Here is a 72,089-nt window from a genome sequence, read left to right as displayed (position 1 = left end):
GATTTTTTCCTTTGTCTAAAAGATATGTATCTGTTGAACTAAAAAGAAATTATAACATGTTATTTTATTTTATAATTTTATCATTATTTCATATGTATAGGTGTTTTGCCTGAATGTATGTCTGTGCACCACATGCAGAGTCCACAGAGACCAGAAGAGAGTGTCAGATCCTCCGGAACTGGAATTAAAGACGACTATGAGCTACCATGTGGGGATTGTACCAGGGCCCTCTAGAAGAAGAACCAGTGCTCTTGACCACAGAGCCATTTCTCCCAGCCTGAAGGGTAGCATTTTAATAGACATATAAGGTATATAAAATACATGATAAAAACTGAAATGAAGTTGGAGAAAAGTGACATGGTGACAGATTAAAATCTAGTAGGTCGATGATAATATTAAATGTAAATGAGTTAAATATCTCTATCAAAATGAGGGTTTTACCATTCTGAGGAAGGATGAAAACCAAGAACAAACTAGGAGCATGTTATATTGATGCTGAAGTTGTCCTTTAATTGCAAAGGGATTGAAAGTAAAATGACAAGAAGATGCAGCAGGCCTATCGTGCTGTAATACTATAGTGATGTAAGGTTAAGGTGAAATAGACTTGAAGGCATGGAGATAAGTGGTAACAGCGCCAGTCTTGAGGAAGGTACGGTTAGAGTAACCATCCGTAAGACACATCTTGTAAATACTCAGAGCTACGGGGGAAAATGAACTCACAATCAAACTAGGGGATCCATACACTTTGCTTGACAAGGAGTGGAACAAGTAGGCACACAGAAGGTTTGTGGTATTGACACTATGTCGCTGTAAGCTAACAGACATTTCTAGGGCATACAGTAGATGACTACACAACATATTTTCCTTCCGAGTATTAAAAACAAAGAGGAATAGTCACCAAACCAGATAATACACTGGCCCATAAACCAGGACATCATCAACCTCAGAAGCTTGAAGCAATGCAGAAAATCCTGTCTACTTCAGTAAGACGTTCTTAAAAGTTCAAGTATCTGCACATTCACAACTCAGTTCTAAATAACGCATGAATAAATGATAAATCTGGAATAAATAATTCACTTATAAATTACTACAAGCTAACTAAAAAAAAAGTCCTTTGAGCCAAATGAAAGTAAAAAGACATTTTAAATGTGATATGGCAGCTGAAGACGGCACAGAATAAAAGTGGGAGTCTTAAACACCACTAATAGAAAATAAAAGTGTTTAAATTTTAATGCTATAACTTTCAACCCAGGGTAGGAAAAAACAATTATTAAATTCAAATATATGCAGAAAAAGATGAGTGAAAATCAATGGAACTAAAAATGGAAAAAATGGAAAATTAATTCTTTGAAATGATAGATCAAACTAAAAACCTCTACAAGAAAAAAAATACAGACACAGGTGGAAAGTGTGAAGAATCAGAGACACCAGTAAAGCTTCTGTAGGTGTCGAAATGACAGCAAGGGTGTAATTGGAGTAATGCCACATTGATACATTTAACACCTGAGGTGTAAAGAAACTGTTGGACAAAGGTGGCATAAAAATGAGGTCTGAGAGACAGAATCTAACTGGGAGTAGCCGGAGTGGGAAGTCAGGCCACCTGCCCGTGCCTCTGACATAGAAGGTAGGGGGTGGGAAGCGTCCTCAGGGCTGCTACGCTCACTCCAAAGCTACAGTAATGAGGACAGTGTGAGACCTGCAGAAGGACGCAGATACGAAGATCAATGGAAGAAACCACAGCATCTTGTGCTGGATCCACCCATGCACCTGCAATTGACTCATGACAGAGGCAACAGGGCAAGTGGACGGAGAGAGGAACTCATTACCTCCGCGGTGGTTGGCATGGGAACAATGATGTAAATGTGAAAAAAATAATAACATACACCCAAATCATTCTGAAATGTCTCATGGAGCGAAAGAGTCAGGGGAGCTAAGAACATTAAACTTCAAGAAGAAGACACAAGGAACTGTGCTGGCCATTGTGGCGATCTGTAATACAAGGATAAGATACAAAGCAGATATCACACCCCCATTTCTCTAATTAAACCTGAGGTGCATAGTTCAGTCCCCATAAGAGGCAGAGCATGGACCAACGTGGAGTGCGTTGGCTACAGTACTGACTTCTGAACCCTCTGATATTGACTGCCTCACATCAAACCTGGGAACGCAGGTGCGGTGAACTTCCAACAGAGTCCCTTTAACCATAAAAAGACTCTGGTGGAGGAAGAGGCACATAGTGACGATAAATAGTATAAAGAAAATGTTCCTTTCTGTGTGGTTCTAAAGTACAGTATACCAATACCAGAGTTGGGAGTGTCCTACATCCCCCACTGAGCACTTGGTCAGATAGGACCAGGACATCACCACAAGGCCCTGAGTAAGAAAAGCTCCCAGAAGCCCATAGCACACACAAGCTGACATGTAGTAATAGGAGGAAAATGTGCCCTGATGCTGGCATCCAGGACTGACCATACCACAGGACAAGTCACATTTAGCTATGGATAGGGCTCCTGTGTGGGGTGACACATGACCATACTTAGGTTATATAAGGGAAATCAGAATTAAATTCTCTAAAATGCTGTGCATAACAGAGGAAAGGCATCAAACATTAACATTTTACATATGAATAAATGTATGATTTCTAATTATTCTGATTCTCCTTATTGTGCTGGTTTGAATGAAGATACCGCACAGGCTCACACATTTGCATGTTTTATCCCCAGTTAGTAGAGCTGTTTAGGGAAAGATTAGGACTTATAGTCTTATTGGAGAAGGTGTGTCACTGGGGTGGGCTTTGAGGTTTCAAAGACCCATGCCATTCCAAATTAGCTCCCTCTGTCTCACGCCTGGAAATCAGAATATAAGTTCTCAGATACTGCTCCAGCACCATGCCTGCCTGCCTGCCTGCTGCAGTGTTCCCCACCATACTACATCATGAATTCTAACCCTCTAGAATCATGGACCCCAGTATGCTTTTTTTTTTTTTTTTGGTTTTTTTTTTTTTTTTTTTTTTTTTTTTGGAGCTGGGGACCGAACCCAGGGCCTTGTGCTTCCTAGGCAAGCGCTCTACCAGTGAGCTAAATCCCCAACCCCCCAATAAGCTTTTATTTTATGAGTTGCCATGGTCTTGGTGTCTCTTCTCAGCAATAGAAAAGTAACTAAGACACTTGTAAACATTTTTTGCACAAGAAGACTTTCTTTGCTCTTTTTAGGCAAAGCTACTTTGCAGCTGTCACTACAGGTGTGTATTTTAATCCCCTTTTGCTCCAAATTGCTAAGTGACATTGGGTCCAACAGGAATCTGGGCTCAAGAAACTGGCCTGTGCATTCCTCCATGTGGACCAAGAGCCTTACGTGCCAAGCCTAGAAGTATGTGGACCTCTTTTTCTTCATCACTAACCAGGCGGAGAAACCAAGGACCAGACTCCAGGGGAGGGAGAGAGAACAGCAATAAGGCTTGAGATGTGGATGGCAGCCTAGGGAATAGGCAGACCCAGACAGCACCCACCTGCAGGAACAGCCAGTCAATGGCAGAAGCCAATCACATACCAGCTGGGTCTTCCCCTCCAGAGAGCCTTGTCTTGTGTTCTACAAGGCATCCTAAGTCTAAATCCTGGCAAATATACAAGATTTTATTTTTAGCTGGAAGTAATGTCTTCTGTGCTGTATTGATTATATTGGATCCTGGTGGGGTTTATGGGAGGGGCAGGGGCACATGGCCTTACATCTTCCTTGGGTTTTCCAAATTGGAGGTTGTGGAGACTCAAAGAGCAATAGACTCTTGTGTTTGGGTTAACATGGGCAGACAGCTGCAGTTACCTGGTCTACATCAGCGTATGAGCCTTCAGGGTGTGTCTTTCCCACATTATATGTCAGAGGACTCTGCAAGGATATCACACCACATTTCTGGGATGGGAGCTGGCGTATGGCAGCCAGGGCCAGAAGCTGTGGCTCAGCCCCCACACCAGGACCCTGCTTTACCAGAAGGCATGCATATAAAAGTTAGAATGGTAGAAATACTATTTTAATTGAGTGTCCAGAAATCTCTCTGATGCCTTCAAAAAGTAAAGCTCATACCAAAAAACAGAAAAATAAAAAATCTCAAGGCCTGTGGAGGTGACAAGATCGACAAGGTCATAGTCAACAAGCTATGCAGAGCTCTCCCAGGACCCCAGAGCCTATGCAGGCTGACAAGTAGGTTATGAGTAGAAATTGGTCCCCCACGCTGGTGGCAAGAACTGAGTGTCAAAATGAAAGGGACTCAGACAGCAAGAGGGCACAGCATTGCTCAGATCTTTGGTGGCAGCAGTGACAGTGAAGATACACGGAACTGAAAGAAGCAGAGAAAACCTGAAAGGTGCCACTGGCACGCAGCTGCTGTGGCGCCTAGCGGCCATCATCATCCAGCACCTCCTCCTTGGAACAGCTACTGGGTGCCTGAGGCTAAGTGGTTCCTCACTTGCCCTTGGAACCCCAGGGCTGGCCCAGCTGGGCTGAGCAAATGGTGGATGAATAAAAACAACACACGAGAGATGAGGAAGCACCAAGGTTCTGTTCTTTGTAACATTATTATTAAATGTACTTGTTTATTCAGTATAGGATAACCATGCTATAATCAAGAGACCCAAAGAATCCAAATAACAGGGGAACTAAGGGAGGATGGTTGAATCTTTCTCAGAAGGGAAAATTAAATAGAAATCATAGGTGGATGGAGGGAGGGAACTGGGTTGGAGACAGGATGGGGGGTGGGGGAAACAGGGCAGGGCAGGGGATCAGATGTAAGGAGAGCAGGGGAGAGAAAATGGAAATCAGCAGGGAGGGCAATCTCTAGGACATGCCAGAGACTTGGGATGGGAGGCAGACCCCAGGGAGTATATAGGGCCAACTCTAGCTGAGACTCCTAGCTGTGAGAGATATGGATCCTGAAGGGCCCACTTCCTGTAACAAGGTTCTGTTCTTAATGCCAGATAAGCCAACTAGTGCTGTTGTCTTTCATTCTGAAAAGCCTGGCTACCCCAGTACTGCCCAGCTCCCTGGTCTCAAAACACAGTGGAGGCTTCTGGCTAGGGTTCTACCCTCTCGAGAATTTTGAAAGTCATGATGGATGAGAGGACACTGGTGTAAGGTGCAGGACTTTGGCCTTGGCACCAAGGGCTCTCCACTATTCCAACAGACAAAACCAGCCTTGGGGTAGTAGGATTTCATCTTTCTTTGATGGTGGGACCTGGAGACAAAGTGACAAAGAAGTCCTGAAACATTCTGACCTGAAATCTAGTTCTTCATGTTTCAGTGGCCTGTTCCCATTCTGGTCCCACTAATTTAAAAAAAAAAAAAAGAGTGATGGGCAGAATCTGAGGAAGCAGTGTGAGAAGTCAAACTAAGAAGGAGAGGTTGACAGCCATGAAAAACCCCAAAGGAGGTGTGACTGCCTATAGGTCTGTGCCCTTGACTTGCAGAGGAGAGCCAGGCCTAGTTTTTCTCAGAAAGAAAGAGAAGGCCCCACAGGAAGAGGTCGGGGCCTTGTCAGGATAGCTTGTGTATGGTGATAATCCTGAGTAGAAAGGCAAACCTAGGTTAGGGTGAACAGACAGGCAAGCTTCAGAGGTCTGAGGGAGGGTGATGTGGCACCTGGACAGGTGTTTTCTCTCAGGATACACAGAGGGTGAGCTGAGACTGTACTTCTCACTAACAGACTGCTTTCCTATCCAAGATACCTGTCATGGGCCCTGCTGGGCTGCAAGGGTTGAGGGCTCATGTGCTGATCACGGGAGGCTCCTGTGGTACACTCCCACTGAGGAAAATGGAACACCATGTAGGGCTGCCCTGCTGGTCCCCCTGGACCTGACCTGTGCCTTAAAGCTGCATCCAAGGTTGGTGGAAGGGCATCCTTCCTGGTGGGAAGTGACTGTCCGTCATCATGTCCAATTGACCCCTTGCCCACATCCATGCCCAGTGCTTATAGCATACATTATTGCTAGTTGAGTAGCTGGGACTTTTGCTTTTTCTCCCTGGTGAGGACCCTGTGGGATACACATATGAGTACAGAGGCCACTCTGTCTGAATTGTTCATTTCCTATGTGAGAATTTTTTAGGGATCCAGTGAGAAAGGGGCACATGGTCACTGATGCTGCCACCCTGGACTACAGGTCAAAGTGTTTATCCCCCACCCCAAAGAGCTCAGCCGCATGCAGAGTGGAGAGGTAGACATACAGCCTTCTGTAATGCTTGAACCCCTCCACGGGTTTTAGAGAATCACCCACTGATGACAGAGGACAATGACAGCAGTGTCTTCATGAGCCAGTTTTCCTAGGCCAGAGCTTTGCAGGGTTGTTCTAGTCACCATGGAGGCAGAGTGGCTAGTTACCTTCTGCTCTAGTTTTGTGTTTGTGGGAATTTAAACACACCCTATTTAGCTGTGGCCTCGTGGAAGAAAATTTGCCTCTGTGTTCCGGGAATTTCTATTACCGAAGGTGGAAGGTGGTTCTATATTTTGGACACAATTTTCCTCTCTCTCTGTCTCTGTCTCTCTCTGTGTGTGTCTATGTCTCTGTCTTTCTCTTACACACACACATACACACACATACACACAAGTCATGCACATCCAGGTGATATGTGCATCCTCACACATCTTCATACATGCACACACATATACCTTCCCTTCTGGAATTGTGTAATTTCCTGTTGCTTCTCCAGCAGTTACAGCTTGTTTTCAGCACTCACCTGCCCACTTCACAGAATGCCTCCATCATTATTTTGAGCAAGACACATATTCTGGCAGTAGACTAAGAGCTGTGGAGCAGCCTGTCGGAAGCATGAGCCTGGGTCCCAGCATTAGAGAGTTCTCAGGCCATCGAAAGAGGAAGAAATTAGCTCAGTCGCCTCTATGATTATCTAACCACAGCTGTGGTGCATGCAAAACTGAGTTTCCTTCTTCGGAATTGCCCCTTCAACAGCCTCCTTTACAGTGGCTGTGCTTCCAATTAATTCCAATGAGGCTACACGTTGCTTAAATGGCTAAATCAAGTTTACTTGGCAGTTTGTAACCCAAGTTTTCTCAGCTGAACCCACAAGACCTGTTAGGTCAATAGCATCTCAACAGAGTCAACTCAGATTTATACTTATCCCAGTGTGATCTCAGAGATGAGGAAAGCAAAGGGTGAGTGCCAATTTTTGTAGGATGCTTCTAAAAGATCGCTAGCATGTTGTTGTTAAAACAAAATCCCAAGCATTCAATTTGCCAAATGAAAACTTCGGGAGCCAAATTCTGTAGTGAAAGCCTGCTACCTCAGAGAGGCAGAAAAAGCACCCAGCAGACTTCCCTACACCACCATTGTCCCAGAAGGAAAAGGCCCGTTCTTCTCCTTCTCCTTCTCCTTCTCCTTCTCCTTCTCCTTCTCCTTCTCCTTCTCCTTCTCCTCCTCCTCCTCCTCCTCCTCCTCCTCCTCTGTCTCTTCCTTCTCCCTCTTCTCCTTTTCCTTCTCCTTCTCCTTTTCCTTCTTCTCCTCCTCCTCCTCTTTCTCCACACTGTCTTAAATATCTTTCACCTCAAAGACCCTCCTTCCTCTTTCCTGGGTTTTCTTATGTTCACTCCCTCTAAATGATTGTTTTCTTTGCCTCTTAATGTACTCTTGTTTACAGAATGGTCTTGGTTTAAAGGTGTGTGCTAGGACTGAGTCACACCACAACAAGAAACAGGTTTTTCCAGTTCACGATCTCAGGGTTCATAATGTGATCAAATATCATGCAACACTAGCATGCCAGTGTCCCATGTAAGTGTGCCACAGCATAACATAGCACTGTTATGGAGTCTCCTGGGTAAGTGTACTCCATCACAAAATTATGGTGGGGTTGCTTCAGTAATAGCCAGTTCAATAATTCCTACAGACATCACTGGACAAGGCCATCTTCCCTTAGTCCTCACACATACCATCAATGGAGATTCAAGCCAAGGGTGCTAGCCACAGCCATAACCCCAACACACTGGAGGCCAAAGCCAGTTAGGGCTGGTGTATTAATCAAGCTTTGTGTGGCTAGGATCACAGGCACTGAAAGAAACAGTATGGTGGGGATGTATGTTTAGCTCATAGAAGGGATGGCATTACAGATGACTGTGATTTCATGGTATTAGAAATGTGTGATAGATGGATACTTTTCACATCATGCCTGATCAGGAGGCAGAGAACAAGGCAGGAAGTGTACAGAAATGTCATACCTACTTCTTCCAGGAAAGCCTCACTTCTTAATGTTTTCAGAACCTCACAAAATAGTTCAACCAGATGGGCACCAAACATTCAAAAAAATCAGATGGGGGTGAAGTTATACATTAAAACCATAATATCTGCCCCCAATTCCTAAAGGCTCATGATCACACCCCGTTGCAAAATACAGTTTAAGAGGCCTTAAACCCCTAACAATTCCAACATTGTTCAAATTTTCAAGTACAATTTTTTTCTAAGACTCAAGGCAACTCAGTTGTGAGCCTCTGTAGAATCAAATATCACTTCCAATCTACAGCAGTACACAGCAAACATTCCCATTCTGAAAAGGAGCAGGAGGATCAAAGGAAGACTAAAACACAGGTCATATGCTGTAGTTTCCTCTTCTGCGATTTTTTGAGATGTAAAAACTTTATTGAAAGTAATATGATGAGATACCTAGAGCTCTCTCTCTCTCTCTCTCTCTCTCTCTCTCTCTCTCTCTCTCTCTCTCTCTGTCTCTCTCTCTCTCTCTCTCCCCCCCTCACACTCACACATGCATCCAAACATATATACATATGGTTACTGTACTTACTACACATACATGCATACCATCCATATATGCATACCACACACAAATGCAAACATGCACACACAAGAAAAACTCCATTACTGGAAGAAAGGCCTATTTGAGCACACGTTTTAAGAGGGTAGAATCTATCCTGATAGGAAGTTCACAATACAGGGAATTCATGGATGAAGCTTCTCACATCTCTGCACAGCAGAAAGCAGGAAGTGAGCAGAAGAGCAAGGCTACAAACCTTAAGGGTCACCATCTAGCAATCTACTTCCAGCAAGAAACTCTGTCTACCACAATTTTTGCAACCTCCAAAATGGAACCACCAGCTGAGGAGTGTGTGTGTGTTTTTTAACACATAAGCATCTGGGGAGCATTTTATATCTAAGCCACACTCTATGTTTTATGATTTTGATGTGGTGGGGGGGGAGGATTCTGATGCCCTACAAAGTTCAGTATGAAACATAAACATTGTAAAGAATGTGAAAGGTCCTTTTAAGTTCCTATCTCATTCCCTTCCATGTTTTCTCAGGCAATGGCTCTCATGACTTTTGAGGGTATCCTTTGTACTTATGTTTGAATATCTTCATCATAGATAACGGTGAACCTGTAGCTACATGGGCCTGGTGTGTTTTTTAACCATGCTTTCATTCCCAGCTTCCTGACTTGTTTGGAATCATGGTATGAACTGTCAAGGTGATGCATTATCTAGCTGGCTCACTCCTTGTATGGCCATCTCGATTACAGAAATACTGAGGGTGGTAATTCTGCTGCCTATGGACATTTTAATTGCTTCACACTTCATTTTCTTCCCCCAACAAGACTGCAATGCACACTACTGTGCAGAAGGTCAGAGAATGCTTGCTTCGCCCTACCAGATACACGACTACCCTCTCCCAGAGGTTTCAGGCACATATACTCCCATCAAGCCCACTCTTATTTTGCATCATCCTTATCAAAGTCTAAAGCATTCCCAATCTTTTGTATGTCATTAAATTTGAGCCTCTAGAATTGGTATTAATGAGGTATATCGGAGTTTATGAGTAGAAGAAAGGCAATTTGAGAATTCAGTCCGCATTTCATGAGAACTCATCCCTTTTGGTTCCTAATATGCATTAGCACTAAAAATTTTCCTCTAAGAAATAACTGCACTGTGTCCCACAGGGTTTGGATCAAAAGTTTACATTAGTGTTTATCTGGGTAACAAATGTTGAGTACTGAGTGTGTGTAAGGCATTTTTCTGGAAGCTGAGAGTAAAAAAAATTATAAATATTTTATAAGTATCATGAATTATGGTTTAATTTACAATCATATGAGCATTCTTTCCCTTATATTCTTTTATTATTAGATTCTAAATTTATCACCTGAGAGCAAAGACTATGCTATAGATAATATTAATTCTTTGGAATATGCATAAAACTCTTGTTTCTTAATTCTTGAGCAATTATTCTAAGTGTATTTGGGAATGAGGGGTAGGAATGTGTGTTTTCTATTGAGAAACACATGAACATTTCTGCATAACATTTCATTGTACTGTATTTGTTTATTTGTCAGATTGAAAAAGAAACATGTTGAGTATGTACACTGTTGGCATGATGGAACCTAACTGCTCAGATATGTGACCATTGGCTTTCTCTACTTTAAACTTCTATGTTCAGCGAACATGTTTGCATGATCGTCGTGTCTCCATGTTGATCTCTTCCTGTTTTATAGATTCTCAAATTGAATTAAAAATATCAGGAGGTCTAAATCTTAAGTACTAACCAGAGAAGAAGTTAGCAAAGAATTTCCAGGTTTGGTTAAAAGATAAATTCACAGATTTATTTATTCACCCTGGTCTGTTGATTAATTACACTGATTGGCTTCATTTCTAAGAATGGTAACTAGGAAGGAATAACTTAAATGAATCCACCTTCATGTTTAATATCAAATGTGTGATGGTTTGAAAGAGAATGAGCTCAGCAAATTCATATATTGGATTGTTTATTTTCTAGCTGGTGGAACTGCTTGGGAAGGACTAGGAGGTGTGACCTTGTTTGAGAACATGTGTCAGTGGGGGTGGGTTTTGAGGTTTCAAAAATCCCATACCATGCCCAGCTCTCATTCTCTGCCTACTGCTTATGGATTAAGTGAAGGCTTTCAGACAATGCTCTAACACCATGTCTGCCTGCTGCCATACTCCCTACCATGGTGATCATAAATTAAATCCCTAAAACTGTGAATGAGTCCCCAATTAAATGTTTTCTTTGATAAGTTACCCTGGTGATGATGTCTCTTTACAGCAATAGAAAAAAAAAACAAAGACAAGGGGGGAGAGTGGGTGGGAAAATGAGGAAAGGAACTCAGTGAGTCCTGGAGGACCAGGGACAATCTCTCTGTTCTCACCTGTATATGTTTCTCTATCCCAGTAATAAAACACATGTCATAAATATTTTTGAAAAATATCTTTAATACTATCAAAAATTATTAAGTGGAGATCCAGGGTAAATAACAAAAGATTGATAATAACTTAATGGAGAAAATTCTATGATTTTAAAGGAAGAAATTGAACAATGCAACTAGTTAGAAAACATAAAAAATTACAACTCCTCATACTGAATCCATCCAGTCAGTGTGACACCAGTCCAAGACTCAACCCATGGACCTTAGAAGTTGATAGTGAAGAGACAAGAAAAGAGAACCTGTTGATAGAAAAAAAAAGCTCAGGTAAAGGAAGAGTAAGTTAGAACAGCTTCCTTCATATTTTAAGCCTCATTACTAAACATTGTTAATCAAGAATATGATTTTGGTACAGGAAAATAACCCATAAACAACTTCACACACATGTAAACTTAGTAGTCATAACAAAGGACTATGAGCTAACATTGTCCTTTAGCATCTGAAGGAGAGGCATTAGTCTGTAGGCTTATAAAAACTATGCCAACAATACAAAATACTAAAGCCTGGACAAAGACGTTAGGGGCTTCACAGAGAGGCTCCACTTGCAAACTTGCAAACTCATAGAAGAATGAGTACTAGCCCATAGCTGCTAGGGAGGTGAGCTTCTAAACCCTCCAAGATACAATTTGCATAAGAATACAGCTGCTCCCTAACACAGGTCAGTGGCACCATGTGTTGAGGGTGGAGGGCATGACTTGACTTGTCATTGTATAAGGAGTATGCATTGCTCCAAGCTGGAGCAGAGCTTGGCTTCATTTAGCAAAAAGTGGATTATGTGCTCTGTGCACCCACAGGCCTACACACAGTGTTGACCCTGCAGAGAGATGGTCTTACATATGCTAAGAATATCCACCAGAACACACACAGCACCACTGTTGGCAGCCATCCGAATCTATATCTGTCTGCTATTCCACCCTGGAGTAAGCAGAGGAACCCTAAGACTATACAGCAGCAATTCAGTGTTTTAGATCACCCTGGGTCACGATAAACATGGACAAATTGCAGCTATGCTCACCTGAAAAAATGCTCACAAATATACTTTTGAATAAAATAAACTCCAGACACAGGTGAACCTCCATCACCATGGCATTCTGATGGAATTACCTTAGAGCCAACTTAAACTCTATTTACCAGGGACACTGACAATGAAATGCGAACCATTTAAAGTTTGGTCAATGCTGTGAGGAAAGTGAAATGAGGGTGAAGAGTGACCCCGGGAAGAGGACCACTGTAGACAGGGCAGCCTAGAAAGGTCTCTGAAGAGCAGGCATCTAACCCAGACCTGAAAGATGAAATTATGTGCAGCCCAGGAGGAAAAAGACTGTAGGGACACAAGTTAGAAGCCAGCTGAGGTGACAGGGTGGGGAGAGGGGACAACAGACATGAGAGGCAGCTTTCTAGACAACTGCAGAAAGGGTTGTCTGGTTGCAGAGCTGGAGAACAGATTGTACCAGACTATGCTGTCTGCCTCTTTTGAGCACTATACAGTGGGAAAAGAAGTGAGTTAAAGATGCAAACACAGAGAGCATCCCAGAAACCCCCCCCTTCCCCCAAGGTCCCTGATCCACAGACAGGAAGTCCCTCATGTATCAGAGCAGACTCTGATATGGGGGTGCCTGTGGAACATCCACATCAGCAAGACCCACTGGGTGTGTAAGTCTCACAGACAGGATGTGGTGATGGGAGAGTAGCATCCCTAACAATGTTGATGCACTGAGCCATATCAAATGCCACCTCACACTCTTGTTGAGTGAGACCAGCAGAATGGCTAATTCTACAAATTCCCCCAAAAAAGTAAAGATTAAGATTTTAAAGCTTCAAAACCACAAAGCCCTCCCAGTTTTCAAAATGGAGATTGTAGTAACCCTGCATTCTCAGGGACAAGGAAGACCTACTGAGTGAACTTACAGGAGCCATCGGCAGAGCATGGCAGAGCATTAGTAGGCTTAAACAATGAAATATAGCAAAAGTAGCAGAGAAACTATGGGGAAACAACCATAAACAACTAACAAAGGAATATGAATAGAACAAAGAGACTTGGAGAGGTGGCTCAGTCGCCAAGAGCACTGGGTTTTCCAGAGGACTCTGGTTTGATTTCCAGCACCCATGATGCAGTTCAAGGAGATCTGATGCCCTCTTCTAACCTCTCCAGGTACAAGTCATACAAGTACTATACAGACACACACTCAGGAAAATACCCTTCCACATAAAATAAAAATAAATTCAAAAAAGTATTAATACATGCAAACATGTCCCTGTCAAAAAACTAATGTGAGATTTAGCAAGGGAGCCCTCATATTCCCTCATGCCTATTGGCTGCAGATGTCAAAACATCTTATTAATTTTTGGTCCTACACAAACACACACACACACACACACACACACACACACACACACACAGAGAGAGAGAGAGAGAGAGAGAGAGAGAGAGAGAGAGAGAGAGAGAGAGAGAGAACCCTACCCACTAGGCCACACTTCTAGAAGATTCTACTATTTTCACATAGCACTATGCTGGGAACCAAACCCTCAACACATCTGAACCTTTGAGTTCAGTGAAAGTCTAAGCTACAGTAAGGCCAGATCAGCAGTGAGGGGTATGTATGCATTAGCCTTGCCTTGGTGACATCACCACACATGGAGTCTTCCCTGAAGGAACACTCACTAAGGGATATTTGGAGGGTCTGATCCTGACATTTTTTCTTGGGCTTGGAGATACCCCACAATTGGCTCAATAAGAGGTGAAGAATTTTCGTTGTATTTTTACACCACACTGTGTTGTAAACCCAGTTCTTAAAAATAAATGTTTCTGAGATCTGAAGCATCAGCCAGAGTTCAGTCTCTTCATTTCAAAGGCAGCACCTCAAACCTGCCCTTGAATCAAAAACATTGATTTTCCTGGCATCTCATAGCACTCAGGACTCTCCTCCCACAGTCGAAGTTTCTGCACTGACGCCCTGACACAGAGATCAACAGGTGTCTCACTGGGTCCTGTTTCTATCAAGAACAATAAACTGCAGGTACTAGCCTGGCTGTTAGGAATCATCTAGCCTTGGCCCCAACAAGAGTCTAGAGGGCTAGTGGCTGAGCCTCTGTAGGGTGGCTCATGGCTGCAATCCTTTTGAAGATACATCTCCCTTCAGAACACTGCAGGCCTGGTCCATAGCCCTCAGTAGCATCTGATCAGGGATCTGGCTGCACAGTGCTCTTCAGGCAGCCATTTTCCACACTCCACCCCCTGCTCATTTCTTTTTATTTTGGTTAAAGAAATTATTTATGTCTCCATGGGATCATAAATGTTATGACAATGGGGAAAAATCAGGTTGAGAATGTCTTGTCTGAGTTCACACTGTTGACACATTTATTTGGTTCTTGAAATTAAAATTGCATGCCTACGAAGTCCTCAAGAATATAGCCAAGGACAGCCCAGAGAAATGCTCAGTGATACATGTCTTAAGGAAGTGTCCTTTGTTCATCTGAGTCACCAGAGTTTACAGTCACTGATCCTCCCTTGGAGCCCCATTCTGAGATAGCACTGAGGACCAGCTCACAGGCTTCCTGTGACAATCAACGACAGCAGAAGTCAAGGACAAAAAGCTTCAAACTCCCTGGTCAGGGAAAGCTAAGTCCGGATTGGGAAACTGGAGCAAAGGAAATGGAGCATTTAGCTAATGATACGTCTGAGTCTAATTTCCTCTCAGAGCTGCCTTCCTAACCTTCCCTAACCCAAAGCGGGGCTGCCAGATACAGGGACCCCATCCTGGATGGCTTCTGAAGTCTTGTCTCCCTGATCACACTAACATCAAGATAGGTTATAGAAGTACACATTAGACCATGTCCGCACCAAACATCCCATGACACCTCAGGAGTGTCACTCTTCCTCCATCACATCTTGCTCACATCCATGTGCGTTGGACACACGCTTTCCTTTGGTCTATAATGGAAACTGACTCTCCCACCTCCCCTAGCTCTACTCCTTCCTGTGAGGTCTGCTCACCTTTCATGGCTTAGGCAGAGAGCACCTGCCCTGTGACCTGGGTCTGTGTTCTGTGGCTTCATGTCTCTCACTGCCCAGGTCACTGGTACTGGGCTTATCTTATGACTTCCTGTACTGGGATATGGTTACATGTTAACTAGACTAGTATCCTTACTGAGTTATGACCACCTGTTAACTAACATTGTATTACAGTCACTTGTTAACTAGACTAGGTTCTCCATGCTAGGCTATAATCACCTATTAACTAGACAGTGGGCTCCTGAAAGTCAGACACACATCTGCAAGGGCCACCATCTTTTTCTCACCCAGCCCAGTACCTGATGCATATAGTATACATCTATGAAAATTTTCAGTATAGGTGGTAGAAATAGTGACGTGAGCTTTGAGCATCATCTAATGATCAGCACAGTGTGTAGAAGGACATTCAACCTGCACAGGAGTTCTACAGTGATAATGCCGTCCTGAGAGAAGAAAGTAGGTTGTGAAGTCTATTGGTTATCGAGTCACAGAGGTCTTGAAAGTCAGCATAGGAGTGAAGAGAGGAGGAAATTTCTGCTGATAGCCCTGAATGGAGCACCAGGGACATGGCTTATTGTTCAACATGAAACAAAGAAGAAACAAACAAAACTTGCAGAAATTTTTTAGGACTAAGTCATAAAGAGCAGACAACTATGAGAAATTCTGCTTAATACTGTATCATAGATATTGCCCAGACAGGTAGGCCGTCCTCACACTTATTATTTCATGGTGAGGCCTGTTCAAATGATGAACTCTACCCTCATGCTTGGTAACACATGAGGAATCCTGTCCCAGCAAAGACAAATTCACCCTCAAACTTCTGCTTGATGTTACACTGAGGGTGCAGCCTCAAACACCTCGAACAGCTAAGGAACAGAAGAAATCGCAGTCAAACTGACCAAGAAAATGGGTTTATCCTTCAATGACATGACCACTAGACACAAATGTTCCGTGGTATCCGTGAGAGACCCACGATGGATACGTGAGGCCATAAGGTTGCAGGTGCAGCAGTATTTCATATCAGGCTGAACTGCATATCCTATCAAAATAACAACCAAACACTTAAATTCTAAAATGATGCCATGTACAATAGCATTAAAATGTGGGAAAAGGAGAGCCATCCAAAAATGTGTATTGAACTCAAAACATCACAGTATGGCTGAAAGACATAAAATTTAAACAAATGGCAATATAAGCTTATTCACAAGCTCCAAGACTCAATATTGTTAACAAGTCACTTTCTCCAAAATCCATTTAGAGATCTAACATGCTGCCAAACAAAACTCCACCAAGGCCTTTTGTTGAAATTGACACAGTGTTTCTAAAAGGCATACTGAACTGCAAAAAGACTGAAAAAAAAACATTTTTGAAAAATAACAACTGCATGGGAAGTGCCTCTAGTTCACATGAAGTCTTATTTGAAATTACAATAATCAAAAGTATATTGTAATTTTCAAAATAGGCAATGCATCAAAAGAACAAAGCAGAGACATCAGCAGTAGGCTGTACACATCAACACTGACTTTTGATAAAAGAGTAAAGTCATTCTGTGTGGAAACAACAGATGATATTGAAGCAACTGTCTCTCTAAAAAAAAAAAAAAAAGCCAAGCATCACCTCCCACCACATGTAAGATGTAACTCAGAAGGTTGTATAGACTTGGGTATGAAACCTACACTCCAAAGCTTCTAGAAGAAAATTACATTACCAAGCATTTCTTCATCCAAGAGGATATGTAAATAGTAAGAAATCATACAGACTTTCCTCCATGATGTTGGCCATAAGGTAAAGACAAACTGAAGCCACCATGAAGTTCCAACACAGTCCTAGTGAAACCACAAATATGATTGGAGTTTTGAGCCTTCCAAGTGCTAGTGAGGGTGTGGGAAAACTTGAATTCTTGTGCTCATATACAACATGGTCACTTTTTAAGCGTTCTGGGCATTTACCATGTGACCTCAACGCTCCTTGACACTTACCCTTGGGTAAACAACATATAACTACAGTGGGTGGCTGCTTAGGGAGGGAGAGTCTGGGAGCTGGGGTAGGGAGGGAGACATAGGTCACTTTAAAGAATGGTGGAGAATCTATTCAGTTGACTGTGTTGATATTTGAGGGTCGGAGGCCCATGTTTAAACTGACCTAATTTTATACCTTAACCACTACCTTTAGTTGTTTGGCTAAGTTCATTATTCAAAAGATGTGAGTTAAATCAGAGCTAACACATAAGCATGGAGAAGTCACAAGACACAGAATTAACATAAGGTCATAAGTTCACAATCCCAAAAGTCAATGGTCGAAAAAATGAAATTAAGCCTATGATAAATTATATTGTTATATCAAAAAGGTAAAGTATGAATGCATTTAGTGAAGGATAAAACTCTTTTACACTGGGTTGGGGATTTAGCTCAGTGGTAGAGTGCTTGCCTAGCAAGCGCAAGGCCCTGGGTTCGGTCCCCAGCTCCGAAAAAAGGAAAAGAAAAAAAGAACTCTTTTACACTAAAATTACAAAATATTGCTGGGGGTAAATTTAAGATTTGGATAAATGGGAAGACACCCATGCTTACTGACTATTACTGAGATGGCCATTTTTCTCAAAATGATCTTTACGCTCCCTACAGTCTTTAAAAAATCCAGTTAGACTTTTCTGTAGGAATTGAGAACTGCATTCTGTATCCAGAAATTTTAAAAAATGAAACTAACGATGGTCCAAACGACTTTGAAAATGGGGAAAAAAATTAGAAGATTTTTGCTTCTGGCTTAGAACTTCATTATAAAACTAGCTTTACCTAGACTTTATGATTTTAACAAAATAAGCATGCATTGCATAGGCCAGGGAAGGGGGTTAGCAGGAAAAGTCACTTGTTGCCAAGCCTGATAATCTAAGTTTGGCCCCCAGGACCCGCATGGTGGAGAAGAGAACCTGTAAATTGTCCTCCAACCTCAGCACACACACACTTGGCTGCCCCCACTACATAAGTAAATATAACTAAAAATAGACATATATCTGCCTGAGTCCAGACACCAGTTCTTATCATCACAGTCAATTAATTCTGGGTAAAGGTAACAAGTGAATTTATTGGGAGAAAGAATCTTTTTTATTTAATTTTTTTTTACTTAGTCATTTTATATCCTGCTCACTGCCCTCCTCCCAGTCACCCAGTTCTACAATTCTTCCAGACTCCTCCCTTCCCTTCTCCTCTAGATGGGTGGGGCCCCTCCCTGAATATCCCCCTATCCTGGCACTTCAAGTCTCTGTGAGGCTAGGCACTTCCTCACCCACTGAGGCCAGATAAGGCAGTCCAGCTAGTAGAACATATCCCATGTGCAGGCAACAGCTTTTGGGATAACCCTTGCTCCAGTTGTTCAGGACTCACATAAAGATCAAGCTGCATGTTTACTACATATGAGCAGGGAGGCCTAGGTCCAGCCCATGTATGTTCTTTGGTTGGTGTCTGACATGACCTGGACAAGGGAAGCTCCCAAGAATCAATGGAGGTGGCCTTAGCTATGACTCACTACATTGTGGATATGGAACCTGAAAAGGTCACTTCTTGTATCCAGAGAGGAACCCCAGTGGAGTGATAGAGACACAAACCCACCCACAAAACTTTCGACCCCAAATTTATCCTATCTACAAGTAATATAGGCATGGGGGATGAAACAGAAACTGAGAGAATGGCCAACTAATAACTGGCCCAACCTGAGACCCATCCCATGGGCAAGCTCCAATCCCTAGTAACTAATGATACTCAGTTATGCTTGCAGACAGAAGCACATTGTCTGCCCAGCAGCTGGCCCAGACACATTCAGAGACCCACAGCCAAACAGTGAATTGAGCTCATGGAATCTTAATTCAAGAGGAATACTAGGTGGGAGTGTGGGTCCCAAAGGGGATAGGAACTCCACAGGAAGACTAACAGAGCCAACTAAGAATCGTCTTTTCAATAAATAGTGATGGCACAATATTCAAAACAAACCAACTTAGCATAAAATTTAGTACAAAATGAGTCATATGTTTAAATGTAAGAGCTAAAACAATACAGAAGCCAAGCATTGCAGCAAACTCCTTTAATCTCAGCACTCACGAGGCAGAGACAGACTGATCTCTGAGTTCAATGCTGCCTGATAGATAAACTTAGTGACACTGTGTCTATAAATAAATGAATGAATGAATGAATGAATAAATAAATAAATAAATAAATAAATAAATAAATAAATAAATAAAACCAAGAAGAAAAATTTAGGTCAGGCAAAGATTTCCTACAAATGACACCAAACACATGGTCCACAACAGAAGAATCATTAATTGGCCCTCATTAAGATTTGACATTAGCAATTCAAAAGATAGCTGTAAGGAAAATACAGGGAACAGACTGGGTGACAACATTTGCAAACACATGTCTATTAAAAAAAATCCTGGTTCTGAATACAAACAACATATTTCCAGAAGACAGACAACCCAAGGAAAACACGAGCACGGGGTGAAGCAAGCATTTTTCCATAGAAGATACAAGGATGGCTCATGATTGAAAGGTTCCTTCAGTCGCTAGGCAACAGCTAAGTGAAACCATGAGATGCTTGCCTTGCAGCTGTCAGAAAGGCTACAGCCAAGCCACAGCAGCGGCACTGGAGAGGCTAGAAAGAGCTCAGAACCTTATACATGGCTTGTGGGAGCACAAATGCTATGGCCGCTTTAGAAGACTGATTTTTAGACTCTTAAATTAAATATAATTGTCCATGTGGCCTTGTAGTTCCCATGTCAGTCCTCACACAAAGAAAGGGAAGCTCTGATTTCACATAAAAACTTTCAGACCTCTCTTTGCTGAGCTTTCACAATACCCCCAAGTTGCCAACAACCTGTAAGCTCAACTGGATAATGGGGTAACAATGGGAAATGGAATATTATTCTGCCCTAAATGAGGAAAGCCCTGTAAGCATATTATGCCATAAATGAACCTCAAAATGTTATGTTGAATAAAGAAGTCAAAAAAGAAGACCCTGTATGTCCTGTGATTCGGTTTGAATGAAATACCCAGTAAGAGGAAGTACACCAAGAAAGTTGATTAGTGCCCAGGATAGATCAATAAGCACAAGAAATTCTGATTGTTGATGGCCACATAATGTTCTTAGTAAACTGAATATCAGTAAGACAAAAATATGTGAAAATGTAAATCAAAATATTTGGTAACTAAAGCAATGGTTTTGTTTTTTTTTTTTTTTAAATATGTGGGTGTCTCTGAAAGTTTTTTCTTTTTGACAGAAGGGTATTTTCGACATGATCCGGCCTTCACATTTTCAGAAAGTAATTCCTGTCGTTACATGGAGGATAGATCAGATATGTGGAACAGCAGTTGTGAACTGATAAACTGCTAAAGTTAACACCTTTCAACCAAGTGCATAATGGGATGTAAAATTGGAGGTGAGCCAAGGTCCATTTCAAAAGCTCCTGAGGCAGAACTGGCAGGGAATCCCCAGCTTCCTACTTCCGAAGCCCCCACCTCACACTCCACTAAAGAACAGCACAAGCCACCAGGAGATCACTTCCTCTCACAGCCATCTTCCTCTGCTGTGACATCGAGCAAATGGCGACGAGGTCTCTGAACTACACTGTGAGCGCAGCAAAGTTCTGTCTTCTATCACAGCACATCCTGCTAATGTGACAAGCTGGAAGGATGACAGTGATGATGTTCTGTGCCAAAACCATTCAGCAGGTGACAGAGCTGCCTTCCATGCTTAGAGCTGGAGCCATCTGTTGACTATAGGCGAGTGACACCTTACAAACCCCAAAGTGGAGGTGAAGAGAGTATGATGGATGTGCAGTGCAGCCTGGGAGTGTGACAGAGCTACTCGTTCACATGCAAATGCACCGTGTGAACCAGAGGTACAGATTTTACAGCATCAGTTCTTCTAGCCTGAATCAAGGGTACCTACCTTCCTGAAAAACCTCTCCCTTAGACCTCTAATGGGGAATGCCACTTCAACTTTTCCTTTAAATTCCCAGGGGTCACATCTCTCAGTAAACCCCTCCCTCGTGTGCCCCTCCTTCATATATTCTAGTGCTTAGATCGGGCCTTTTGTTTCCTGTGAACTACAATGGCTGTTGGTGAGCACAGCCAGGTGGGAACTTGGCTTTTTGCTTTCCATCGGCATTCTCTTTTCTGTGAATGGAGGGGATGTGACCAGATACATGATGGCGCTTCAAATGCAAGACACAGCCCCTTCCCCTGAGGATCATGGTGGAGAGCATTTATTGTAGAAGGGCTACATTCACAACTGAAAGATGTCACCCAAGAGCAGGCTGGGTAGAGAACATACCAGCACCTCTGTCTTGAGGGAATTTCAAAACAAAAAAGTGAGAATAAAAGCAGCCACTCACTGTGAGTGCACAGCAGGCTTCAACTAGAAGAGAGGGCACACAAGCTAGGGCTGATGGTGGAGGTCATGGGGAGAAATGACAGGTAGAAGGAGGTTTGTCCTAACTGTTGAGTGTGTGCATCCTTGGGAGACTTCAGCAGACACCTGCCGGGAAAGTCATCAAATTAAAGAGCAGCCAGCATCGAGCAGGTTGGAAAGAGATGGTTCGCTGCTTCTTATCCCACACCTGGGCGATGATCAAGGATGACCAGTGTATTTTCTTTCTTGTAATCACATGGCTTTAGACTAATGATAAATCCGAAGTATTTAACTGTATGAAGAGGTTAAAATGATTTAAATAAATAAAATATCTAAATATGAAGAAATACTAATAAAATATTAAATATGAAGAAATGTCATAATAATATGGATTCTAAAATATACATGAGAAAGAGACAGAAAGGGGGAGAGGGTGAAGTTTTTTCAACCAAGTTGGCCTTGAATTGACTGTGTAGCTAGACCTTATTATGCTCCTGCCTCTACCTTTCAAACACTGGGATTACTGGCTTGCTCCAAAAGGCCTGTGTTATATGGAGCTAAGGATAGCCCCAAGTTCTATGAATGCTAAACAAGCACTTTGTCAGCTCCACCATTGAAACTTCACTGGTTAGACAAAATGGAATTGTATGTGTGTGTATATATACATATATATATATATGTAAATATATACAATTTCATTGTGTGTGTGTGTATACTTGTTTTATTGTTAGGTAATAATCAAAAGGGTGACTGCTTTCAATAGTTCCAAGATTTTTATATTTTTTAGTTTTATTCTCTTCTCTCTCTCTCTTTCTCTCTCTCTCTCTCTCTCTCTCTCTCTCTCTCTCTCTCTCTCTGTGTGTGTGTGTGTGTGTGTTCTGCTCCTTCTCTAATTTAAATTTTTATTTTATTTTTGTGTATGGGTTTTTTGCTTCCATGTATGTATGTATGTATGTATGTATGTATGCATGTATTATATATATGTACTATGTATGTATGCGCACTGTGTGTGTACAACACCTGCAGAGGCCAGACGAAGATGTAAGATCTCCTGGGACTGAAGTTACAAAGGGTTGTGAGCTGGGAAGCAATCCTGGGTCCTCTGGAAGAGTAATCAGTGCTCTTAACTTCTGAACCATCTCTCCAACCCTAATTTATCAATTCTTTATCTGTAATGCCTAAAACTTTGACAAGACATTTGCTGGTACACAATTGGACTTAAGGAAGGTGAGAAGGCTTCTGTTTCGTGACATCTATAAAGCTCATGAATCCTCAGGATGTCACTTCTCTGTTTTGGACTTCTGGGATGCAGACACAATATATGTGCCAAGGACAGGGGACTGACAACAGGAAACAGTCTGACTGGTGCAGTTGCTTCAGGTATGGATGGGGTGGCACTGCAGGTATATTCTACAGCCTGCGGTCTACAGGAAGATCTCGATCAGATGCATCCAGCTGTTCAAGTAGGACCATGAAAGGAGCTGGGGTAGAGCATACAGATGCTACTGCCCAGGCCCAGCATTAGTAAGCAAATGCCGCACCGAAGCTCAGGGGAGTAAACAGGGGGTCCAGAAGCTGAAATCTGACTGGATGAGAAGGTGACGGCCATGGGGAGTGACCGACCACACACTACTTCACCCTCTAATTACCCATAAGCCTCCCTTTCAGTCTCTCCCTCAGAAACTATCCCAGGTAAGGGATCCAAACAGTATAATCAAGTTAACACGAAATAAATCCATCTCAAAAAAGACTTTTGATATCAAAACAAATCTTAAAATGTTAGAAAAATATAAAAGACATTATTTCAAGTATCTGAATAAACTAAAAAGAAAATATTCTGTGACTCCAAACAGGGCCAATATATGATATGAGGTAAATGGTATTCATGGTGAATACACAGGGCCTGTCCAGTGTGCAGTAGCCCAGATTCCCATGTCCTCCCTGATCACGGAAGCTCTTTAAGGCCAGACCTCTGAAGGGTTGCTGACCACTAAAAACACAAGTAAACGCTGACTTCTGAAAAGGCACGGGAGGGTACCTGAGTATTAGGGCACACTTTGGGGTGTGACAGGGCTCCCTAAAGACTGACTCTATGGCCTGAGCCACAGCTATACACAGTTGGGGGCCACCGCCTCCTTATTCCAGATTGCATGAAATACCAGCTGAGGACTATATGCAAGAGGTCCCAGATAGGATATTCTGAGCCTTTGAGAAATCCATACACTTTCCCCTGCAGCCTAAGTACAGCAAACCAACTAGGAAAACTAGAAAGTCAGGAGTCCAAGAAACCAGTCTAGTAAAAACAGTGGCCAATGACTGACAGATGCCTCAGCCACTTTAAGGCACTTGTAGCTCTTGCAAAGGACCTATTTTCTATTCCCAGAATCTACATGGTAGCTCACAACCATCTATAGCACTGTTATCACAAGTTGAGTTCAATAACTATGTAAGGCAAACCAATACATGTATGTCAATAGTGAAGACTAGCGAGGTGGAGCAAACCAAACCAACACTCAGTGCTGGTCTCCCACTCTCTGTGGGGTCATATTTATTCTCCTTCATCAAAAGTCCTTTCACGTGTCTGCTATATCCAAACACCTTTTCACCTGTAGGCCCCAGCAAACCAGCATTTGACATAACTAACTTTCAAAAAAAAACACTATTCCACTTCAAGCATACATTACACATGCAGACTGAAGTCCTCCTTTAACTTAGTAAAGCCTTCCCTTTTCATAAGAGCCACTTATGGTGAGAATTGGAAGCTAATGAATCAAGTTATAAGCCTGAGATGTTGCTCAGTAGTAGAGCACCTACCTAGCTCACAGAAGGCCCTGGCTTTCATCCACGCCACTGCAAACTTTTAAACAATTAAATCTACACATAAAGTAAAGGGGATATGCAAGCAAATCAATGGAGTTACTAGGAAAGGTTCTAAAAGTTGGTGCAGGGCTGAGAACGTAGCTCAGTGTCAGAGTGCCTGCCTGGGAGCTGGGAGTCACTTGGCCAGAACACATAAGGTACTAGGTTCAATACGCAATAACAAATAACACACCAACCAAACAATAAAACAACGGAATCTGATGCACACAAATTCAGTATGTGGAAAACAAATGTATCTCTAGATATGAAGCTTTTTCAGTGTCTTTTTATTATTTTGTGTGTGTATGTGTTCATGTATGTGTATGTTTGTGTTCATGTATGTGTGCTTGTGTGTAGAGACATGCACATTAAGTGTAGATGCCCTCAGAGACCAGAGGTGTCCAGTTCCCTTGAACCTGGATTTACAGTTCATTGTAACTCACCCAAAATGGGTGTTATGGACCAAACTTGGGTCTTCCGCAAGAGCATCATGTGCTCTTAACTAAGTAATCAATCCAGCTCCTGAAATAACATTTTAAAATACAGTTTATAAAGGTGCCATTTACAATACTGTTCAATACCAATATTTAAGAATCAATCCAAAAAGTAGCATTCAAGATTTATATTTACAAGTAAAAGAAAAATTAACAAGACACATTAGGAAAAGTGAATAAATGGGGAGAGAAATCAAGCCCACTTGATTTGGAGAATTAATATTGCAAGATGTTGACTTTTCACAAATTAACTCAAAATCCCCAATTCTTCAAATGTACAAGTTTAACCTAAAACTGAAGCAGAAAATGAAAAAGAAAGAAAGGAAGAAAGAAAGAAGGAAAGAAAGAAGGAAAAAAGAAAGAAAGAAAGACCAAAAACAAAGGATCAAGAATATCAGGAGAGACTAGAAAAAGAAGTGTGTGTCAGGAGGACTTGTACTGTTATCAGGATGCTTGGTCAAAAAGCAAGGCCAATCAGCATAAGATGGTATCCAAGAGCCACACCTTCTACTGAAAACTAATCAGACAAGAAAAAACAGACCCTTGTGTGGACCACACATAAAGACACTGACAGATGGCAAGACTGTCCTGAGAGCAAGGGCATTGTCAGTCACCAAGGCAGGACTGACTGGTAAGTGGACCGAAATGAGAGCAGCAAATCCTAGAACTGCTAGGAAGTCAAGTCAGATGGGGTTTTCACAACACAATGCTGGAAAATTCTCTCAAACAGGAAATAAAACATACAAATTAGGGCTGGCAGCAGAGCTCAGAACATATGAGGGAGGGGCTTTATATAGCATGTCTGATGACTTGAGTTCTATCCACAGATCCCACAGAGGCAAGAGAAGACCTGCTCCTGAGAGCATCTTCTACATGCTTGTGCCGTGACACACACACCAGAAATATGATAGATAGATAGATAGATAGATAGATAGATAGATAGATAGATAGATAGATAGATAGATAAAAAAGAAAGAGAAAGAAAGAAAGAAAGAAAGAAAGAACATGCACTATAAAAGATGGGTCTGATTTTTCAGGAGCGAAAGGTGAACTGGACTGGCCAGGCAGGAAAGACATTTACAGCATGGAAATAAAAATCCAGAAAGTAATCTCACACTCAAGAACACAATAGACAATTCCCTGGAGAAAATGGGATAGAAGAACAAGAGCTTCAAATGATCGATGGACACCAACATCCATGGTCCAGAAATGCAAGCCAAAATCAGGGACCTCTGGTAGGGACAGCACCTTGTACTGTAGGCATAAGACCTGCCCAGGACCAAGCCAGCCAAAATCCCACCATAGAGTACAGAGGAGTACAGGATGTCCCACCCCTAGCCTAGGAAAGACGAACAGTTGATGGTTGCTTGTGGAGGGAGAGTCGATTTTCTTCATTGATGCAGCCCCTAAAAGGCTACTCATGTTCTAGCAATGGTCGTACACCTAAGCACAAACAAGCAGCACCAGGTGAACTCAGTGGAGGAAAGAGGGAGAGGGAGGGAGGAAGGGAGGGAAGGAGAGAGAGAGAGAAAGAGAGAGAGAAAGAGAGAGAGAGAGAGAGAAAGTTCAGAGGGGAAATACAAAGGGGGACCTGGAAAGAAAGGAATAATGAATTTGATAAAAACAAATTATAAGCACTATGAAATTCTGAAACAAAAAAGCACACAAAGCATGTGAGGGATCCCTCAAAATAATTACCGGAAGATCACAGAAACCTAGACAAAAGCTCTTCCTCTGCTGAGCAAGGCAATGGGTAGCTGAGCCACAGAGGGACAGCATTTATGACCTGCAGTTGAGGGAAAGCTAAAATGAACATTTTATAACAGCAACTGCTGGCAATAGGAGAAGCTACTGAATTTTCAGTGGAAATATAACATGATGGTTTCCCTTTGAAGGGGTGTCATTTTCTCATTAAAGTGAAGATTTGCATGGCACATACCCTGACAATTTCACACACACACACACACACACACACACACACACACACAAATGCATGCATATATGGAAGAAATGCCACTTTTATGCATCAAGAGACAAGTTTGAGAATATTTATTGGACCATTTTGTAACAGCAAAACCTTGAACATAATCTATTGACAGATTAATGGGTACAGAGTCCCATCTCTGTTTAGCAGAACATTATAAGGCGGCAAAGACAGATGAACTATAGTTCTTTCCATTCATTCATCACCATGAACAAAATTCACACATTTGATATTAAGCAAGAAAGCAAACCACAGAGGGATGTGTGTAGTGTGGCTCCAATTACAGCCAAGTTCAGAACTTCCAAAAGACTATAAATAAAATATTGCTTATGGATTTGTATGTGTGAAAAATAGATGGCATATGACAGATAGATGATAGATAGACAGACAGATAGATAGATAAATGATGAATGATGGATGAACAGATGCACAGACAGACAGATAGAGAGACAGACTGCTACCCACAACACTTAATTTCAATGTTGCCCTCAGGATAAAAGGATGACTTTAAGGGGGAAGCCCACAATGGTCATCAGAGATTTTGATGTTCTCTTTGCAAATTACATGCTATGTGCATGAGAGCGTGGTTCAGTAGCATTGCCTAATGCTTTCCACATATGCTACATATGATTTTGTCCCCCCAAAAGCACTATTTTATACAACGCATGGCTCTGCATGACTCTATTTCCCCTCTCACACTCTTGATTGCCCCTTCCTTCTTTCCTGTGCTCACTTCTTCCTATATCGAATCTTTGAGAAAAGTGTATGTGCATTGAGGTCTCTGGGATGCTCCCGTTTTTCTGGCTTCTGTTAGGATATCTCACTAATGATGTACAACAGTGGAGCCCTGTCAGCCTTCCAGGTTGCTCTCCTCCACTGCTGGTAGAGCCGATAACAGAAATGTCATGAATGTTAAATGATGCGTTGAAAACATTAAGAAGGCGTCTGACTGTGGGCCTCTCTGTGGTATCATTCACTCCGGTCTGACTCTCATTTGGCTAATAGCAGTGCTGGGCACCCAGAGAGATCTCTTAGTTGATTTTTGATAATGAGTATTGGATCTGTAGCACTCTGCTTTCCATTCTGGTCTTAGACTTTGTACAGCACTTGCCCGTCTCACCACTGGGGTCAGGGAGTGGATTCTGGACTTGTCACTTCTGGCTGTCAGCATTTCAGAGAGCTGGGAATTCCTCCAGTCTCAGAGATGGCAGTGGGTGCAGTTTCTCTCTTGGGGAAACGTTCAAAGACTGTGCACGTGACCAACCAGTGGGAAAACGGAATTCACCGCTCTCTACACTGATGACACGTGTGAGGTTTCAGGGGGAGCAGAGTGAGAAGGAAGAAAGGGATATAAAGGTTGCGTGAGTGAGAATGATGGGGTGAAGCCACAGCAGCTGTGGGCAATAGGGTGGATACAGCTCGAACCAGAAGCAAGGGACCTCTCCATGTTGTTTTGAATTGCTAGATACAGGGAGGGGGACACGTGAAATAGGGCAGGTCTTCATGGTGGCATGGGACCGCTCTGCAGAGCCCAGCCCACATGACTCTGAGCACGGTAGTGTACTGCTTGGAGATCTGCCACTCTTACTGCTCGTGGGATATGCAAGACAGAAGAGTGAAGGTAACCAAGCAACATACCCTGGCCTCTGCAGCCTCACTATAGCTGCCCAGCCTGACTTCTGGCCTCAGGTCTGCAAAGACATTGATAGGAGTCAGGATTGCCTTGGGTCAACTGGGAGGGTGCTCTGTGCACTACTGATCCCGGGTAGACACAGAATTAATTCTACAGGGCTTATCATGTATTGCCAAGATCCATCCTTCCCTGGCTGTTCACAGAGACACTTCTCTATTCCTTTGTTTCTTAACACTGCTTCCAATACACCTCACCCTCCACTTTGTCCTTCCAACAGGAGTCTAGAAGCTGGATCGGGGTGAGGGGAAAGCAAACAGACCAGTGGGAAGCTGTATGGAGAGATTTCTCAGAGACCATTGAAGAAGGACTTGAAGCAACTGTGCATGATAGCATGATGACTGTGCTCATTCCTCCATTTCTGCATGCGACCTACACTCAGCACCACCACCAGTGCCACCTTACTCTGTTCAGAGCAAGAACCCCTCAGAGTATAACTGGACGTTAACACTTAGCACTGGTGCTAGAGGACAGTAAAGAAATTGTCTGAATTACTACCATCATCAATATTTCCAATGTCTTTAAAAATCATAATGATGACCCTGGCCAACAAACATGATGATCATGATTTTCAGTCCCATTTGACAACGTGTTCTGAAAATTCTGGAAATGTCCCCAGTCGGCCAATAAGTTTAAAAAGCTGACTCTTCAACTCAAGACTATCTGACCCTAGAGCTCCAGAACCCAACTTAGGGGCTGCAGACCACCCAAATCTGAGTGGCAGCTTAAAGGAGAAATGTCCCCCATAGGCTTATGTATTTGAACACTTCAGCCCCAGTTTGGTGGCGCTGTTTGGGTACATAATAGACTTTCAGGAGGCGGAGCCTCGCTGAAGGAAGTGCACCACTAGGATGAGTTTTGAGAGCTTATGATCTTATCTTTTCTTCTAGCTCTCTCTACTTCTTACAAGTGGATGAAAGCCATGAGAAGATTGATTCCTACTCCCACTTCTGGTTGCCATGATTTCTTACCATTCTGAACTCTAACCCTCTGGACTTGTATGCCAAAATAAGTTCTTTTTTCCATTAAGTTCTTTCTAGCCATGTTATTTTATCACAGCAATGGAAAAGTAACTAATGGGACCTGGCTCAGGCGCTGTGGGCATTACCTTTTTCTTCTAGCTAGTTAAGAGCCCCTCAGAGTATAACTGGACATTAACACTTAGCAAAGAGTTGGGCAAACCAATGGCACTAACTCTATGCTGATTAACATAAGGCACTGAGAGATGCTTAGGGCTTTTAAAACCATTTGGAGCCATGCTGTATTCTTTATTACATCACTCCATCACACGTTGATCGGTGGTACTCCTGTAGGAAGATAGATATGCTTCATTAGATGTATGTATTAGCCACTGCAATTATAAGCACATTATTGCTCAACCTGAAAATTGCAATCATTTATTTTTTATTTAAGTATTTTCTTGATGGAGCTATTGCTTTTGAAAGGTTTGCAAATACATCTGGTTTGTAATTATTTTAATGTATGCATACTTTAAATACACAAACATGGTGGCTTTGCTGTTTAGAACATGGCAAGGGTAAACTTTCTAAGAACCAGACAGAGGGGGGTTTCCTTTTCCCTTTATTTTCTACAATATTGGACCCTTCTGTCTATTGAAGCATCGTAGATAGCTGCCTGTTTGTAACCTGCCATGAGGAAATCCCAACATGTATGCCCAAGCATGTGGCCAGAGGAGTGCTTGATGATACAGTCAGCTTTGTACCCAGAGTCCAGTGTCACATCATCAAAGAGCTCAGAAACAATCTGAATGGAATGTACACGGATGACAACCCTGATGCAGATGAAAATGGAAAAACCAAGTAGTCTAACAAGTGCTAATGCGCAGGTCCATGCTTCAGGGAGCTCTCTAAAAAGTCCAAAGTTATTCTAAAATGTTTGATGGCAGCCTTCTGCATCCACTGAGGCTGAGATGAGGTAAAGAGCTAGCCATAGTTGATGACCATAAACAAGTTTCCAGTCACTGAGGAAGCACGTGTTATCACAGCACTTGGTAAATTATGATGGGGATGAGGTAGACAGAAGGAAGTACGCAGAGCCCATGAGGGAAGAAGGCACTCACTAAAGAGAAGTACATCTCCTTTGTGGCTGGAGGGGATGGGTGTGGAGGTACAGCAAGTGTGGACAGGGCCAGGGATGTATGGAAGAGGATGTTGAGACTCCTAGGAAGGTGAGTGACTCTTGAAGCTGATATTTGAGGTCCTGAGCCCCATGGCTGAAGGTGTTTGCCTCTTTATGACTTGGCTGAGTATACATTTGTGGTCACCCTATAGTGGTAACAAATCCAAGGGAACCCAGCTTGAATTCCAAGTCCCTTTTCCCTGTTCCATGAGTTTTCAGTGACTTGTCAAAAGGAGAGAAAGGTGTATCCTGTGAGGATCTCTCCCTATTGGGTTCCTGTCTCCACTGTTGAGATGGCGTGAGGAGGCTAGGAACGGAAAAGGACAAAAACCTCTTAGGCATGTGTGCTGTTGGGATTTGTTGTTGGTTGTGTGACATCCCAAAATGGAGGGTTGGGGGGGCAGAAATGATGATGGTGTGAAGGTGGTACAGACAAGATGTTTGAAGGAGAAAAGGTAGGAGGAATCAGATCACGGGTACCATTGTATGGGGCAAGAGGTAGCTAACATGCGAATATGATCTTTTATCAACCAACCTCTCCATAATCCAACCTTCCCCCTGGATTAGTCCAGAAACCAGGACTGAACCAAGATGGACTGAAATGCACAGGCTCTTCACACACCACACAGCTCTCCATTAACTCAAAACTAAGAAACAGCCAAATCAGAGGAACTCTACCTGGGGTCTGAGGGATTCAGAGAGCTCTGAATGAACTTTAAACATGGGTGTGCAGGGTGTTCATCAGGGTAAGCACAAAGGGAATCCCAGGGCCATGACATAGGCTGGTTGATGCAGAAGACCCATCCTAGACTTGAGCTGCACATGTCTACACAAACAAGTCCAGTCGTGAGGACCAACTCAAGCTAAGAAAGACCACATCACACATCCAGAGTTGTCAGAGCACTGCAACCATGGTTTAAAATCTCATGATCAGGTGCCCAGTTCAGGAGTCCATTTTTTGTTTGTTTTGTTTTATTTTGTTATTACTTTCTTTTTTCTTTTTTACTTAATTTTATTTTTTATTTATTCACTTTACATCCTACTCATTGCCTACCTCCCAGTCAGCCCCTCCCATAATCCTTCCCCCACCCTCTCTCCCCTTCTCTTCTGAGTCAGTTGGGGACCCCTGGGTATACCCCTACCCTGGCATTTGAAGTCTCTGAAAGGCTAGGCACTTCCTCTTTCACTGAGGCCAAACCAGGCAGCCAGCTCAGCTAGAAAAACATATCCCACAAACAAGCAACGGCTTTTGGGATAGCCCCATTCCAGTTATTTGGGACCCACATAAAGATCAAGCTGCACATCTGCTACATATGTGTGGGGCGGCCTAGGTTCAGTCTGTGTATGTTCTTTGATTGGTGGTTCAATCTCTGAGAACCCCAAGGGTCCAGGTTAGTTGACTCTGTTTGTCTTCCTATGGAGTTCCTATTCCCTTCAAAGCCACAATCCTGCCTCCTACTTTTCCATAAGAGTCCCCAAGCTCCATGCACTGTTTGGCTGTGCGTTTATCTGAGTCAGCTGCTGGGTGGAGCCTCTTAGAAGATAGCTTGCTCCTGTCTGCAAGCATAACAGAGTATCATTAGTAGTCTCAGGGATTGGTGCCTGCCCATGGGTTGGGTCTCAAGTTGGGCCAGTTATTGGTTGGCCATTCCCTCAGTCTCTGCTCCATCCCTCATGCCTGTATTTCTTGTAGACAGTGAAAATTTGAGGTTAAAAGTTTTGTGTGTGGGTTGGTGTCTCTATAGCTTTACTGGAGTTCCTGTCTGGATACAGGTGATGTCCTCTTCAGGTTCCAGATTCCCAAGGTTGTAAGTCACAGTTAAAGTCAACCCCCGACCCCATTGATTCTTGGGTGCCCCCTTATCCAAGGTCTCTGTCTCATCATAGAGATGCTCTCCACTTCCTCATCCCCACAGTTACAGACTTCCACTCATTTTCTTGGCCATCTCTTCTGTCCTTCCTCATACCTGATCCTGAACATCCCATTCCTCTCCCATGCCCCTCCCTAACAATTCCCTCCCTCCATCTGCCTCTTATGACTATCTTATTTCTCCTTCTAAGAGAGTCCACTTTCCGACATGTGTATGCCCTGCTTTCCAGTGCACTCCCAACTCCATTCTGATGGCCTTTTAAGCATATTTTTTGTCATGGTTTGTCTCTGGCTTTCATTTAGCCAACAGTATATCCCAACAGTACCATGTGCCTAAAAGGCTATTGTCCCTTTTCACACCTAGTTTGAAAGGGATCAAACAGAGAGAGGTCCTACAGAATACACCCCACTCTCCTCATTACAAGTCACTAGAGACTCGTGAAGGAGGGAAAAGACTTGGAGTTTGAGGTGGATTCTCCTGGACTTCTTACCACAAGAGGATGACCAGAAATCTGCAGTCAGCCAAGGTGTCTTCAAGAGGCACACACCAGTCCATATCACACAGCAGAGAGCAGGGGGTAGACGGTATAAAATGATTTCCTCTCTGTGCCCAATGTTGGTTGGAATCAGTGGTGCAAGAGGAGCAGGCGAGTCTGCCTGCTGAGACTCAAGGGGGGCTGAGTAGCCTTGTGATGGAAGGCTAAACTCTTAGCACAGGATTTCCCCAGCAGAACTCAAAGTCAGCAAACACAAGCAAGCAAGTGATGTGCAAAGCCAGGTACACATGTCTATGGACCTTCAACTTCTCATGGATGCCAAGAAAGGCAGTTTAAAGGCCATGCCTCTGAATTCCCAGATTCCAAAGGAACAGGGATCACTCTGCTTGTGCTGGTCCGACTCTGGCTTGTATAAGGATCTGGAGGCAGGACAGATGTCCTTATTGCCTTCCTTTTCTGTGATAAAATCACGCTGACCACAGCAACTTGGAGAAGAAATGATTTATCTGGCTTCTACTTCCAAGTCGTAGTCCACCACTTAAAGGCAGGAACTCAAAGCAGAAACCATGAGGAAAAGCTGCTTGCTGGATCACTTAGCAGCCCATTGTTTATTGACCTTCATTATGCAATTCGGGCACATAGGCAGAAGGATGGTGCTGCCTACAATTGATTGGGTCTTCCTACAATAATAAATGATCAAGACAATCCCTCAAAGACAGGCCCACAAGCCAATCAGATCTAGGCAATCCCTAATTAAGACTCCCTTCTCAGGTGACTCTAGGCTTTGTTGAGTTGGCAGTTAAAGCTAACTAAGACAATACCATGGGCAGGATGTGGTTTCTCAAGCCAGGCTATTGCCTGCCACTCATCCCCACAACCAGCTTAGCATGATCAAAGCCAAGGTTTATACTGACCCTGCATCTCAGCATTATTGATCAGAAAACACCAACTTCCACAGCTTATGTGCAGGGTGTTAAAAACCCAGCTTCAAAGCCCCTATTATTCCTCATTAGATGCTCAGCACACAGACCATGTAAGGACCTCATATAGCTGCCAGTTCCCCCTGTATGAGACCAGGCAATCTCTCGGGTGGTGAGACAATCCATTTTTGAAGGAGCTGGGCCCAGGACAGGGACTTTGAGTCGCCTTCTCTACTCAGGTATCCTGGCTCTCCTCCCATCCACCTTAGCACCCCTCTCCCTCTCCCTCTCCCTCTCCCTCTCCCTCTCCCTCTCCCTCTCCCTCTCCCTCTCCCTCTCCCTCTCCCTCTCCCTCTCCCTCTCCCTCTCCCTCTCCCTCTCCCTCTCCCTCTCCCTCTCCCTCTCCCCCCCCGTGTCTACACATATGAATACAGTGTTGTTACACTTAATCCTCACTGTCAGCTAGAGAAGATTTAGATTAACCATGAAAATGTGTTTGGGAGTATACATGGGTATATTATAGACAGGTTTAACTGAAGAGGTAGTTCCTATTCTAAATGTGGTGGACACCATCTCACAGGCTGGGGTCCAGGATTAAATAAAAAGGGAAAAGCAAGCTAAGCAGCATCATTCATCTCTCTCTGCTTCGTGACTGTGCACACATGGTGACCAGCTGTCTCATGTTCCTCCCTCCATGGCGACCGATGAACTATATTTTTAAACTGTGAGCCAAAGTAAGTCCCTCCTTTCTTAAGTTTCTTTTGTCCCATATGTTATCACAGCAAAGAGAAAAGTAACTAAGTCAGATATATGCTGTCCACCCCAGCATGGCGGGGTTTCACAGGGCACTAGGCACTGCAGGTGCCCAGCCTGCATCTGGAATGATGCAAGTCAGGAAACAGAAGCACATTTGCAGAAACTCTTCATCCTGATACCAGCAATCAAATCAGCAGCTGTGACAACCTCTTCTCAGTAAAAAACCTGCAACTGAAAGGGAAGACGGAGGCTGTTTTGCTCAACTTTGAATCTACTTGGAATTAATGGAGAATAAATGTTCTAAATTCAAACCTTTCAAGGGACAATTTCCATTAAGCCAGAGCTCAGCTTCATTTCTGATCCACTGTTGCAAGGAGTAACAGCTGTTCAGGGCACTGTAACTGCCTTTGAAGCACTGAGGCCATAAACTTTCAAAAGAAAACTCTCGTCCTGATGGGCACCACGAGAGCAGTGGGGGAAGGGCGCAGTTCATGAGATCTGATCACTCTGCAAGTGCCCCCAATCCTCAAAGTCACTTAGACAGCACTGCATAGAGTTGCCCAGGCACTTGCCTCGCTTCAGATCAGGGGTCAAGTGAGAATGCTGCAGGTGGTGAAGGAGAAGGCATTTGAAGGAGAGAAGGTGGGAGGAAGCAGAACATGGGTCCCATCACATGCAGTGTAGAGCAAGATGTAGTCAACGTGTGAATATGATCTTCTATCAACCAACCTCTCCACAAACCAGCTTTCCCTTTGGGTTACCTCCTATGTCCAGTACAACACTGTGTAACTGGGGACACATCAGTAAACAGCCCACATCCTTTTGTGAACCTAGCAACTGAGGTAGAGTGGATGGTGACCCTGGACTAGCAAACTCAAGCAGATCATTTGTGACTTGATCCTGTGAACAGCAGCACTTCCTTGAGAAGCTCTGAAGTCAGGGGCAAACAAGACCCCAGACAGAAGGCAAAGCAACAGAAAGATTCCTAAGAGATAAGCGAGGTGAGCTGAAGGCTTCTGTAAAGGGAAGGGGGTGAAGAGAAGAGCCTTGATGGGGAGACCAGAAAAATAGAATGGAGCTGGCCAGGCACAGCTTTGGGTGTACATCTTCTTCCTCCTTTGGGGGCTATATAGTTCCTTCAGAGTTAAGACAGGGGTAATATCTACAAGGTATCAGCTTCCTGAAGAGTGCTGAAGGGCCAGTGTGGATAGCAGGAAGTGGATTCCTACCACCACTTCCTCATAAACAGAGAATCAGACACGACTCAAGATTCTCTTGATAAAACAGGCCAGATGTCCTACCTCCAACACTAGATGAGTGGACATTGAAAAGGGCCACGACATAGGGAATTCCTAAGGGGAGAGAACAGTGGATGGAAAGTCAGGTCAGAGGCGGGTTTTCTGTGGGATCTGACAGCATAATGACAACAGCGCCTTTAACAGCAGCACTTTGGTGACCCGGTGAGACAAGCCAGTGATTGTGTGAGTCAGAAGCCAATGAAGAGAGCAATAGAGGGAGGGAGTGACCAGAGTTGTGATGCATCCATGTCTTCTGGAAAGAGTCTGACCTGCAAAATGGTCATTTCTGTCTTCTATCAAGGTTGCAAGCACAGAGCCAGAGGATGGGTGGACGGATGAGTGGAAAGATGGATGCATAGATAGAGGGAGGGACTGTCTGTAGAGTATAATGTCGGGGAGGGCATGAGGCTAGATATATCCTCTGAGAACAGGAAAGAATCAAGTCACACATTGTGGGCCTTGTATCAGGGATGTCTGAGGACTAGGTACAGAGGAAGAAACAAGTATGGACACTTCCAGGCATGCGTGGGACAGTCAAGATGCTCAGGCTGAGTGGGCTGTAGACCTGCTCTTCTCCTAGCTTCATTCAGGAGGCAGCAGGAAATGCTCCAGACTGTCCAAGGAAGCAACGCTGGACCCAGATTGTTCTAATGAACACAGAACCCTGAGGCCATAGAGGAAAAGCTAGAATCCATTTGTGTCTGGCTGCCTTGGATAATGTCCACCTCTCTCCCAAAAGAAAGTCTAAAAAAAAAAAAAGACAGACATTGCAGAAAGACTAGAAGGAAAGGCAATTTATAAACTGATAGTCTCAGTACCATTGCCAACGACAGTGACGAGTCAAGTCACACAGAAACAGTGTCTGCCTCCCAGAGTCAGCTGGCTCCCAGAATTCTAGAGCAGCGGGCTTCAGTCTGAGGGAACGAGGGTATTCCAGAAGCAAAGCCATGTTGCAAGCCTGGCACTGCTGTTCTTCCCTGTACAGTGAGACTTCAGGTCCTTTTTTCTCCTTGGGATTTTTTTAACTGTTTTCAATTTAATAATTCAATTCATTTGACCTAGTCCTTAATAATCAGTCTTCATAGCCACATCATTTTTTTAACAACAATCATCTCAGACACACTCTCTGACAAGACTTTCAACATTATGAAAAGAAACCATGTCTTCAGGAGCATGTTTACTGTGATGGAGATGATATCTGAGCTACAAGGGTAAAAGGAAACCCTTTCATTGCAAAGTGACAAAAGTGGAAGGTAAAACATGTTCACACATTCATAGCAGCAGGAAGCACATACTCAGAAACAGATCTGGGCTTAATACAAATGACATAATTCCTAGTCATCTACAGCTACTTACATAATGCCACACAGAGAACAAATTAGGCTAAAATTCACTGTAGTGCTTGGTAGACTTCAGAAACGGTTTTCTATCCCTAGTACATCACAAAATACATTTTGAGATCCTAAAGGAGTGAGTCTTGCAAGCAGGCATCAAACACTGTATTACTCATGGTGCAGGCATGGAGCAGGCTGAGCCCTCCAGTCTCTGAAATGAAATAGACCAGGGTATTGAGGACACACCATGTGCTCAGGCTACAGGGAACCTGGTAGATTCAGATCCACATGGGCACTGTGTTAATCAAGGTTGCCTAAAGGAATAGAACTCAAAGAATGAATAAATAAATAAATAATATTTTTCATTCATTTCATATATATGTATATATATGTATATATATGATATTTATTAGAATGACTTCAAGCTGTGGTCCAGCTAGTCCAATAATGCTGCCTACCAATAGAAGGTCTAAGAATCCCATAGTTATCCATCCATGAGGCTGGTTGTCTCAGCTACTCTTCAGTATATGCTGGAATCCTAAAGAAGTAGGATCTAATGCCAGTGAAGGAATAGACTTGCTTGTGAGAGCAAGCAGACAAAGATTCCATGTCCTTTATATAGAAGTTGTGGTCCAGATTAAATGTATATCTTCTTCTCAAATCAAAGATCCAGATTAGAAGTAGGTCTACCCACTTAAAATGATTTCATTAAGAAAAGAAAAATCCTGTACAGCTGTGCCTAATTATTTGGGTCTTAGCTAATTCAAAATGTAGTCAGGTTGACAACCAAGACTAGCCATCATAGGCACCATGATAGTTTATCTGCATTGTCAACTAGGTGGATTTTGAGTCACCTAGGAGACACACCTCCAGGTGTGTCCATCAGAGCATTTCTAAAGAGGCTTAGCTGAGCACAGAAGATCCACCCTGGATGTGGTCACCACCTTCAAATCCATGGACTTAGGACTTAGACTGAACATAAAAAGAGAGAGCCATCAGGAGCAGCAGCATTTGACTCATGTTACCTCACAGTTCTGCCAGCAAAGCTAGAGCCACTCTTCCTCCTCACCTTCTCCATCATGGTGGACAGAGACTGCCTTCTTGCTCCTTACCTTCTCCACATGGTGAACAACCTTCTTGCTCCACAACTTCTCTACCACAATGCTTGGAGCTTATTCTTTCTTCACTGTGTTGGTCAGTACCTTCTTGTTTCAAACCTTCTAGACCATGAGGGGTGTATCTTCTCTTCTTCTTGATCCACCCCTTCTCTGACATAATGGACAGTATTTTCAAACTCTGAGGAAAATAAATTCTGTCTCCACTAAGTTCTTTTCCTCAGGTATTTCACCTCAGCAACAAGAAATCAGCTAATGGAGGCACTAAAGGCAAGACAGCATGAGATTTTCCCTGAGCTCAGATGTCCTTTCATCATTTGCTTTCTAGAAAGACTGAGCATGTGAGGTGACTGTGCCCCTTTGCTTAGTTGAGCTCAAAACATTTCATTAATCTTTTCTTCCCTTCTGAGGTCTTTACAAGATTAAACATAATTCAATCCAGTCAAAACTCAGAAACTAAAAACTTTCTTTAAGCCAAGATCACTGGCCTTTCTCTCTAATTTCCTATATATTCTCCTTATTCTTCATTTCATAGTAATAATCCATCAGTAAGCAGAATGTTGTAGGACTGACCCCATGAAGAAAAGGGCAGCAGCATCCCTACGCAGATGACAGCAGTATTGCCTGGACCCACAGCACATGGTACAGGTGAAATGGGAGAAATGAGATCTAAAGGAAAACCCAGTGTTATTGATGAAGAATGAGCTGAGCCAACAGCATGCTGATGTGAGGAGGACCTCTTCATTGGTTCATCTTCCAAATGAATAACTTCTTATATTAGCCACTTATATTACTTACTACTATTGTATCTCTCACTCTGTAAACCACAGAATGGAAGCAGAAAGAGCAAGGCTTTAAAGCCCTGTTGAGGCTCTTCGTGCATCTCCCTCTGAAACTAAGCAGCATGACAGAAACCACGCCTGTCTAAGATGCAAATGGATTGAAAAAAAGAAAACCAGAAATTGATGCTTAGGGAGGGAGGGTAAGTTTTGCCACCTCCATTAGTGACAGCTAGTGGGGTGAAGCCCCTGGAGAAAGCACTGTTCATTTACCCAAGTTGGGGGGGGGTCCCAAACAATGTCTCTGCATCCCATGAGAACAGGAGATTCAACTAGCATATCTACATAGAATCCAGTGTGGTGGGAAGTAAATCTAGGGTTGAGTGCTTTGAAATGTGTGATTTAGCCTTGGCAGGAGAAAAGAGGTCATGGTTTCTAACTTCAAGAGCAAATAGAGCTTTGAAGGTAGACAAACCCTCCAGGTAATAGCATACCATCAGCCCTGTATCTCGGCACAGTATGGGCAAGGAAATTTTCAAAGAACTTTTGGAAAAAAGATGGATGAGTGAATGGATGGATGGGTGAACGGATCGGTAGACTAACGAACTTCAGCATCCACTGTTCTGTAGATGGCATTTAGCAGACAATCCTCAGTCAGCTCCATTTCTACCAAGTTCAGTTGCATAAATTCATTGGCCATCAACTTCAAAGCTGCTCTCCTGGCCAGGGACCACTTCTGTGCCCCAGAAGCAAATGTATAATTTCTCCCTCTGCACCCTGATAGTACTTAATCTCAATAATGGGTTCCACCAAAGGTCATAGTCTACACATTCACAGTCCAATGCTGAACCCTATAGCCCACATAAACTCACAATGGACTTCAAAGCCAACTCATTTTCCCATTACAGATTTAAATGAGAAAAGCTTGCTATTAACTGAGGTAACACTGGAGCTGCAGGGAGGCTCTAGGGATCCCCAGGATGTGCTTCTCAGGAGAACACATTTTAGTTCAACGAGAGTAGCTCCATGATGTTAATGAAGTAGAATCAGCTCTTTTCAGGTCTGTTTGTAAACAAGTCCCCACTAGAGAGTCCTCCTCTCCACTTGTCCCCTGTGGAGTATTCTGAAGTGAGAGTTGCCCTCTCCCGTACTTCCGGCCTCTTGATCACTGACTGAATCCTATGGCAGAATTCCATGGAGAGACATTGTCCTTTCGAGAGAACCTTTTTACAAAAGGAATTTAGGTGACACACCCTACTCACTAAACAAGATGTCTAAATAAGATGTCTTCCTTATGTATATCCATTGCTAAAAGCGGGGGATATGTAGACATTTGGCGAACAAGGGATCCCTTTGAGTAGGCCTGAATCCTCTCAGGTGTATCACAGAGCCACAGACTGGAGGCAGTGGACAGGAACAGCTCAGTGTTCTACCATCTATCTGCACATGGGCCACTCAGACCCACTCTAAGTTAACACAGTTCTGGGAATACCTGACAAGATGGCTGCCAAAGTCCAGCATGATGACCCTGTGCTCCTAGTTCAAGAGCAAAATCTGTAGGGACCAGAAAGGCCACCGGAGGGCAGCAGATGAATCACAAAGAGTTAGCTCAGACATAAGGACTTGGTGAAGGGGCATCCCTAGAAGTGCCCCAACTGAGTCTCTTACTGTTTTTGCTTTTCCCTGCAGAAACTCCATATTAAACTTTATTTGCAAAAGAAAAGAAAGGAGGTCTTAGAGAAAATTGACACAAAGTTTAGAGTATCCCAGGAAAGGAAGCTTGCATCTCCTGCATGAAAACCTCTGGACCTTTCCTCAAACTTAAATTCTCAGCTCACTTGTGTGATAAACAATAAATTACAGACAATGGTCTCAAAACCTTTCCTACCTTTAAAATTTTCCCCACAACCACACTGCTCCATAAATTAAAAATACAACGTAGCTGCTACTGTAACATGTTCACGGTTTTCTTCAGGAATAGCTATCAATGTCTCATCCTTTTGAGCAGGACCTCATAGCCAAGAGCCAGGTTTTGTCCCAACAGATTCTCTATGCCTCCATCAGCCCATACAGGTGAGTACCCACTGACCCCAGTACCCCAGTGAGCTGCAGGGTACCCCGATCCCTCTTACTCCTGACATTTTCAGAGCTATGATTTATGAAGGTGTATAGCACCCAGACCATATCAAGTTGTTTTCCAAAGAAAATCAGTATGGAAATTAATGCCCCTGTTTCTGTGTAAGTCCATCAACTCTGATTCTCAAGCAGGTGGCAATCAGTCTGTGCATATTTTTAGCAAATACCTTGGACTTGATGGTATAAGCACTAGGTACTCTCTTAAAAAAAAAAAACACACATGCTTGGCCTTGACATGGTGATGATATGATTTACCTAGAAGAGCTGCCTCTCCTAATTAGTTTGATTGGAAATGCAACACAATTCAATGCACCATTCACTCAGGAGATCTCCAAGCACAATGTTTGTGAGCACAGAAATCATGGGATTCAGTGATTTCATCCAGGGAAAGCCAAAGCCTGTCCCCTAGGCAGACCCTGGATGCCCAATGTCAGCCATCTAAGCCCTCTCAACATTCTGAATCCAATCTCTCTGATCCTGTAACACATGAGTGCCTGGTTCTGAGCTTTTCTCTTTTAAATAGCTTGGAGTGATAGCCCCAGCTACCCATGATATCTTCATGATATTTTCCTCTGTATGAGCTAGTCTGACTATAATTAAGCCATTGCAATTATCTAGTGACTGTCTTCTCACACTGGGTAAAGATTGCATATGTCAGGGACCATGCCTGTCTGGCTAATCTTATCCTTATAGAAACTGTTCTGTGGGATACAGCAATTCAACATTTGGAGGATGAGTCAATCAATCAACCAATCAGCCACCTATCGATGTTTTACAGTGTATCTACCTTCTCTTGACTTGGGATATTCAATTTTGAAGAACCAAATTGTTGCTGGTTTCATCATAAAGAACAAAAGAATGACTCTCCCCTAAACACTTCTCTTTGATATATCAACTCATGTCAAAATAAGATTATAATGAACTCTTCTTATAACTTGTGACAGTTAAGATTGATTAGTAGTTTCACTAGATCTAAAATTTACCTAGGAGACAAACATCTGGGCATGTGTAAGAAAGTCTTCAGATAGAATTAATAGGCAGCACCATTTCATGGTCTGGGCCCCTAGTTAGATACAAAGGAAAAAGTGAACTGAGCACCAGCATTCATTTCTTTCTGCTTCTTGACTGTGGATACAATGTGACCAGCCACCTCAAGCTCCTGCCTCTGTGACTTCTCCACTGTGGTGGACTATGTCCTCAAACTGTGAGTCAAAATAAACTTTCTCTTTCTTAAGTTGCTTTTGTTAGGTTTTTGTCACAGTAGTGAGAAAAGTAACTATCTAGTCCCTGTGTTTGGAGCATCACAGTGACCTGCCCAAGGCAGATTCCACTCACTCATTCTTAATGATGGAATGCAAATAGGCCAACACCATCCTATTGGTATATTCCCAACTACATCAGGCTCCTGCTCCTCCCTGCAGCATGCATGCCTTGTACAGAGGTCCTTGGAAGCTTGGCAAAGCCTCATGCTCACAACAAATTTTACATTAAACTTTCTGTTTCCCTTTAAGGACATGTCCAGCAAGCATCTGGAATTCCTCTTTATGCAAATAAAGCATTCTCAGTGAGAGACCAAATTTTGGGGGATTCAGACTCCGAGGATCTGACCTGAGTTTGAACTCAAGCAAACTAATAGGTCAGTACCTAGCACCAGTTTCCAGGTTATCCCCCAATGAGACCTGCGTCTCCAGGTTACCTGCCACCAACAAATCCAGCATCTGGCACCAGTCTCCAGGTTATTCCCCCAACAAATCTGCACCACCAGGTTACAAGCCTGCCCCTGCCTAATAATCACCAGGAGGAAAACAAGTTTATAGTTTGGCTCTCAGCACCAACCAATTATGTTAAAGACCACAGAACCCCCCAAGTAGATGCTTGCCAGGCTAGAGACACTGGCCCCTTGCTTGTCATTTCCTATAAAACCTTGTCCTGATGAGTGTTCGGGGCTTTTCTCCACCAAATCCATCCTGTGGATCATCGGTGAGTTAAACCCAAACTTGAGCTTGTAAATAAAGACCCTTGTGTGATTACATCACATCAGTTCCTGATTGTTTCTTTGGGGCTCATGAACACTTCCTAGTTCTACACAGCACCTCAGTCCCAGCCTATGATGTATACTCACCCCCAAACACCTACCCACTCCCCAATTTTATATAGCCCTTGTTTGCCCCCGATAGAGGGGCACTGTTTCACTGAAAACCATCTCAGGAGAAAGCTATTTCTCCTAAACTCACACCAGCTGGAGATCCTGCTAACCCACCCACCCAGCTAAGCTTCTTTCCTTCCAGTTTAGCATGGTGCATAATGGTGCCTAGATACCCCAAGAGCAGAAGCAGACCCAGCCAGCACTTCCCACGGTTCATCTTGGATGAAGGTTGGACGTGCCCTCCTGTCCCTAGAGCACCCACGGGTCATGCATTCATGTGTGATGCCTGAGTCATGGAAGATATTCAAGGAGCCAAGATCCCACCTTTGGCAAAAGCATGCTGACTCTTAGGTGCTGGACTTCTTCCTCTGCTTGGGATGCTGGAGGAGCTCAGAAGTAGGAGATTAGTTTCTCACACACATTGAGAAAACCTATCCCCTGATCTCCTATCGCCATACATCTGGCTCTCACATTATTGAGAAATGCTGTCTCCCAAGCGTGTCAGCCCTTATTACCTGCAAGAAACCCTCAGGATTGGGCCTATTGGCAGCACCTCATAAGTCAGCCTAAGGGAGGGATTGTTAGACCCTCACCGGAGGGGCAAGCCACTCCTTCCCTCATGTGCCTGAATATAATTCTGGCCAAGCTGTACTTGGTCTCTGGAGGTTTTACATTATATGGGAAATGGAGGGTAAAGCAAAGCAAGTGCTCCTTCTATGCAGCTGTGCGAAAGTTCTCCTCTCTGTTGGGGTGAGACTTTTTGCTGATGTCACTGAGCTGGGGTTACACTCACTGCTCCAAGTAATCCCACTCCTGTTTTCCTATGAATAAGTCTAAGATCATCAAGCTAGATTCAGGTGGAATCATCCTTTGGGTGGCCTATCTGGAGTGAGTAGACATTTGTTCAGCCATTTCAACAAAAAGCTCACACAGTATACGCGCATCTGTATTCTTTGCTTCCACAGCATCCTCTAGAGGAGTCCCTGCTGCCCTGTGCAAGCTGTCTGAAGAGTTGAGAACGCCTGCGCTCTGCTGACCTTCGCAATGCCCACACTTCTGCAGACACAGGAGCCATTCTCTGCTCTCTACTCCTCAGAGGCCTTCTGTGCTGCTCTCCGTGCTCCCTGCTGCGGAGGACATGAGCCTCCATAATATTCATAAAAGGGAAAATATGTTCTCAATAAGAATATCACTTAATATTCACAAGTAAGAAATCAGAACTGCCATGCTGTGAACTTAATAAGAGGAGGTTACTAACAGTAAAGAACTAGGATGCCTGTCCTACGGGACCGGCAATGATCTCAGCTGTTCACAAGAACTGCCTGCTTCTTTCTCAACAATTGGATGGAACAATTATATACAAACCATCACAAACAGAGATGCAGAAACCCCCATGAACCTTATGGGTTGGACATATGCTGTAGCCAGAATTCAAGAGTTGCTGACCATACCAGCAACAAAACACCAGTATGAAACAAGAGGAATGTCAGGGCAGGGAGGTGGGAAGCAGGGGTGTTTGGGTAGGGGGAACACCCTTATAGAAGAATGGGATGGGGAAGTTTATGGACAGCAAACTGGGAAAGGGAATAACATTTGAAAGGTAAATAAAAAATATCTAATTTAAAAAAGAAGAAGAATGATAATCACGGACCATGAAGTCAGTGTGTGAACTCACATAACATCTAGGCTTCCAAATATTCACCCCACCAGGGCAAAATTCCTACAGTCTGCCCCACTCCAAGACCTTCCCAGTGACTTTGCTCTAATCCGCTGAACGCCAGGTAACTGAGGATAAGACAGGTGCCTTGTTTTTCATCAGTAACAAAACTTGTTAAAATAGTCTAATACCAAGCTTACCTTGCTCACACCAAATACTTTAAGAGCAGAAAGGGAAAACAAAATGACCACAAAGTTCTATGTTTAATAGTACTGCCAGAACTTTCTTTTCCAAATGTACACCGATGCCTTTGCAGAGTCTCTTGGGAAGTTGTAACACACCATCCCTATTGGTTGGTGCTGACCCTTCCAGATTGCCTGAGTCTCCAGAATGTGGAGAGGAAAGTGGTATTATAGGTTACTGAGGCCGAGCTAGCAGATAAACAGTCCCCTGGACATGTTTACAGAAAGGCATGCAGAATGAGATGGTGAGGTCAAAATTCAAACACTCTTAGCTATAAAGGCACCAGCATATTTGATGAAAATAGTCCTGTTTTATACTCGGTTGGAAGGAAATGGTTCTTTTCACATTTTTCTGCAAACATATTCCCTCCAATAGAAACTTAAGATGCTTCCCTCAAAGATTCTTGAAGCACTTGGGGTGAAAATTTATAATAAATTTATTGGGAAAGTTATAGCTGCTCTCCCACTTGGCATCTCTTCGCTGAATTGAAAGTCACTGCTCCTGAGAGCTGTGGTAGATTGACAGGCCCCACCAGGTAGCCTGAGTCACCCTGCACAGCCATCAATCATGGACAGCCACAACAAGGCTGTAGGGATTTTCTTCATCGTACCAAACAAACGCACACAGCAAAGAAGCCTTTCTTCTGGGGTTTCTCAGCTTCTAAGTCGCAGGCATAGCAGGGTCCAGGGTGGCCTCAGTGCTAAGATTGGACAGCTAGCCATTCTGTGAATCCAGAGCCCTAGAAGGAGGAGTCAAGTGCTTCTGCCTCAGCACTTTGGAATGTTTATCTTTTCTGTCAGGAGTGTAGGTCATAAATGGGGCACTTTAATAATTAATCTTGGTTGTCCTTAATTGAGGAACTGCCACCATCAGATTGGCCTATAGGCATGTCTGTGGGACATTTTCTTGATTGCTAAATGATTTAGGAAGGCTCAGACCACCGTGGGCAATACTGCCCTTAGGAAGATGGGCCTAGGTTGAAGATAGCTGAGTAAGTCAGAGGACGCGAGCCAGTAATCAGCAATCCTCTGTGGTTTCTGCTTCAAGTCTCCACATTGAATTTCTGCTCTGACTCCCATCAGTAGTGAAAGTACATGCCAAATAAATGCTTTTGTCTCCAAGCTGCTTTTTGGTCATGGTATTTATCATAGAAACAGAGAAGTACACCAGAATAGAAATCAAATAAAGAAACCTGACATATACTTCTTCAGCCTGGAGTGACATCAGCCAGTGATATTCTAGATATGGCATGACGTGAAAGAGCTTTGTCTCTGTGGACTTCCTCCAAAGATCTGCATCGCAGTCTCATTCTGAGAAAGGGGGAGGTAAAAACAAAAACAAGACCCTTCTTGATCTGTTCTCCTACATGGTCATAGTCATTGAAAGCATGGAGAGTCTAAAAACTGTCACCTTCAAAATAGTCTAAGAAGTAGTTAAATGTAATGAGGAATACTGGATGGGGGACTTGGGACAGAAAAAGGAAACTTTTGCTGTGGCATCAAATGACCAGTTTCTCACTGCCCACGGTGAACTACATCCCCCAGCTTCCAGCATGAAATAACCTAAGTCCTTGTCTCATTCCCACACGTTATCAAGGAGGAGACTGTGGCTGACCTTTGTGGGTTCTTCTTTTGCTCATTCTTTATCCCTCTGGTTTCACCCTCTATCACTAGATAGGAAAGAAAGAAGGATAGAGAGGCAGAGGTGGGGGGAGATCCCTGAACCTAATTTCTTTCTTTTTGTTCTTCTTTGAACGTGACTACCAACAAACCACAACCACCCCCCCCACCAAATCACCACCAACCACCAACCCTGCCTCTCAGGGCCCTCGCTTCATCTACCCTCTGAAAAGTTCCCAGAATTCTGAACACCACATAGTTGCAGAAACTATCTACAGCTAGCAGAGTGACACCTCTGCTAGAGCATGAGGCAAATCACAATCAGCTGCTGCAGACAGTCTGAAGCAGACCCATATCCCCATACCTGGAGTTAAAACAAAAATGCATTCTTGTAATATTTGAAGAATATATTTGGGTTTTTAAAGAAACCCAAACTCCAGAATTCTTAAAGATGTCACTACAGGAGGCAGGTGTCAATTCTAGTTAATAAACATGCTGCTTCCTGTGAGGCAAGGTCATCACTTGTAAATCTCTCCTACCTGTGTGGCATTACTGGAGATTGGAGAATCCTCATATGAGGTACAGGGAAAGCAGAGGCCTCAGGAAATATGATGCAAGAGCATGAATCCAGGTCACAGAGACCCACTGTTATGATTTGTATATGCTCATCCCAGGGAGTGACACTATTAGAGGGTGTGGCCCTGTTGGAATAGATGTGGCTTTGTTAAAGTAGGTGTGTCACTATGGGTGTGGGCTTTAAGACCCTCATACTAGCTGCCTGGAAGTCAGTATTCTGCTAGCAGCCTTCAGATGAAGATGTAGAACTCTCAACTCTTCCTGCACCATCCCTGCCTGGATGCTGCCTTGATGATAATGGACTGAACCTCTGAACCTGTAAGCCAGCCCCAATTAAATGTTTTCCTTTATAAGACATGGCTTGGTCATGGTGCCTGTTAACAGCAGTAAAACCCTAACTAAGACACCGATGCTTCATAGTTAAATGCATGCCTAGCACACTAGTAGAAAAATAGGGAAGTAATGTAGCAACTGAAAGTCCAAGAACACTCTCATTCCCTAGGATACTGATAGAGCAGTAAGAACTGGATGGCCTGCCACTTAAAGGCCAGAAGGGTGAAGCAACTACAATGAGGTCAGGAATAGCACAGAAGTGCCTTATTGGAGATCAATAGAAGGGGATTGAATGATAACAGTCAAAGGTCTCTAGGCCATAGAGCCCAAATGACAAAGCCACCAAGTCACTCACTACCCTCTGGGTCTCTAGAGCAGATGACTAGACTCTAGGCCCCAGCTTTTTCTTGTCACATGAAGGCCATGTACTCATGGTCAGCCTCAATGTTACCATGGGTCTAGTCCAGGTACCTGGCAGGTGGGATCTCATTAGCTAGAGCAGGTACCATGCAGGAGACATGGCAGTGACAGATGACACCAGTGTACTGTCTATGCTATATACTGCCCTGCAGGAGTCAACAGATACTGGGGTTTGTATAAGTTGCTGTTGGGCCCCTGGTCACCTGGTTAAGACGTTTTCAGGAGAAAAGAGAATACAGTATGGCAAACATTACATAACATCTGCCTTGGGTACCTTCAAAGCCTCCGTAGATCAATGCCATGGTTCCTGTGTTGTAGAGCATTATCTCCGAGAGTCACAGTCATTACTAAGCTCTACATTTTTATTTATTGTATTATGTATATGCATGATGCGTGTGTGGGGAGAACATGATGTGGCACATTTGTAGCCATTACTATCCTTGTACAAATTATTTACTATTACTATGCAATTGCATGTTGTGGGGGAGGGAAGAACATGCTATAACACATATGTGACTGTCAGAAAACAACACTGTGGTATTGGCTCCCTCCTTTCATCTTTACATGGATTCTAGGGATCAAACTCAGATGACCAGGCTTGCACATAAAATGCCTTTCATTTAGATCTATCTTGAGGGCTCCCATAGCCATAACAGTTTAATTAAGGCACAAGAGATACTCAAAATGCTGTGCTTGTTGATATTCCCTCGTAGGAGAGCTTGGAAAGGGTCATTAGACCCTTCCTTGAGATTCCAGCCACTTCCTCACTCCTAAACCCTGTTCCCAGCTATGTATGATTCTATCCCTGTTACACGTGGGCTGGGGAAGTGTTACAGTAGACAGGACATAGAAGGTACACTGAAGAGGACTGCATCTATGAAGCTGTGAGGAAGTCATCATCTATACTACAGTGAGATGTTTTGGTGGCTGTTTGGGGGGTTACCCATGGCCCTGGAGTAACCCTTCACCCATACTTCTGCAATAATGTTAGTTCATCAATAGAATCTTTGGTCTGGTGCTGGTGCCCCATTGGGGTGAGGAGATGTTTGTTCATGCCTCCATAAGAAAAGTTAGCACAACACCCTACAGCCTCATGTCAAGAGTAGCCATGCTGCTGAGGAGACATAGTGTCCCTCCCTAACCAAAAGCCCAGGCAAAGTCCAGGGCTTCTAGGGATGTAATGTCCATCTTCTATTCCCAGTTCCCTTCTCTATGGCAGCAGGCAAGTTCTGACTGCATAATCGTGTCTTCCAAACACGCTTCTGAAATAAAAGGCACTCGTGGGGCTGAATTGTATAGATGACCAAGGCAGACACAGTCTGCTCTGTCAGGAATGCGTTCTGTAGCAGGAGCATGCTCTGCCCACCCTATTCAGCAGGAAGACTGACCCCAGGTGCTAAACACCAGCAGCCTGGCTTGCCGGTGTCTATGTGAGCAGGGCCCTCTAGTCTTCCATGCCGAGCTACATAGAACCAGCATTATCAACAGAAGGATGACCACGGGGGACTCAAGTCCATGTATCCCAGAAAGCCTTCCTAAGCTAATAAGTAATCACAGCCAGATTTTATGGCATTTTATAAGCTTATTTTTGCAATTTGAAACAACCAAACAGACATGTATTTTCCGGCAGTCTACCCGCCAATCCCAGGCTGCTACTTTAAAAGCTTCCAGGGTTTTGTGATGTTACCTCAAAGAACCAAAGGACAATTATTGGCGGAAAAACAAAAACCAAGAGTAATTTAATGCATAGTGGTCCCTTGCTACAAATGCTTCTTAAATGGGGGAGGGGCAGTGGGACAAGGGGAGAACTGTGGGGTTGTATTTCCTTTGTCTGACTTCCAAGTCTCCCAATGCACTGTGCTACCTCTGTCTGCACCGTAAACATGGCCCTGGACTGCTAACGATGCAGGCTGCTTTGTGAGGCTCCCTTTGAGTTGAGCATTGTAATTAAAATTCACAGCAGATGCTGCCGAAAACATGTAATCTGTGTACAGATGAAAAACAGTGAAACAAAGAAATATACCAAGCCTGGCAAAACTGCTAAAGAAAATTTCAAATAACAAGACAAACAGAGAAAGAACAGAGGTAGAAAATTGGCCCATCATCAGAACAAAGATTCCTCTTTGGGGACATGCTTGGCTCCCTCTTCCAGCCCATGGCTCTGCTTAGATGGACTTAGTGCGCATCAGGCAACATTTACCACAGCCTTGGCCTTCTGAAGCCCTGAATTGGTTGCTTTGCCCTGATAACTCTTTTGTTAGCTGTCAGTCTGCATTCTAAAAGGAAAATTGAAGCCCAGTGTTCTGCTAGCTCCAGTCACAGGACAGTGGCTGAGAGCCTGCCCTCTCTCACCGGAGCAGGGTAGGTCCCACTCCAGTGCTAATTACTTACAGGTACCTCTCATAGACTCACTCCATCCTTGAGACCATGCCTTAATGAAGGTGGGTGCTGAATGGCTTATACTGTGTGTAGAATGTAGATCCCATGTTCAAACTTTACCCCTAAGCCCTTGAAGATCCTCTACTTCTCCAACTCTTATTTTGGGGAACCTCCAATCTGGATGGTGCCTGGGGCATGCCCACATGAAATAGGTCCTAAGTAGGGAGAGGTAGGAGCAAGAGATGGGCTTTTTATTGGTTGAGACTTTATAGTTTATCCCTTTGAGCAGCCGGGGTCACCATCTGGGCTGCGCTGCCATCTGCAGACTAGCTCCCAGGAGGCTAACTCTCCACAGCACAAACCTCCTTGCCCATCACAGTGTCTTCAAGGGTTGGACCAGTTCCTAGACAGAGAGGAGTGCTGGCGTCACGCAGTAAGTCAGGGAATGGCAGATGTGCCGTGTACTCAGGAGGGTTCACCGTAAGAAACGGTCTTCAGTCTCATTGTTCTGTGAGGGACATTCACTGTCCCTAAGAAGGCAGTGCCAGGAACACTCACTGTTCCCACTGAGCTTGGTCTAGAACACTCACTATGCCCATAGAGAAAGAGTCTGAAACACTCACTTTCCCTACAGAGAAAGTTCTGGAAAGTTCACTGTGCCCATGGAGGAGGGCTTTTCTGTAAGACGTAAGTCCTTCAATGTAATGTGGTTATATTCCGTCATCTGCTCCTGTTTCATACATGGACATGTGGACACCGCCTGGGACTAAAGCTCAGCTGGCTGATGTGACTTACAGGATAGGCGCCCCAGCCAGTCCAGCTTCACCTAGAAGGAGCCCTGGGATAGATGGCATCCTGACTGGGAAGCAGCCTAGAGGTCCCACCCCACATCTTCCTCACAGAACAACCACAACCCACTCTCTAAGTTCCAAGATGCCAGCCATCCTGGCTGTGGTACTGATAAATCAGCTGAGACAATTCTGGCACCTATGGCAGGGATCTGGTTGGGCAGAGATCCTGGCTTTCAGGAGACCTGTAATGGGTGCAAGGTCAACAGGTTATCATTCACCTAAAGACTGAGTCCAGTCCCAGACTCCTGCCTTCCCTTACAGTCCCATCCCCTGGGCAGTACTCCCTGCTCTCTTTGGCATTCAGTGCTAACTGTCTATATCCCATTTACCCAGCCCAGGAGTTACACAGCGGAGTGAGCTCAGCTTCCTGTTCAGTCCTTCTGGAAAGAGCATCAGATCGTTCATGTAGCTTTTGCCATAGGTTTTTCTATAAGTGCATTTCTCTGACTCTAAGTGCAGTTAAAATGTACAGCTGTATGTATTCGTGTACAGGCCCTAGAGCAGCAAGCTCTATAATTCACAGGCATACCATCTCCACATGGTCCACCTGGGATCCTCCAGGATACCCAGGACACCAAGACTTAGCACAAGGTCAATTCACTTCCCAGCAAGACTACTGCTCAGAGAAGCAGGGTCAGGATCCTCCAAGGGCCCTGCATTCCCACAGGCCCTCTTCTGGCTTGCTTATGGAAATGACTTCTCTCTGGTAAATGAGGGCTCCCGCTAGAGATTCCAGGAACTATCTTCACTTCAAAAGGTGCTTTTGTTTACAGTCTGCTCTCCCTGCATGTAAATCAGAGTGTAGATAGAGATATGATCTGGGTGGATAATTGAAATTTCAAAATATTAAGAACTTAGAGTTTCAGGGATTTGGTTTTGTAATAGAAACAAATAAAGGCGTGCCACACTGGCGAATAAAAGATGGCAGCTATGGAAGTAGATTTGCATACCAAACATTTCACAGCGAGAATTAATCCACAGCAAACTGGTCTAAGTCTGCCCCTAAGTGGGAGGAGAAAGGAGAAGCCTTGACCATCAAGACTGCCAATCAAATAGCCACTGAGCCTGCAGAGTCAGGAGCCACAGCACCAACAGAGCTGAAGGCAGATCCCCCTCAGGCTGCTGCAAAATGGGTCTCATGTATGCTATAGCAGAAAAGGGGGGACTTAACCCATTGTTTCCAGGTTTCTATATTTAGACCATCTCTTACTGAACATGGAGCCCACCCATTCAGAGAGATTAGCTGATCAAGTAGTTTCAGGCATCCACTAGTCTCTTCCCCTATTGGTACTGGTTTTACAGAGGCACATTACTGCATCTGCCTTTTACTTAGGGGCTGAGGATCTGAATTCACTCACATCCTCATGTTTGTGCAACAGACATTTACTGAGTCATCTCCCCAGACTCAACATTTCCCTCAAAGAAAATACATCTGAATGAAGACTATGGCAACCATCATCTGCTTATTGCTCCAGCCTAGGAGCAGCCTCAGAGACCCTTTAGTCTCTATCCTTGAGACACCTTGGAATGTATATGAACACTTGAAACCAGACAGCCCTGGGAGGCCATGGTAGAGCAAGGCTCGGTGACAACAGGACAATCTAGAACACTAAGCAACCTGAAGCACTTGGATCCCATCCTGTAAAACTAGACAACTTTCTTCTCCTTGTCTCAACTAGGTGGTCTCCTAGCTCCTGACCATGCTGTCTCTTCTGGGCAGCTGCCACCTTCCTTCTGCCCACCTATGATGATACATTTTATGTGTCAGCTTGACAGGCTGCCCAGAGCCCACACGCAGAGCACTGTCTGGGAGCAACTAGGAGGATGTTTTCAGAAATAGGGGGCATGTGAGTCAGTGACTGCTTGAGAAAGAGCAATCCTCAGCCAGCCAGTCCCCTGTGAGCCTGGACAGAACATCATGGGAGGGGTGAATTCTCTCTAATTCTGAAGCACTTGGCCCACCTTTCTATGGCTCTTAGGCCAGGTTAATTTATTCTTAATCTGCAACTTGTGAATCAATCATTAAATATCAAAGAGCCAGCCAATCGGTATAGAGAGAAATTCTTGTATACGGATACATCACCTGTCAATAAAAAAACCTATGGCCTATAGGAAAGGGTAGAATAGAAGGTGGGACATCCGGTAGGCAGAAAGGACACTGGGATAGAGCCAAGCATGGGAAGATTCGCCCAGGACATGAAGGAGGATAGGCACATGAAACCCGAGCAGGGGTAACCATCCACATGGCAGAATTTAGATTAGAATAAATATGAAATTAAGTTATAAGCTAGTCAGAGACCTAGCCAAAGGCTATGCCAAGGTGTTTGCAAATATCACAGAACCTCAGAGTTATTATTTATGGGAACAGTAAACATGCCACAACAAATCAGCTTCCTGATGTACTCTCCACAAGTTGCATCTTGCCCTCATTTTCTTGCATAATAATAACACTTCTTTAACCTTTCTCCATTTTATCATATTTGGCTGGAAAAAAATCTTTGTCTTGAGCCAAGACACAAGTGTTTTATGAGCTTATATCAAACAGGCTACAATTTGGAGAAAATTATACCACTGAGAAAGGTATTTTTGAGTCATGATCTAAAGCCAAAGCACTTCCTGGAAATAACCTATTTCCATATTGCCATATTTTGTAAAAATATCTCATACTTTGTTTCTTTTTCCAATTTTCTCTCATCCTTTCTCAGTTCAGATAACATCTGACCTTGTTACTTATTCAAAAGTAAATAAAATGATATATTTATGTATCTACACATGTATGTTATCCATATATGTAAATATTATATTTTAATTTTCCCATACCATTCTGTACCATGGACTTTCTAAATACGGAAGCTAATCTTTCTCTTCTCTTTGCTACATTCTAGTCAGGAGCTAGGAAATGGAGACAAATAAAATCACAGAGGCACAGACCCTGAAACAGTACTAAGCATACCTTCATCTGAAGAGAAGTCAGTTGCTCCCTAGGCCACTGCTTTTTCATAGAGACGGGATGTCCTGATAAGTATATGGGCCCACTGATTGGATGGCAGAAGATACAAGTTGAACGTCTTCAATCCTTCCACGTCCCAGCCTCCTCACCAGTGGTCAGTGGGTAGTGAGGGAGGGCCCATCCTCAACAGCTGCAAAGCTAGGTTTGCTTCCCCACAGTCTGAAGCTAAGTGGGTTGGATGGCAGAACAGACACAAAGGCTTATCCTCCTGAAGCAGATGTCTGTGGAGTGACTGACGTGTGTAGCTGAAATCAGAAGGCTTCAGAGTCAGAACTGAGCAAACCAAATCCTGGCTCCTGAGATCACTTTTAACAGTAGCCAGAGGCAAACTGTTGTCGAGATGAACTGAGGGGGTGTAAGGAATGTGGTTGAAGGTCTAAATCTGCACCTGAGAGCCCACCACCCTCTTCTCCCTCCCCCCTCCCTCCCTCCCTCACTCCTTCCCTCCACCCTCTCATCTCTCTGAGTGTGTGTGTGTGTGTGTGTGTGTGTGTGTGTGTGAGAGAGAGAGAGAGAGAGAGAGAGAGAGAGAGAGAGAGAGAATTTGAACCTGCATTGGCACATGTGAACCTGGAGCACTAGCACATATGAACCAAGATAGCCAGACTCTGCCTCCCCAGCACTAGTTTTACAAGTGGGCACTGCAGGTCCAGTTCTTATATGAGTGCTGGGACTCAATCTCAGTATCTCACACTTGAGTGATGATCTTAGCTACTCTTCCACGGAGGTGAAGCACCATGGCTGAGGGGAAAAAAAATGTAGAAGAGGTTGTCTGAGGGCTCAGTTTCAGCAGGTTAGACCATGACCATCATGGCAGGGAGCATGACAGCAGGCAGGCAGGCATGGTCCTGAACAGTAGCTGAGAGCTCACATCTGGACCCACAAGCTCAAAGCAAAGAGAGCTTTGAAACCTCAAAGCCTAAACCAGTGACACCTCCTTCTCAAACAGTTCCACCAGCTGGGGACCAAACATTCAAATATATGAGCCTCTGGGGGCCTCTGGGAGCCATTTTCCCTCAAACCACCAAGAATGACACATTTTACCAACTGAGCCTTCCCCAGTCTCTCCTAATTCATTTTGATTGTCTTTATTTAAGCATGGTGTTTTGGTATAAGGCCAACACCAAGGAGCTTCCTCCTTTTCTTCTAGCAATTTATAGACTCACGTCTTACAATTAAGTTTTTAATCCATTTTCAGTTATGTTTTATTTTCTTTTTCACTTGGTCCAATTTTAAGTTAAGCTTTCCTGCCACCACTCACTGGAAAGAGAACTCGCCCTGCTAGTATACATCATCCTTAACTATAGAAACTGCTCTTACAAAATGGTGAGATACCTATATTTTACAGGTAGCTTGTAAACAAGACCAACTTATTCCTCACATTTCTGTAATCGAGGAGTCCAAAACCATGGTTCCAATAGAGCTGTGACCCACAGAGGTCTGTGCTCTGGTTGTAGATGGCATGTTTTCACTGCCATCACGTGGTGGAAGGGGAGAGCGGAGCAGTTTTCCTTCGTGACAAAATAGCAGAGAAAATAACTTAGAGGAATGCAGTTTCCCTAGGCTTGGTCTCAGGGGCTTCTGTTTATGGCCTCTGACTTAGTTAACTTGGGCCTGAGGAGAAACATAAACAGGATGGCAGTAGGAACATGTAGCAGAAGCTATTCATCTTAGAGCAGTCAGAAAATGGAGCAGGCCGGGGACAAGAAGAGAAGGCAGGAAAGGAGGAGAGAGAAGTCGAGACAAGCCCCTGTGTGATCACTCCCTCCAGTGAGGCCTCACCTAACACTGTCATGCTGAGTATACCAATGGACAGGTCCACAGGAGAGACTAGAGACCCTGTGGTTCAGTTTCCCACAGAACCATCACGGCTGGATCCACCGACTGGCAGAGCATCTGAGCCCACCTGGGGGATATTTCTTACCAGATCACCCTGTTCACAAGAGCTCTGTCATCAGAACTCAGTCTCCCTCAAATGCTCTGTCTCCTAATATCTCGGGAGCTTCTTTTACACATGGATTTGGGGTGACCTAAGCATCCAGATTATAGCAAATAGTTAGAGCAGAGTTAGGCTTTCCTCAGAGGAGTGTCTTTCCTTGTGGAAATGTATCTAGCCTATAGTCAAATCTACACATTTAGTACCAAAGCATTTTATCTCTTTACATCTGAAATATAAACAACCAGAGAGATGGGAAAGCCTGCCATGAAGACAATTCACAGAAGAAGGTAAGATCCTGCAGCAACACCTAGGCTACAAGATTTGGGGGCCATGGGGGTCCTCTGCTGATAGTAGCCAAATGGCTGGAACAGGTGATACCCCTGGGCAGAGCTTGGACACAAGGTGTAATTTTTGCAAGCATCATTAAAGGACTAATTTGGTTGGGAATGTAGAGCAAATATGCTAAGATGATATGGTGGGGCAGAGGGTGACAAAAGAAAAATCAAAGCACCAGTTGTGACAAGGGTGGAGAAATGGAAGGAGGGGACCCAGAGTGAACAAGCTGCGGAAGTCTCAGCACAGACACCAGGACCCTTCTGAGATCAGAAATAAAATCAAACTGGCAGAAGCCATAGCAGCAGCAGGAATCTGAAGGAAATCTCCACAGACAGGGCAGGGCTATCCAGGGCTCCTTCCAGCCTGGCTCCGAATCCCACAGCCCTCCTTGTCACGAGCCTCCACAGAACCAATTTTATATTCATATTATCGCTCACCTGCTAACCTAATGCAGAGGCAATTAAGATAAAGTTGATTACTGCCATTTAGCACATATTCAAAATATTTGGCCAACACCAAAATAGCCTGGGCTCACCATCTAATTACTGCTGAGTGCAGTGCTGGACTCCATCCCACTGATACCTCAGCTCCAGCCTGCCCAGCCCAGCCATCATTTAAGCACTTTGAAGAAAAGGAACATGAAAGCCAAAACCAGGCCACTCAGCCAAGTGGGCTCCAGACTGCAAGTTCAAATTCACCTTTTTTTTTGTCTTAAAAGTCAGATGTCTTAGCTCACATGGGTCTTTAAAGTCGGTTTTAAAGTAACTGATTTTGTTTAAACAAAAATCTATTTTTCTTGTGTATGGGGAGCAAGGTGTAAGTACGCTGTAGCACATGCTTCAGGAGGTCAGGGGAAAACTTTCAGTAGTTGAATCTCTCCCACAGTGTGGGTTCCAGGGATTAACTCAGGTTGTCAGGCTTAGTGACACATTCTTCAACCTACTAAGTCATGTTGCCTACACCCTGAAACCTAAATTAGACCTCTGGAAGAGAAGGTGGAAACAGGACCTCTGAGCCCTGAAGCATGTGAGGCTATAAAAGCACCAGCCACCCTTGGGGTCTACCACAGTCCACACTTCTTCCAGGTGTCTCTCTGCTCCTTGAGAGCCATTGACACCAGTTGTTACCACTGGCCTCCAGAGAGCGTCTTTCCTAGGGTAGTTAGAATGGTGCTCAAGAAAGCATGAATCACATGTAGACATCATTCAGAGCCACCATGGATGTGTTCATCAGTCTACTTTATTGTGACCTTTCCAAAAGCAGGTACTATGATGTAGAGGAGTCTTGGTTGTCATGGCCACACTGTGGGTATGAAAGCCAGCACTACTGGACTTATCCTGCTCCTGCATCAACCAGCTTGCAAGACTGATGCATGGCAAGAGATGGTCAGTATGTATCACCCAGAAGCCAAACATGTATGTGGTATGGAGGCAATCCTCTACATGACATTGGGGCTGAGGTTGGCCTTCTCTGTAGTCATCCAACAGCAGGTTCTTCTCCTGAGGTGGTTCACACTTTTCTAGTGAAAGAACAGGTGGGCTGTGCTTGCTACAGAGGCAGTGAATATTTATAGGGCAAAGACCAGAAAGCAACAGCTGAGCCTTTTCTGAGAGCAGAGACTTGAATTTAAGTGACAAAGGGCTTCACGGTGCAAGACTGGCATCTGGGATGGAGGAGCAGGGCTGATTGAGATGCAAGTCCTGCTTGTTGAGGGCGCTATCTATGCCTCTTGCTCATAGTGGGAGCCTCTATCCTTACAGTCCCTTCTGCCCTGGGCATGATGCATCTGAGCAGGGTCCACAGGAGATGTCCATCCCATTACCTCTACTACTATACTATCTGTGTTTAAAAACAAGGGTAAATACCAACAGAGCTCTACACTAGACTTAGAAAGTCTAGACAGAAGTTGGTTGAAGCTTTTATTTTCACTACTTTTGAAACTATTATTTTCAGACAGTCCATCCATAACCATGAAAAAACACAATTTTAGAATTCTGTCATGTATATCCAAGCTCATAGACTCAACAGTTGAGTCTATAACTACCTTCCCACCTGTGGGCAGTATGGTATAAAATGAAGGTTCTGTCCAGAGCCCCTTATGCCTTTGGAAGACCCCAAGATTTTCCATGCAGACAGACTTTCTCCAGGATCTCCACAGGGCTCCCACACCCTTCCTTCTACCTCTTCCCAGAACATGCATTTGACTAATTTGCCTGTCCATCTCTTTATTCTTTTTCTTTTTCTTTTTTTTTTTTTCGGAGCTGGGGACCAAACCCAGGGCCTTGCGCTTGCTAGGCAAGCACTCTACCACTGAGCCAAATCCCCAACCCCGTGTCCATCTCTTTAAATGCATCCCTCCAAATACCCCAGAGCCTAGCAGCATCCCACATACAGAAAGAGGGTACCATGGCCATGTAGACTTCTGTAGACATGAAAAGCCCCAAAGTGTTACCTGACAGCTCTATGACCCGCTTGGGTCCATGCAGAGAACAATGTGGCATGCCTGTTCCTAGAAGTCTCATTTCTTATATACACTCAGTGAAGTGGCAACCTTAGGTACCAGACCAACGCTGGAGTCTCAACTGGGCAGCTCCCCTCACTGACTTTGGGGTTCAGTAAAAGTAATAATTAATCTTCAGGACATACTTGAGAGCCCCAGGCTGTGAGAGCCAACCTCTGTGAACCCATCTATTTCTCCACAGCCCTGGGAGGAGAGATGATTCATCTGTTCCTCGGCAACACACAAGGCCAAGGCTAACCCTGGGGTCCATACATGGGATCACAGCTGTGAACACAATTCCAAACCAAGTACAGTGATGATGATTGGGGTGAAGCTGTAAAAGTAACTTTTATTTTCTGTATAACTGTCATCTCCAAGGCTCACTGTCTCTGTCTGCTAACCTAGGCTTAGTCCTGGAAGCTTCTAACCACCTTACATACTAGGCCTAAACAGCTAGCTGGTCAACTCAGCTATTCTGGATCAAAACTCCTCTCTAAGTGACTGATTCAATCCAGCTTCTCTCAATTTCCCCTGAATTGCTCTGCTTGGTCTCACACTAACTTGCAATCTTCTGGCTTCTTCTGGCTTTCTCTGGCTTGTTGTCTTTTCTCTGTCTAGCTTGTTCTCTCCTCAACCTGCCTCTGCAAAATACTCCTGGTAAAATTGCTTACTTTCTCTCTAAGTAAAAGCTTCCCTTTCCTCTCCTCTTGGGAGGTGGGCATAAATCCTATTCCGTCTTGTCTGCCACTCCATTAGACATCACTTCAAACTGAGGTGCTTCCTTCTACAAACTAACTTTACCTCCATTGTCTGGGATTAAAGGTGTGTACTAAGAGTGTGACTATATTCCAGAGGGATTACAGAAGTGTGCTAAAGGCTGAACCACAATTAGAAACAGGGTTGTTGTTTTTTCAGTAATTAAGACATTCTCAGAGGCCATAGTATAATCAGATATCCTGAAACAAGTAGCATCGAGTCTGTACACCCACAGTCCCTTCCCAACTCCTAGCATTGAGTCAGTGCAGCCACGGTCCCTTCCCAAAACCTCTGTCAGGTGCCATCATGGAGAAAAACGCCTATGTCTACAGCATGCACTTACTTCATGCAGAGTTCTTAGTTAAACTGTGGCTCGGATTGCGTGGCTCAGATTGTCACTGGTGTGAGATACTGGCCCCCTCAATGCCTGAGGTGCAGCCTGGGCTGTGTGGCCTGGTGATTAATGTTAGAACATTGGAGGGTGCAATTGGGTATATTCCATAATAAAGGATGGTCCCCAAGTATTTTCAGGGGAAATATTGGTGATAAAGGCGATTCGTAGAGAGAACATTGTACTCAGCCTAGAAAGTTCAGCAGGCTTCATAGTGGTCCACTCAGATCTCTGCCGCTTTCTGCCGCTCACTACCCTGAAAACCGGGGCTACGTGCCGCTTAGCTTTCATTTCATCTAATGACATTCTGACTTCCAGTAAATCGTTCTTGCAAATATGATCATGGAATCAGAGCATCTGTCTTGATCATTATTTGGCAAATGTGTCCTTTTAGCATCAGTCCAAATGAAATTTGGGGAATTTGGCTAATCACAATTTAGCAGATGTTCTGTCCAGTTCTATGCAAGCTTAATTTTAACAGACAGGAATCCCTCCCCTCCCTGAAGTCCTAATTGGAGTCTCTCCAGGCCTGTGTAGAGCTGTAAAGGTGAGAAAATAATAATTTCATCACATCCCGTCTGGATCCTGTAGCTTTAATTAATTTCAGTGAAATCTCCTTTGACCTCAATAGCAGCCATTACTTAACGTGCGCCTTGACAAAGTGCTTCCTGGAGCTTGTGTTTTACTACAGTGTGTCCCCACGGTCTAACAAGGCCAGCTCTAGAGCATCCACAGTGGGAGTGGGAGGCTCTCCACAGGCACTCTCGTGTCCTATACAAGGAAGACGTGAGTTTACACCAATGTACAGGGGACACCTATGTGACAACCTCTCTCTAATGAGGTGGTTTTCCGGTCCTAGCTGATGACACTGTGGCAATATCGAAGGTGCAATGGCTGACTTTGTAGCATGACTGTGAACAAGGAGGCAAGGCCTTGACCTTAAGTCACTGGGCCTGGGAGAGTCTACTCTGCTCCTACCTCGGAACTTAATCTCACAGACACAGACTTGACCTTAAGTCACTGGGCCCGTGAGAGTCTCCTCTCCTCCTACCTTGGAACTTAATCTCACAGACACAGACACCATCCTGCATCTCCAGAGCTCTCTTCAAACTTAAGTGATTGACTTCTCAGAATAAGTGTACGGCATATGCCTTTAAATAGCAGCAAAAGCCTTTGCAAAAGGGAAAGTGTGTGGAATTAAAGGGGCAGAGATGGTGCTTCACATAGGAATAAAGAAGACACACTCTGAGAGGGACACAAGGTCATGGTGATGATGGGGACAGCCACTGGCTGCTGTCTCTACTTGTGTCATAACAAGGTTTTGACTATTTTCAGATGCACATTGAAAGAGCTTTCATTTGGTTTCATGATTCCTTGTTTTTACCAGCTTTCGGCCATGTAAGTTCCTCTGTAAAACTGGGTCCATAGGCCAGTCAAGCACTACACCAGGAACTTAGGACCAGCCTGGTTTCCCACTGCACATGAGCTCCACTAGGACTAAGACTGACACTTGGGTTCACTAATCTCGGACCTCTGCACTGTTTTTATCTCGAAGATGGGAATGAATTGTGATCTCTGGGGTACCAGAAGTGAGGATGCCTAGCAAATGTTGCTGTGATTTCTTGGAGCATTGGAATGGATGAACCACCAGATAAGTCACATCTGTAAACCCAGCACTTAGGAAGCTGGGGGATGAGGATGGTGAGTGACAAAAGAGACTGGGATACAAAGTAAGACTCTCAAAGACAGACAGACAGACAGACAGACAGACAGACAGACAGGAAACAGGCCAAGTTGTACAGTTATATGTCATTCAAGCAAAGCCAATATCTATTATAGTGGGACTATCTTGGACCTGCCAGTGATACACATAATGACACAGAGGCTTTTGAATATTTTAAAGCTTAGACCTTTTGCTGGCCAATCTCACAACTCTAAACTTAGCCCAACTAATTCTAGCATCACATCCTGCCACCTGGCCATCTCTACGTCCCTCACTCTACTCTGGTCCTTCTGTTCACCTCCAACGCCTGGCGACTCTCCCTCACCTCTAATCTTCTTCCAGCATCCCTCTCTCTGCCCAGAAGTTTCACCTTCCACTTCCTGCTCAGCTATTGGCCATCAGACCTTTATTACAGCCAATCAGATACAATTCTAGATTGCCTTAGGCAGGTGAGGAAGAATGAATATTTACAAAATTAAAAAACCTGGTAATGTGTGGTAGAAATGGTAATGCCAGAATCCTGCCAGCATTTAGCTCTCTGCCCATACAGAATTAAGAATTGAATATACAGAGAAACACCTAGAATTAAGAATTGAATATACAGAGAAACACCTAGAATTAAGAATTGAATATACAGAGAAATGCCTGAAATTAGTACTTGAATACACAGAGACATACTTTCACACAATGTACCCCAACAACCTATTCCTAACATTTAAATCATACAAGATTTTTCTTTGAAATTGGGAAGTGAATTAAGATGCCTTCTTTTCCTCTCAAACATCATTGTTGAAGCCTAACTCTACGGTGAGGGGATGCGTTAAGGGCCCTTGGGAGGGGGTTAGGTGCTAAGTGGAGCCTTTGTGCATAGGAATAGAGTCTTGACAAGAGAGATCTAGGAGTGACTCTCTTCCTTCCATGTGAGAAGATGGTACCTACAAGCCAGGCAGAGGGCCTTCACAAACACTGAACCTGTGAGCACCTCAATCTTGAACTTGCATCTCCAAATCCATACAGAAGAAGTTCACCTTGCTCATAAGGCAGCAATGCTCTCTTCCAGGGGTCCAGGCCGATATAGCTTCTGCACCATTGGTACCCTGTGTTGACTCATAGGTTCTGCCACTGAGATAAAGCATGAAGCAGAAGTTAGAGAACAAAATATTGAAAAGGAAAAAAATTGCCTAATCAGATTACTTCAGTAAGCTTGAATTATACTTTTAAATAACATAATAAGACATTAATGAAATCTCACCTCTGTCAAATCTTTATATAATTTAAAGGTAGAAGTCCAGTGTTTTTGTTTAAAATTATACAATTAAGAGTATATGAACTGCATTCAGACTTGGTGGGGTGTAGTTGTAGCACACCAGGTGGAAAGGAGAAAGTCCTTTGTTGGTGCCACTGGAATCACACCACTGCTCATGTACAAATACAATGTTAGCAAATAGGTTTATTGTTTTAATAGACATTGCTATTTTTCTTTTATTAATACATTAAAAATTGCACAAAACATGGGTTTCACTATATTTGTAAACATGCATAAAGGACACCTAGATCATAATTATCCCCTATTGTAGCTAGCATTATATTTTTCTATCTTTGAGTGGTGTCACCTAGGTTTCCTTTAAAGGGTGACAAAAATACCAAAAACTGTAAGCCAAAAGTTAGATGTGATTACATGCTCTCCTTGTTCATTTGGGCATTTTCTTGCATTTGTGGTGCCTGTGTTGCATTCTCAAATAAAATAAAAATAAGCAACAGATTATTCATTCTGATAGCAAGCACATGAATACACACACACACACACACACACACACACACACGCAAGGGTACACATGTTTATTCTCATGGAAATGATTATACTTGAAAGCATCCCTACAAAGGCTACAGAAGTGAATTTTCTCCCACACTGCATACTCCAAATAATGAAACCCTTTTGTAAATTACAGGCGCCATTCCTTTATCACACTGTGGGTGTGCACTGAGGATTTGAGGTAAATTATCTCACGATTTATACTTTGAGGAAACTGGAACATGTTCTCTCCAAAAATATCCTTCTCCTTTATATTGATGATAGAATAATAAAACATAAAAACCAATTATATGCCCAACTAAAAGAGACAGTTAAACAAATCGAAAAACATGAGATAAAATATTGGGTAACTATTAGGAACCATGCTGAGAAAAGGAGCCGGAGGAGAAAAGCCAATAGAGAGCACCTGTGTCGGTGGCAGGCTAAGCAGCCCGAGTATAATAACTGAAAGTATTTCAGGCAGTTGTGGTTAAAAGTTTTTCATATGTGATGAGTACTCAACAAACGAGAGACCAAGGGACTCAAAACCAGTGGAGAAGAGCGCCCTCGGAGCCCTCTGAGCCCTCTGAGGGAATGACTTCTTATGTACAGAGGAACCAGTGCATTGATGATCTCAATGTTCAAAGCAGGAGTGAGAGAGAATATGTACACAGGAGAAGAAAGGGAAAATGAAGTTGTCGACCAGGATTTCCAGACTCAAGGAAACTAGTCTCAGAAGCAAAGACACAATAAATGTTTTCAGACAGGGAAATAAACTGAAGGGATTCATCCTCACCAGCAGACCTATGGTGTAAGAAAGGCAGAGGGGGCTCTTCAAGCTGGAAGAAATGGTGACAGAAACATGGACCCCCCTAAAAAGGGAGCAAAGAACTTTGGAAATGGCAAGATCCCAGGTAAATATGAAAGCTCTTCTTAACTGGTCTTCAATAACAATAAGGGAAGAACGCCCACATATACTTGGAAATTGAACAATGCTCTACTCAATGATAACCTGGTCAAGGAAGAAATAAAGAAAGAAATTAAAAACTTTTTAGAATTTAATGAAAATGAAGGTACAACATACCCAAACATGGGACACAATGAAAGCTGTGCTAAGAGGAAAACTCATAGCGCTGAGTGCCTGCAGAAAGAAACAGGGAAGAGCATATGTCAGCAGCTTGACAGCACACCTAAAAGCTCTAGAACAAAAAGAAGCAAATACACCCAGGAGGAGTAGAAGGCAGGAAATAATCAAACTCAGAGCTGAAATCAACCAAGTAGAAACAAAAAGGACAATAGAAAGAATCAACAGAACCAAAAGTTGGTTCTTTGAGAAAATCAACAAGATAGATAAACCCTTAGCCAGACTAACGAGAGGACACAGAGAGTGCGTCCAAATTAACAAAATCAGAAATGAAAAGGGAGACATAACTACAGATTCAGAGGAAATTCAAAAAATCATCAGATCTTACTATAAAAACCTATATTCAACAAAACTTGAAAATCTTCAGGAAATGGACAATTTCCTAGACAGATCCCAGGTATCGAAGTTAAATCAGGAACAGATAAACCAGTTAAACAACCCCATAACTCCTAAGGAAATAGAAGCAGTCATTAAAGGTCTCCCAACCAAAAAGAGCCCAGACGGGTTTAGTGCAGAATTCTATCAAACCTTCATAGAAGACCTCATACCAATATTATCCAAACTATTCCACAAAATTGAAACAGATGGAGCACTACCGAATACCTTCTACGAAGCCACAGTTACTCTTATACCTAAACCACACAAAGACACAGCAAAGAAAGAGAACTTCAGACCAATTTCCCTTATGAATATCGATGCAAAAATACTCAACAAAATTCTGGCAAACCGAATTCAAGAGCACATCAAAACAATCATCCACCATGATCAAGTAGGCTTCATCCCAGGCATGCAGGGATGGTTTAATATACGGAAAACCATCAACGTGATCCATTATATAAACAAACTGAAAGAACAGAACCACATGATCATTTCATTAGATGCTGAGAAAGCATTTGACAAAATTCAACACCCCTTCATGATAAAAGTTCTGGAAAAAATAGGAATTCAAGGCCCATACCTAAACATAGTAAAAGCCATATACAGCAAACCAGTTGCTAACATTAAACTAAATGGAGAGAAACTTGAAGCAATCCCACTAAAATCAGGGACTAGACAAGGCTGCCCACTCTCTCCCTACTTATTCAATATAGTTCTTGAAGTTCTAGCCAGAGCAATCAGACAACAAAAGGAGATCAAGGGGATACAGATCGGAAAAGAAGAAGTCAAAATATCACTATTTGCAGATGACATGATAGTATATTTAAGTGATCCCAAAAGTTCCACCAGAGAACTACTAAAGCTGATAAACAACTTCAGCAAAGTGGCTGGGTATAAAATTAACTCAAATAAATCAGTTGCCTTCCTCTATACAAAAGAGAAACAAGCCGAGAAAGAAATTAGGGAAACGACACCCTTCATAATAGACCCAAATAATATAAAGTACCTCGGTGTGACTTTAACCAAGCAAGTAAAAGATCTGTACAATAAGAACTTCAAGACACTGAGGAAAGAAATTGAAGAAGACCTCAGAAGATGGAAAGATCTCCCATGCTCATGGATTGGCAGGATTAATATAGTAAAAATGGCCATTTTACCAAAAGCAATCTACAGATTCAATGCAATCCCCATCAAAATACCAATCCAATTCTTCAAAGAGTTAGACAGAACAATTTGCAAATTCATCTGGAATAACAAAAACCCAGGATAGCTAAAGCTATCCTCGACAATGAAAGGACTTCAGGGGGAATCAATATCCCTGAACTCAAGCAGTATTACAGAGCAATAGTGATAAAAACTGCATGGTATTGGTACAGAGACAGACAGATAGACCAATGGAATAGAATTGAAGACCCAGAAATGAACCCACACACCTATGGTCACTTGATTTTTGACAAAGGAGCCAAAACCATCCAATGGAAAAAAGATAGCATTTTCAGCAAATGGTGCTGGTTCAACTGGAGGGCAACATGTAGAAGAATGCAGATCGATCCATGCTTATCACCCTGTACAAAGCTTAAGTCCAAGTGGATCAAGGACCTCCACATCAAACCAGACACACTCAAACTAATAGAAGAAAAACTAGGGAAGCATCTGGAACACATGGGCACTGGAAAAAATTTCCTGAACAAAACACCAATGGCTTACGCTCTAAGATCAAGAATCGACAAATGGGATCTCATAAAACTGCAAAGCTTCTGTAAGGCAAAGGACACTGTGGTTAGGACAAAACGGCAACCAACAGATTGGGAAAAGATCTTTACCAATCCTACAACAGATAGAGGCCTTATATCCAAAATATACAAAGAACTCAAGAAGTTAGACTGCAGGGAAACAAATAACCCTATTAAAAAATGGGGTTCAGAGCTAAACAAAGAATTCACAGCTGAGGAATGCCAAATGGCTGAGAAACACCTAAAGAAATGTTCAACATCTTTTGTCATAAGGGAAATGCAAATCAAAACAACCCTGAGATTTCACCTCACACCAGTGAGAATGGCTAAGATCAAAAACTCAGGTGACAGCAGATGCTGGCGAGGATGTAGAGAAAGAGGAACACTCCTCCATTGTTGGTGGGATTGCAGACTGGTACAACCATTCTGGAAATCAGTCTGGAGGTTCCTCAGAAAATTGGACATTGTACTGCCTGAGGATCCAGCTATACCTCTCTTGGGCATATACCCAAAAGATGCCTCAACATATAAAAGAGACACGTGCTCCACTATGTTCATTGCAGCCTTATTTATAATAGCCAGAAACTGGAAAGAACCCAGATGCCCTTCAACAGAGGAATGGATACAGAAAATGTGGTACATCTACACAATGGAATATTACTCAGCTATCAAAAACAACGAGTTTATGAAATTCGTAGGCAAATGGTTGGAACTGGAAAATATCATCCTGAGTGAGCTAACCCAATCACAGAAAGACATACATGGCATGCACTCATTGATAAGTGGCTATTAGCCCAAATGCTTGAATTACCCTAGATCCCTAGAACAAACGAAACTCAAGACGGATGATCAAAATGTGAATGCTTCACTCCTTCTTTAAATGAGGAAAAAGAATACCCTTGGCAGGGAAGGGAGAGGCAAAGATTAAAACAGAGACTGAAGGAACACCCATTCAGAGCCTGCCCCACATGTGGCCCATACATATACAGCCACCCAATTAGACAAGATGGATGAAGCAAAGAAGTGCAGACCGACAGGAGCCGGATGTAGATCGCTCCTGAGAGACACAGCCAGAATACAGCAAATACAGAGGCGAATGCCAGCAGCAAACCACTGAACTGAGAATAGGTCCCCCGTTGAAGGAATCAGAGAAAGAACTGGAAGAGCTTGAAGGGGCTCGAGACCCCATATGTACAACAATGTCAAGCAACCAGAGCTTCCAGGGACTAAGCCACTACCTAAAGACTATACATGGACTGACCCTGGACTCTGACCCCATAGGTAGCAATGAATATCCTAGTAAGAGCACCAGTGGAAGGGGAAGCCCTGGGTCCTGCTAAGACTGAACCCCCAGTGAACTAGACTATGGGGGGGAGGGCGGCAATGGGGGGAGGGTTGGGAGGGGAACACCCATAAGGAAGGGGAGGGGGGAGGGGGATGTTTGCCCGGAAACCTCGAAATAACACTCGAAATGTATATAAGAAATACTCAAGTTAATAAAAAAAAAAAAAGAAAGCTCTTCTTACTATTTAAATCTCTTTAAAAATAAATTATTTCTACAAATCAGTATATTATGAAACTTACAAGTGTATGCCAAAATAATGATTTTAAAGCAAGTGGGGGGGTTCTAGAAGTTAAAGTTCAAATGGGGATGGCGTGGGGGTTGGGTAGAAGAGAGAGTTGAGTTGGAACTGAGTTTAACTAAAACCAAGAGCATATGAAAAACCCTTATATTAACCCATTACTCTGTAGGCTAATTTTAAAACATAATTTTAAAAGGATTTTACACAGACACAAAGGTCTACCTTCTTGGGTAGACAATTCTGTTCCCAGAAGACATGGGTTGTTAAAGGAAAATATCAGTGCCTTTGTAAGGGATACCTTCTGATGGATTATTGACCAGGGAAGTCACAGAGACCCCTCCCCCCCCGATAACAATACAAGCTATTGTCAAGGTTCATGATTGCCCTCCATAACTTAATGGTAAGATCCTATTGTTGAAGACACCAACATTAGTTGTTTTAGGACATAGAGAAATGAATTTGGAAATGACCTAGAAACTTCTTTCCTGCTGGCTAGCTTTCATAGTGTCAGAAGGTATCATACAGGCCATTGTGGGAGAAGACCATATCAGTGATGAATCCTCTACGCTATAATATCTATCTGTCAGGTGTGGTGTACCCATTGGTACAGTAACAGTATGATTGTTGGTGAGGAAACCTCCTGTTTTCCCATTGGATTTGAGGCCTGCTCCACAGGAGGAAATTCACGCCAAGCCTAATCAAAATCTCTGGGAAAGTCATAGGCCCTGTGGGGAAAATCTATTGGTGTTGTTTAGCTAAATATCTTGCAAATATTTGTGATTATACCCGTAGATCAGAGCTGCTCTCAACCTGGGTCAGAAAAGTCTCTTTATGTAGCTATCAGAAGTTAATACAGAGGCTCACAATTCATCAAGGTACCAGGAATAAATGACTGTGACCTCTCGGTTCTACATCGGACAACTATAACAAAGCCATCCCCTACACAGGGCTCAAGAAACATCACAGATAAGGGAACAGAAAGTATGTAAGAATCAGAGGATGGGGAGGGGTGAGCCAGAGGATGGGGAGGAGTGTTATGAAGCTTCTAGATACAACATGCCATTGTTCTTGTGGACTCACAGCAGCTGGGGTCGCATGTACAAGGCACACACAAGATCAAGCCAGTCAGCACTCCATCATGGAGAGAGGAAGGGCTCATAAGGCCCTTAGCTCAGGAGCTATTGACAGTTAATAGCTATGCTATGTGGAAACACACACAGCGAGAGAGAGAGAGAGAGAGAGAGAGAGAGAGAGAGAGAGAGAGAGAGAGAGAGAGAGAGAGAGAGGATGAAACCACTTTGAAAACCAGTTGAAGTGTAGGGTCCACCCACTCCACGCATAGATATTTCTGACAATGGGAAGCACTTTTTTTTTCAATACAAAAAATGTCCATGCACAAAGATTTGTGTGTGGCTGTCATGTGAATTTCAGCCCCAAAGTGGAACCAGTGAAGCCATTCCTCGGCTGTTCAGTGGATCTATTGATACCACAGAGTACTACTCATTGGTAAAAGACATGAACTCCCAATAACTCAGCAGCTCGAAGTCACCAGAAGCTTTGAGAGTGATGGATACCTTTGTCAACACAATGTTGGTGATGCCTTCACGGGTGTGCACACATGTCAACACTGACCAGTTTGTACATCTTACATATGTGAGTTTATCATAAATCAGTTACACCTCAACAAGGCCGTTAAAACCGATGCCTTCAAAAATACTAGATATTTTGAAAATAGTGCTTGGGATTGAATACTGTTGTAAGCTGCTCATGATAGACCATTATGAGGTAAGAATGGCAGTCTAAATTGTATGCAAAATTTGGTTGTTTTTATCTAGGAAAAATAAAACTGCTTTTTCTGATCTATAATAGTTCATGGGATTGGGAGTCAGGGAAAAGGGTCTCTTATTCAGAGTGGGCTGGCCTCAAACAAAGAGAACCTGCACGCCTCTGTCTCCCAAGTGCTGGGATTAAAGGCCTGTGTTGCCATGCCCCCACCCAAAGGACTGAAGTTCCCAAAGATGTGAATGGCGCTTGTGTCTAAATAGAGAGGTTGGAGGGAGTAATGTCTTTCAGATTTGGTGATGCATGGCTAATATTGGAGTACAGGAGGGCCCACAAGGCTGCTTTCATAAGGGAGAGGGGAGAGCTTTGTGTCTTTACCTGAAAGCACCTCCTCATGCCTCAACACTTTCATCCAGGGCCCGCTTCCACCTCCTCCAGGTTCCAGTGTCCCTGTGCCGACTCTGTGATGAGGCCCGGACACAAACACAATTGACTTGTCAACGGCCAAGTGGGAATGTCAGGCTATCACCAGACTCCAGCTCAAATTTACCTTCTCATTTAGCATGGTGAAAGATTGATGCCCTGGAGGAAAATAGAGTTTTGCCCTTCAAAACACAATCAACTGAAGGCGTGATCTCCGACCTCTGCAAACATCTCTGCTGAGTTTTCCTAGTCCTAGGAAGGGCTCGTTCAATTGTAAGAAGTGATAGAGTACAGAAAAAAACCCACAAATGTTCCCACCAGCTCAGAGCACTGTACCCCTAGTACTTGTTTTCCTATTGACTGACATCAAAATACAGACTTTCAACCAAATCACAGACAGTGGAAGAACCTGCATATGATGGACTTCACTGAGAACCACACAAGCTAGGAGCTCCATGCATGCCAGTGTTGGGGCTCCCTGCAACTTTCCAGGCACAAACCCACGACACACAAAAATAGACAAGGAAATATGGCCATTATCAGTGGAGATGGGGAACCAGGATTTGAACCCTCTGACACATCTTGCCCTTGGACCATCACAAAGACACAAAGACTAGAGACCATGGAGCACAAAGGCCAGTGCTATACACTGAAATATATCCAGGAATGAGCCCCCTCCTATAGCCACTCAGAGGTTGTACACTATCAGCCATAAATCCCAGAGGACAAGATGACAGAGGGCAGAGTCAAATCTACCACCCAACATCCCTCCATCAACCCCTTCTCCCCATCAAGTGCTCCCCTCTCCCCTGACAGTTCCTCCTTTGATCTACAACATGCTTACAGATGTGCTTGACCCTAAGACACTGTAATATAACTTAAATT

At 43.5% G+C, this 72,089-nt stretch overlaps 1 long non-coding RNA gene across 2 annotated transcripts; it reads right to left on the bottom strand.

The window, feature by feature from the left end:
* Positions 1-29,878: 29,878 nt before the first annotated feature.
* Positions 29,879-47,755, bottom strand: LOC102552864 (uncharacterized). Of its 2 annotated transcripts, none has more exons than XR_015655377.1 (3): positions 47,695-47,755; positions 46,729-46,846; positions 29,879-29,953 (listed from the first exon to the last, which is right to left on the bottom strand). It is a non-coding gene; the product is annotated as an uncharacterized LOC102552864 (long non-coding RNA). The 2 variants fall into 2 exon arrangements; XR_015655376.1 differs by having other exon boundaries at positions 46,740-46,846.
* Between the last annotated feature and the right edge of the window lie 24,334 nt (positions 47,756-72,089).

The sequence above is a fragment of the Rattus norvegicus genome, chromosome 1 (genome assembly GCF_021556685.1).
Source record: "Rattus norvegicus strain SHRSP/BbbUtx chromosome 1, alternate assembly SHRSP_T2T, whole genome shotgun sequence".
Taxonomy (NCBI): domain Eukaryota; kingdom Metazoa; phylum Chordata; class Mammalia; order Rodentia; family Muridae; genus Rattus; species Rattus norvegicus.
This window is presented reverse-complemented; position numbering and strand designations above follow the sequence as displayed.